Below are 62,450 nucleotides of genomic sequence, written 5' to 3'. Positions count from 1 at the left end.
TGAACAACCTGCAGTCAGAGAAGCTCCAGAGGTGGCGCAGGGTGGGCAGTGGGATCACGCAGCCAAGAGCAGAGCGGGTGACAGGGGAAGGGTGGAGGGAAGAGAGAAGTCCTTCTTTGGCAGCACCAAGCTTTTAATTTAATCTGAGACAGCTCCTGAAGCCATAGGAAGCCAGTTTTGTAACTTAACCACCTTAGTTAAATACCTTAAGTTAGATGGTGAGAACTGTGCCGCTGCCATCATTTATGCATACAGAAGAGAAGCTATTAGTATTCTTAAGCGCTTTTCAAAAGTATATCTCCAGATTCTGATGTCTTCTCTATTAACGTTAACCAAATCATGCCCCAAAAGTTTGAGTAAAGTAAAATTAGCAATGTCCTCAACTTCCAAACTCCCCTATTTTGCTCCACAGCACTGCTTTTATATTACAGTACCTGAAGTATTGTATTCTTTCAAGAGGAAGCTACCATTAGATTTGCACGCTTCTGGTTTTTATTGCAAATCTCATTATGCCTGTTGGGTTTTATTTTTAATCTCAAACCCTTCCATTATGCAAATAGATCAGAATCTGCATTTTCAAATTTTTATTTCTCAGGGGTGTTCACCATTTTCATGTTTATAGAGACTTTGATTTTACATTGAAAATTTCCCCACTTCTTATATATACTTTGATATACCTTAGTCAGGAAGGCTTTGTATGGTATTCAGACTAAATTTAACCAATCTAATACTCAGTTTTTCCTCTTTCTACCACCCAGGCTGCTTGCACCTATTAAATGAAATCTGAGCAAAAGGTGAAACCAGGATTCTACTGCCTGGGGGTACAGAAGTACAAACAAGCTGCTACAGGGCATGCTGGGCTGTGAACACGCAGCACATCACATGCTCTGCAGAACCTGTCTGCAGCCCGTTCTTTATCTAGTTTATTATGTGCTATTACTCCACAAAAGTGGACTTTCTGATACTTTGCTAGCCAACAAGAGCTTGTGTACGACATGTACATACTCAGGCTGGGTGACCGTGGTGGGCTCTTTCTTTCTTCATATATAAAATTATTTCCTTGTGGTGGTTACAACTTCTGAATACCTTCAGATAGTAGATGCACCTCGTATTTCAAACACATAGGCACGTGGGAACAGACTACGCCTGAAGAAACTGTTGTAGGTATCAGAAATAACGTCGGGCAGAGTACATACATACTAGGAACATTCTTCCAAAAGACAAAAAATATCCCTGGAATTAGCTTCCTGATCAGAAGTGTTTTATACTCTGGTTCCTCTGAAGAGCTAAATGTTCAGCACATACTTTTAAGCTTGGGAGTGGTCATATTAAAGGCAATGGGATTAACTAATGCACACAACAGTTATGCAGGAACAAACTCATTACACAATTAGGGATCTTCCTTGCTTTTATAACATATGTGTTTGTTTGACTTTTAACTTTAGTAAAAGACTTTGTTTATCCTGTGAAAAAACATGACACACTATGTACGTAATCTCTTCCTGTATACAACAGTGCGTGTGCACACATACAGATGTGTGCACACATACAGATGTGTGCACACAAACACAAACTTACTGTACGGATTGTTCCTTACGTTGATTGAGCAAAAGGTAAAACGACGATTTCCTAGCTCATTAAATCTTTTCTAAATATGTATCATCTTCTCCACATACTAATGACTATGTGGATATAGCAGGTTATAAAAGAAGTGAACGCCAGAGGCAATGAGCCAGGCGTGTTCCTGGAACTGGAAGCGCACTGAAGAGCTGTGGGCCGTCGGCAGCACCTGCCCAGTTCAGCCTTCCCAGCAACGCGGTGAAACATGGAGAGCTGCGAGGGCACGAGTCACACCAGCAAAACTGGCTTCCTATCAGATTGCTTCTCTAATTGCGACGACCTCTGAGACACGTTGAAATCACATGCCTGAAGAGCAGGTGTTCGCTCTGAAGATTGTTGGGTTTTAATTTCTGAAAAACTGTTTTTCCAGATCAAAATTGAGATTGCTTTGTGACTGTATGTTCCTTGCTTTTGTTTAAAACTTCTTTGGAGGCTTTTGAAATGCAAAGCTAGAATTTTTGCTTTAATTAAGATACGGGAAGCTTTGTAAAATAAATTATTTCTATACTTAATATTCATATACTTAACTCTGTTCATTCTAACTATACCCTGAAATAATGTTAATTCTTAAATTTTAATGTATTGTTTTAATGTAACTTTCTCTGTTATTAATTCTTCCTTGTTCTCAATCCAGGAAGGCACTTGCAAAACCCTACGAAGTTTCATTCCATACCAGTTTAAGACATTTATCTTCCTGAACAATCAATTCTAGAAAAAGTCAGCAAAGTCTTTTAATAATAAAATTTTGGAAGTATTTTGCCTACCTGTGCAGTATGTTGACAATTTTGTTAGATCTATACTTAACTATGGTAACATATTCCTCCACTTTTCTAACTCTTAACCTGAGATGTGTTGTGCAGCCACGGGTACCTCCCTTCACCTTCCATTTCTTGTCTGTGAACTGGGAGCAATAAAGCACAGGCTAACATCACAGGTAGCACAGAGGAGTTCCCTGCACGCAGCTCACCAGGGCAGCATCTGTAACCCCTGCTTATCTTCCGCTTCCAGTTTGAAGCAGGATGGAATCTCTACAGATACGTTTTATATTAAATAAAAAACTGGTCTCTTTGTCCAGAATCATCAACTATCTAAAGCTTCTAGGAATGTGAATTCCTAGAAAAGACACAAAGAGAAATCTTCTTCTGAGACACATGAAATGTTGGGCACTAAAGGGAGTGCCCTCCTGACCCCAGCTCATACCCTGCGGCAGCAGATAGAGTTACTTCTGATCACTGCCTTAGCTGGTATAACTGGTCACAAAATCAAAGCCTTGGACAGTTTCTGCAACACTACTTATTTCCACGAACACCTGTAGCCCTGACACCCACAGGCCAGTTATAAATGGATTAGAGAAACAGTCATTTGCTTTCATTGTGTTTCTTACTGTGACATGCCCCTATTTTCGTGTTTGAACGGAGTCTCCTCCATTCTGTCAACAACCGCAGAGACAATTTTCCGTTTCCCCAGCCTCTTTCTACAGGTTTAAATCCTTCTTCCTTAAAGAAAAAATATCTTCATGCTATCTTCGTTTATTTGCTATCATGTAATCACTAATTACACATTCAGAGTCAGTGTTTAAACAACAGATTTTAGAGGTAGATAATTAACTGTTCAAAGGAGTTAACAATGTTATAGAAAACAGATAAATCCTTAGGTTTTCTGCCATTGGATTTTTTAGTAATTACTATTCCTTTAGTAGAGCTCTTTGAAGAATAGAATAAACTATATTAATTGAAATACGGGAAGTGTCTAGCTTAAAAGCTTAATCTTTCTCTTCTGATTCAGACAAAGCAAATTGGGTTTCCCTTTTCTTTTGTGTCCATTTTACAGAAAAATAACGATCTGAGGCATGTTTCCACCTGACAGTTACGGCTGTACCAGGGACCAGACACCACCACACTTCTCCTTAGCCAGGAATGATGGTGAGATGCTTGGCGTGTGACAAGGGGGAGAAGCAGAAAGAAAAGGAAGTGGTTTGGCCAAAGCAGCCAAAGGGTGAAAATCAAGCCTATGTTGACACTTAGCCTGAAAATATGACACTTCACTTCCCAAGCTTATCAATGCCACACTCTGTGTGGTTGATTTTGCTTGTAAATGTAAAAAAACGAGAGGAGATTTGGTAAAGTGTGTGAATCTATTCACCGCCGCCCCCCTACGCTACTCAGACATGTTGAGAACGAGCTGCAAATGGCTGCGCTGCAGTCCAGCCCAGCGCTGCAGAGCTGGGGCTCTGCGCAGGGAGGAGCCGCTTGGCAGCCCCCGGCCTGGGTGCCAGGCCCCAGAGCTCCAGAAATGCTGTTTGCACATATTTAGGAGGAAATCCACTGCAACAGCAGCTGGAGCCCAGAAAGGGTGTTATCTCCTCCAACGCAGAGAGCACTATGTGTGTAAGGGAAGTGTAAACCAGACCATGCTGTTAGGTCAGCTCATGCTAAAGGCCCGCTCGCCTCCTGCGGCTCCCTCAGCTACTGCTAAAAAAGGCCAGAAAATGCTCTGTGTGTTCTTAAACAGTTTCATTCCCTTTGATACAGCTTACATGGATAAGGCAAGTAATTTAGAACATTAAATGAATATCACTGTGAAACTATCCATGTGCCTAAAACAATTTATGTGTGTAAAATTACATAGCAATAACAAAAAAATATTTTTCAGTTAGTGCAATATGAATTTGATACTTGGGAAATCATCATGTTTTTAAACATATACCAAGCATTTTTTCTCCTTTGCTGTTGTGCTCAGGATGCTAAATATTTAACTTTATTCAACTGATGGCATTCATCTAAATGAAGTGGAAGATCATATCTCATGGCCATGTCAATAGTTATGTTGGCTATTTAATCACCTGGTTAACCCCAGTCAAAGTCCAGTGATCCAAAGCAGGGGAAATCCTCAGTGCACTCTGGGATAACATCTCTGTGGTCAGAACAGCGTACCCTTTCCTAGCTCCTTCTCTCACAGAACTTCCATATATTTCCAATGGTGAAAGGTTAAGACTTAATTTCCTGTATCTCAGAGGAAGCAAAATACCTCCTTGTTTCAAACACAGAAAGTGAGATAAGATTTGAAGACTCAGAAAAGAAAAAAGGTTAGATGTAGGAAAAAGACTCTGAAGATTTTATATTAAAACTCCTCTTTCGATATAATACTAAATTCACAAGGAATGTAAACATCACTGAAAAAGTAACAACCTTGAAATGTTAAAAAACAAAAAAATAGTTTTCTATTTGACGCTCTCCCCCTTTATACAAAGTTGCCCAACTTGAGCCAATATATAAAATGGTAATTAAAGCTTATGAACATTATTCAACATATATTTTGCATTATCCTGTTCTTTAGTGTTTCCATTGCTGCTAAGAATCTATCAGGTTCCCTAATGACCCTAATTAGCTCCACCTGAGGTCTCCCTTCCACAGACCCTGCCCATAGGTCCTGGAGAGCACATAAGCTCAGGCCTGGCCCTGCAGCCCCTGCCTGGGCTGTACTGCTGGAGTGTTGCTTTGAGTTCTGCCGCTGCTGTGCTTGGCCACCTGCCTTGGTGACCTGGTCCCGCCCTACACGCTGACCTCCTGGCTGCCCACCGTGCTCCTGGGGCTGTGTCTGACGCTGGTTGCCCTCAGTGGACCTGACCCTGCCATACAGATTGTCCCACCACTTGACCCTTGGATCAGCCCTATGTGCCCAACAACGACAGGAGCCCTGAGTGAACCGCCAGAGCAAGAAAATCTTCAACCTACATGTTACTTTAGTCATCACAAAGTAAGGTGTGTAATGTAAATGGCTGATTTTTAGTGTAATGTGCAATGGAAATCTTAGGGTAGAATAGATAGTTAAGGAAAGACATAGGTAGAATCCTTCAGTTCATGATCTCTTCTTCCTAGAAGTACTTATAAGAAGTTCTTCAGCAAAATCAATTTCTTCTGGTTTTGCTATTTTTAAAAGTAAGGTTAATCAATTAGTGTGATGCTATTTGATGTGACAAATGTAAAAGGATTAAGCAAAGCCTTGTTCATGGACAGACTGTGGAAGCATTACATACAGAAACTAAACATCGCAATAGAGAAAAAGGGAAATTAGAATCAAATCTCTGATTCTCTTTTCTGCTTTACTCTTTATACTTCTCTTTTTTTTTTCTTTCTTCAAGACAAACCATTTGTGATTTTCTTATTGTGGACATCGTTAAGACTGCCAAAACTATTCCAGATTCTACCACAATGAAGTCAAGACTTTTTGAAACTTTTTTGAGAGCACCCCAAAGCTACCAAAGCCTAGAAATCAATAGTATCACCTGGGATGAGGTGTGAGCTACTCAAGGTCAAGAGAAAGGGTGTAGTTCAACATGCTTATTGACCATTTTATTGTAGAGGGAAAAAGAACACAGTTGTTTTCAGCATAGGCTTTTCACAAAGTGGCATGAGGTAATTGTATTCAGTTAAAAATTCTCAGCCTGCCTCATTTATGCAGTGTTTGAAATAATATGGACTTTGTTTCCTGAAATGCAAAAGAACCAAGTCAGTCATTATGAAAAGAATAGGACTTGGATACTTAATATACTGTTGTGTTTTTTCATGAACCTTTCTGTCTCAATGACATGAACTTTAAAATATGCTTCACAACTGAAACAATTAACAAAGTAGCTCACCAGTTGTTTCAGTGGTTTTTGAAAGTGTGTTAATTAGGCCAAACTTTTTAGATAGAAGAGCCACATGGTGGCAGGAGAGAACAAGGCATATAGAAAGTTTGCTGTGCTAAATGCTTCCTTTAGTTTTAGCTACATAATGCTCCCTTTTACAGCACAGCTGAAGGTTTGAGGCTATGTTTTTGTGTGTAATGGACACAAATGCAATTAACTAGTTATAATATTTTTTAAAATGTCTATGACTTTTAAGTTTCTGATACTACTCATCAAGTTCGATAGGGATTCACACAGTGGAAGTTAATATTACAATAACTGTTGAAGTCATGTAGTACGGTTAAGATACAGAATCCACAACACGTTTTTAGATTGTCTGCACTGCTGCATCTTACCATTGTATGAGGTGTCAACAACTAGAAGTGATCTTCACACAGCTGTCTTCCTATTTTCACCTGTATGGTGACTCTACCAGGTTAATGACAGGCCATGAGTGGTGCTTCAAATTGATAATTCTCTGAAGAATATTTAGCTCTTCATTTTTTCTGGAGTGTTGTTTTCACGGCCTGGGTCAGCTGCCTCCAGCAGCCAGTCATCACGAACGAGTCTGCCACGGAAAAACGGAAAGTCAGATTTTTCACTTTAAGATCTACTAAGAGCAGTCCAAACTACTAATCCTCTGATTTAAGACCATCTGGACACACACTTAACTTCAGTGTGTTGTAATTATGCATGTTCATAATGTTTCTAGATGTCTCAGTACTGTTGGCACTGTTTTCTAGCTAATAGCCAAGGGTAATAGAGATGCACTTAGTTGTACACCTTGTTAGTACATACACAATTGCAGCCCAACTGTAGTGTAACCAATTACCTTTGCAATCAGAGTGCAGTCCAGATAGCTGATTTCTATTAAACTATGAATAAGTAGATTTTGTAGTTGCAGCAGATGTGCAATCTTCCTTACGTAAGAGTTGTGACTGTTTGGGCTGTACTGAAGACTTCACAGCATCATTTCCATTAATTCCATTACTTAAATCACTGACTTCAGACAATTCATAAAAATAACATTGTATAATTGGAACCTTTTATCCAACTTAAATGCATCTAGTTTAAAATGTTGATTCCTTACTAAGAACCACCAGTACGACTCTTAAAATAACCGATTTAGGGGAAAAAAAGACTGGGAAGAATCAAATAGCATACAACTCTATTAAGTGCATGCCTACTCGTGCAAGAATTTTCTCAGTGCTGCAAACAGTGCTGCAGTCTCTGGAATCCTGGTGGCATCACCACAGCCGTGCTCGCAGCCACCCCTCAGTGCTAACCGGAGCAGCGCCAGCTGCTCACCCCCAGAGGACAGCCTAACGTCTCCCTAAACTACGTTTTGCTGGATCTTCCTCTTTAACCTATTAACAATCAGTGGAGATCTAGCTGAGGAGTCTTCTAATAAAGAAGTCTTTTAGTGATTAACTGATCTGTCATGAGAGCATTTAAAAAGATCTGAAACTGCCTTGCAACAGAATAGTTTTCACTTCCCTCTCTGTTATCTTTGTACACTCAGCTTTCAGAGCTGAACTTCTCAATTTCATTCTAAGGCTATATACTCTTTTTAATATTCTAAACTGGCTTATTTCTTACTTGCTTTTCCACGCCAGTCAAATGTAATTTTTTCCTAACTCTTTCCTTTTCCCTATACATGCAGAAAACAGAGTAATACAAGAGTTGTAGGATATAAAACCAGAGAAAAAACCCCACAATTGTTAATATTCATATTTTGATGTCAGTAGACAGACAACAAAAGGTGTAAGACTAACAGTTTTTCTTCATGTCTTTTTTTTTCCCTCCTTTTTTGTATGTTGGCTGTGCATGAACTGAGAATACTCGAGGCTTTTCTTCAATCCGTTACTAGAGCACACATTCCCTTCGTGCAGCACGATCCCACTGCAGCCAATGTGATAAATCCCTGATGTATACCATGGAATGTTCACAGCAAGTTTCAGGCTGGGTAAGACTTTAATGTTAGACACTAACATTAGAAGATTATTTTCACAAATGTGAGAAATTCAAATCATTTGGTCACCTCCTAGCACTTGGTGTTCTAAGCAGCGTTACACTGATTCCATGGAATGTTCCCTGTATTTCAGTGTCCTCTGAGGTGACTTGCCTCAGGTGACTGAAGCAGCCCCCTCTCAGCTCAGCTTTCTTCCTCGCTGTGTCATGAGACAAAGCTGGATGCTGAAACCACAGAGACAGACTTCAAAAACAAGGACGGATGAGTTAGGAAGTAAGAAAAATAAGAGGAACTCAAATGAAATGAAACTTCACTTTTCTCAGAAGGGTCCCAGTGTCTCAAGAGTTACTAGTAACTGCTCTCACCTCCAAGCCACTGCTCTGAACTAGTTTGAGCAATCAAGGGCAGTCTTTGCTTTCTAGCAGTCTTCCAATATAATCTATAAGATGGATATGTAATGTAGCCAACAAAGCAAGAAGTATCACTATCATAAGATGCAGCATTTTGAATCAAATCTGTGCTAGCTCTCGGGTTCGGCTGGGATTCAGCACTTTAGGAGATGAGAATATCCACCATTCATTGGCTGAATGAGCCTATTGGAATCCCTGTGGTTTTGTGACAGAGCGTGTTAGCACAGGTGAAGTGGCAAATCTTGGTGCATCAACAGGCCTGTCAAAGGAAGAAGCCAACCATGTCAGTGGCTCTTACTTCTACATCGGCTCTTATGGACCCTGTTACATCACAGTTGTGTTGCCAGAAATATTACACCAGTGGTTTTTTATCTGTGCATACAAAAGTTTGCAAGAATTAACTATTTGCTCTGCAGAAAGGTGCAATTAGTTAAGGTTGTTATTTTAGTATATTTTACCTCTCCTCAAACAGCCTTTAAAAGAAACACAGTTCTTAAAGATGACTGACTATGGGAGGCAGCTGACCCAGGCCACCAATATTGACACAAGGGGACAGACCTAGCTCTAATAACTGCATTATTTCCTGGAATGCATTTACTGACCCGTGAATGTCAGTAGCTCTCTTTCTAAGGCTGCGCGATGCAGCCTGAGCAGCCCAGTTCACTTGTCTGTAAGTGACAGGAAAAAGAGAAAAGATGTCTGACTTACTCATTTGTATTAAAAAAAGACAAACACACTGCAGTAGGCAATACTGCACAGACTGTATCTGGCCACTGATCCCTTTTCAGTCTGTCCTGGGTTAGGCACAGCTGAGCATAAGACACTTCACATACAGCTACTGCTTCCCAAGGCTTGTTGAATAGCAATTGGCACAAAAAAACCCTAATATATACATATCCAAAAAATGGCTTCATGAGAGAGATGATATATACAGATGGCTGGGGGTTTAACCCAATTCCTAATAAGATTGATGTAGCTATGCACAGGGCACACACTGATAGGGAAGTTCTCATCAGGCAGCGGCTGGGTCTCTACCCAAGCTGTGAGTTGTGAAATGCGTCACCCCTTGTGCCCTAGAACTCTGGTTCAGTTCCAGTGCTCATGTGCATATTATCTCTTCATCTGTTCCACGTTGTTGTTGAAGAGTGAGTGACTCCTATTTCAAGAACATATTGGGAAATACAGCTTCATTTTTTATGCAGTAGGTAACTAAAGTTGCTGCTTTTATTGTGAGATAACGCCACATTGCTATATGCAATAAACTAAGAGCAATTAAAGAGCCTTCAGTGGGGTGAAACAAGAGTGGTAGACGGGTGCAGTAAAGTCTAAGGGATTTCAGCTGCTGCTTATTCTTTGCTGTAAAAAAAGGCCTTGCTAAATTTTATTTGCTTTAATTTCAGTGGAGTCCCGTTAATGGGAAGCCCTCTGTGGTGGACAGTTTTCTCCTATTGAGAACTAAAATGACTTTTCATAACAAGCAGGAGTAACAAGTACATATGCAAAGTTTAGAGAAACATTCTTCCATTAACAGTTAAGGATTTTACTTGCCCGTGTTTATTTCAGTTACAAGCTAAATTAATACAACTCGAATACCCTTGGTTGTTACATAATCAGATTTTGAAAACCAAGTTCTAGTTAGTATTTCTAACTTCTTTGTAAAGATACGTAACACAGCTATTTAGCAGCTGTCCGGGACATTATGCTTCATAGTAATCAGTAGTAATCCTTAATCTTATTACAAACCATTGACTTAAAAATAAGAGCAAGCATACAAAATGTTAGGCACAAATGAAATTTAAAAAATAATTCAAAAGCAAATGCTTGGTGCCACGCAGCTTTTCCAAGGTGGTTTTGTACATATTCACAAACTGAAGTCCTTGCAAGTGCTAAGTTTACTGGTTTCTTATGGCAAAGTCCATCCTATTCTACTAGAGAATTAAAAATAACGCTTTTACTTGCAAGGTGAAGTTCTTATGACACGAGACATCTTGTACTGCTGCCGTAGTAGTTTTTACACATAAAACCGCGTATCAAGGATTTCTCCTTCCCTCCGAGCAGAAGCCGATCCAGTTCCCCCCACAATTTAACAGGTATCTTGGAAGCTCAGCTGAATCAAACTCTTTTTGAGGATACTCATATGTTTATTTAATATCTCAATAGTTTAATTGCCACTGAACTATGCGATGTATTTGATATCAAATACAGCATGATGTTAGTAAATGATCTTGACTCTGTAAACAACTCTTGTTACTTTCAAGCCTAAGTAAAGCAATGAATAAAAATAGGTTTATATTTTCCATCTACCCAGAGAGTTTTATGGGTCATTAATGTACTTTGAAACCGTCCTTACCCATATCAAGAATTTAAGTATGCCTTCTTAAAACTTGAGCATCCAGCAATTTTTTCTCAAGGAAACCTTAGTTTTACACTTTCAAAGCTTCTGTTTTCCACATGCAATCCTTTTCTGCTTACTGCACAGAGGATTTCCAGAACTCATGTATAATTTTAATGGAAAGTAAAAATGCTGTGTTCCTTACACTCTGAGCTTCCAGCCACGTTGCTGAGTTTCTCAGCACCAGAGAAACAGCGCTTGTCTTGTGATGTGGATACTAACTCAGGAGCTGAACCAGCTGCCAGTGCCCAATTCTTTTATAACACACAGAACAAACCCTAATAACTTTTACATGTCTCTAGCTTTACCCGAACTGCTTAGTAAACAAAACTGAGTATGAGAAGAAAGGACTACTGAAGGAATGACAGCGAATCACATTATTCACCAAGTCTATGTTCCTCGTTAGAGATTTTCTGTGCTTACTAAAGTATCTTCTTGTTTGGTTACAACCATACTTCTTTTCTTGTCCTCCTCTGTTACAGTCTGACTCATCTGTTCAAACAGCTTTGATATCTTGGCAAATCTCAGGTGATTCTGAAATCTCCGTGCAGCAAAAGCGTAAAGTAGAGGGTTAATACAGCTGCTGATGAATGCCAGTGCTCCAGAGATGTACACTCCTCTGTCTACAATTTCTTCCAGAGCCAAAGACATTTCCCTGTTAGAGAGTTCTATCTGAATTGAAATAATATCGAGGATGTTAAAGAGATGATGAGGGAACCAGCATAAAATGAATGCCACCACAATGCTGGCAACGAGCCGTTCCGATCGCTGCCTGGATTGGTAAGTCATTCTGCTTATTCTTCTTGCAACACACATGTAACAAGTGCAAATAATTAAAAAAGGGATTACAAAACCTGCAAGAGTCTCCAGCAAAAGATACGACAGTCTCTGTCTTTGCGAAGAGTAGTTGCGACACGTACATAGTAGTCCACCGTTCATTTTTTCTGTCTCTTGAAATGGAATGACAGAAATGCCGAAAGCAATAGACAGGAACCAAATGAGGAAAATGATTAAAGAAATCTTTTCTTTAGTTTTGTATCTTTGAATCGTGAAAGGGTAAAACACAGCCATTAACCGCTCCAAGCTCAGTGCTGTAATCAGAAATATACTAGCATACATGCTGCAGTAAATGATGAAAACCAGTATTTTGCAGAAGATTACTCCAAAAACCCATGAGTCAACAAAGGAGTAAATCCAGATCGGTAAAGTAATCAGTACAAGGACATCGGCAATGGCCAGGTTCAAGATCAGCAGGACGGAAGGAGATACTTGCTTCATTTTTGTACAAACAGTCCAGATGACAATGCAATTTCCAGGGGTCCCAATAATAAATGACAAGCTCAGTATCGTGCAGACTACTGACCTCATGATATTCCACATCGAGTGGATACTGCTGTCCTCAGCCTGACTCATGCTGGGAATTCTTCAGTTCTCAGTTGCCAATATCCTCAGTGCTTTGAATTCTGCTTTTATTCTGAAGGTGTTAGCGAACGACGGGAGAGAAAAGTTCTCTAACTGATATTCTGTAGTCTAATTTGGCATATGACTTCACATCCTAATGCTCGCTCTTAGAAACGGCTGACCACATACGGCAGTTCCTGTTGTTTAGGAAGTCAGTTCGCATTTTTGCGTACAAAGCAAAAATACAAATACAGGGTAGCGCCTGACCTTGGTTTTAGCTACCCATCACACTTCAGCAGACGCAGCATGTGGTGCTCCTTCAAGTGTCCTGTTTAGAGAAGCTTCCTACTTGGTTAATGATCTAATCAACAGCTATGGGGAGAAAGAAACCTTTGTGATTCTACCCTTGTTTGTATTAATAAATCCACATTTTATTTTATAAAAGGCAAAAAGATGGGTGGCAGCTGAATCACAAATGTGCATCATACGTTTGACATGAAACTGTGCCAGCAGTGGGCTAGGACTTCATCTCCTAGGACATTTGGTAGTCAATGCAGCATTCAAATCCTGTGGGAATCCCAAGTTCTTCACTATCTGGCCAAAGAATATGAAAATATTTTGTTATCCTGATGTCAAAGTATCTTATTGTGAAGTCCATTTCTAAAAAGTTAAAGGAGGAACTAAACCCGCAGCACCAACAGAAATGTTCAAGTCATAGAAGTGAAACTGAAAGGGTATTTTCCAAAAGAGAAGGTGCACAGAAAAGAGGACTTACGCATAGCTCATTCTCTAAAATTGAGGACTGCGATACAGACTATTTCCCTAAATGCAGAGGTAGAATTTTACAAACCTGGCAAATGTAGTGCATAACATTAATCTGAAAAGGATTGCAACACCACCCCCCCAAATCAGCTTAGTTGGTTTTGATCTCCTAAGAGTATAATGAGATCAAAAGCAAATCCAGAATAACTCTACTGAAGTCAAGTATATATCTTCAAATTAAAATCTGTATTACACAAATAGTAATTTGGATTTAATCAGATACATTATTCCAGTTCTTTTTATTTTTAAGTACATTTAAAACAGACTGGGTAGTGGGAAAACCCGAATCAATTGTTTGTGTTCTAAAGGGAGTTTCTGAAAACCACTTGTAAAACACACTAATGAAGGGAAGTGCTGGGCGATGTCTCTTCTTCTAATAAAGTCACCTTTACACACATAATTATTTCCCCAGAAGTAACTTTGGAAAGTCTCTATTTATTGCCAGTGGCATATCTATATTGAACTAAGCAGCAGATTTTTATTTATCAGAAAAAGATATGCCCGGGACCTCTTGCTTCCTGACGCTACAGGGACAGGCAGGTTCTTTTAGGTGAAGTCTGAATTTAGATTATGATTACTGTAGCACATGCAGAATATTAAGAATTTGACCTGATCTGCAGAGGGCCCAGGTGCCTAAAAGCCTGGATAACTAAAGCCTCTACATAGTAAGAAAGCTATACCGATTGCTAGAACTTCTGCTTCAGTGAAAGCTATGATGATTGCTAAAATCTGTGTAACAACAGCTGCTAGAAATTGTAGATAACAATAAACTATTGCTGATAGTCAAAATTCTTATGTTATAACAAAGGTCCAATTGTAACTACAACCTTGTGGCCAGTCTGCATTCTACCAAGGATCCCCAAATGAACTTGCATGTTCTTGGGTAAAAATCCCTGTAAGATTTCCCTCTTTAAAACTTTACTTTTGGTGGCAAAGAGCAGTTGTGTGTACAATTATTGACTGGTATCAGTATTAGTTCTAATCTAGCGGTGTACGGATCTGGTTGAACCTCTGAGGCATCTGTCCTTTTCTTTTTCAGAGCGTTTCTCCACTTCAGCCAAAGTTTGCTTGCCAGATGGCCTCGGCCTCTGGATCTATCTCTCACTTAAACAAGAAAACAAATGAATCTCAGAATTGCAGCAACAGCCTGGGATTTCTGTTTCAAAAAAGATGCCAGGCAGGTGTTGAAATGCTAAGGCTTCCTGAGTGAGACTCTGAAGACAGGCTATTAGACTTAATATCATAGTTATTAGTTAACATTAGCTACGGACCACATTTCTGAAAAGCTCCATTGTGCGAATGGCAGGATGTGCGGTTCCAGCTAAATAGCCTTAGACAGGTTATATAGAACTATGTGTTTTATGAGTGTAAGGAGTGATAGCCCAGGCCAGTGAGAATGATATCTCAGGCTGGAAAACCGCCCCCGTATGTGTGCTGTGTGAATGCTGGGCCTGGGCGTGTGAATAACCGGGTCGAACGCTGCCCACAAGATACGCGTGGGAACGTGGCTGTAAACAGTCACAACATGAGCGTGGTGTGTTTGGGATAACATTTTTTTAAAAAACACCCCGTCTAACCGCTTGGTCCAGCCCTGTATCTGTAACCCTATTAACTGAGAACTGTTAATAACAATCAGCTCAGCCCGGCTCTGCTTTCGCTGCCAACAAGAACTTTGTGTTTGTGTCTCCGTGTCTGTATGCATCGTTCCTCATCGCTGCACTCCATGGTACTCTCGGATCACTATGAAAACTTCAGACTGATCGTAAGATGCCTTTAACGTTCTCTAAAAGCATCCAACTGTTATTTGCCACTAGTAGTACACAAACTTTATGGAAAATTTAACAAATATTTCCATGAACAAGGGGAGCAGCGTAGTTCAACAACATGCTAAACACAACAGTGGCTAAACAACTCACTATCTTACTCATTCTAGTGACCAAATGTGGGTAGGACTTCTAATGTATGAACATACAGTTGGACTTCTGACCTCATGGCACTGAAATTAGGCTGCATTTCCTTGCTAAAAAAAAAAAAGCCTAAATCTGTGAATTTTTTATGCGCATGCATATTATACATAGGAAGCAATTCAGTCATAGAATCATGGAATCATTTTGGTAGGAAGAGACCCTTAAGATTATCGAGCCCAACCATTAACACAGGAAACTTTCTGTTAAGTCTATTATCTTTAGATTGGCAAGTAATTTCTGAAAGCTTTCCAAGCTCAAGAATTCTGTGCTTCTGCTAAGAATCATTTTGAATAGAATCTGCTTTGGCTTAAATATCAGGGAAATGTTTCATTCATCCTTCAAATTCTTGATTTTGATTTGTACGCATGCATGAGCTTCCCTCTGGTGGATGGTCTGTAATTTACAATACCACCGAGCATTTTCAGACAGAACCCCAGAATGTCAGGGGTTGGAGGGACCTGGAAAACTCACCCAGTGCAATCCCCCCATGGAGCAGGAACACCCAGATGAGGTTACACAGGAAGGTGTCCAGGCGGGTTGGAATGTCTGCACAGAAGGAGACTCCACAACCCCCTGGGCAGCCTGGGCCAGGCTCTGCCACCCTCACCATGAAGTTTCTTCTCAAATTTAAATGGAACCTCTTGTGCTTCTTTATCACCAGGGAAAATAACTTAGTGGAAAGCTACCCTGGGATCGGTTCCAGAAAGTAACAAACGATGTGTACTTTGCACTGTAAATGGAAAGTTTCAATATTCTCTGCTGTGTGCATTGTTGTTAATAAGTCTTCCGATAATATCACAAAATGATACCCTTACCCAGCTCAGTAGCAAATAACAATAGTTTTATACGACTGGCCAGAGAAAAACTTCCTGTTTGTTATGTTCAGGGAAGACTTCTTTAGAACTTGTGATAGGAGGAGTGTTTACAAGGCACTTGCTGTACGTGCATCAATGCATGCTTACAAATTGGTACCTTCTTACCCTAACAGAATGATCACAGACTATCAGAACACATTTCCAGCAGTTGTGAAACCATTCAAGCATATGGTGAAATATTTTCCTTGTACAACCAGACATACCAGGTTTGTAAGCGTAGAGGTGCTGATTAAGATAGTGGAGAACTATGTTTATAATTCTGGCTATAAACAAGAATAGGAACTACAATTATGCAGAGACTATGGAAAAACTTAAATCTGTTTTCTCAACATTATTATGAATGTATATAGTTTTAATTTCCTATTATTCATAGTACTTGCTTTCAAACAGGAAACGTATAGATCTGCTACACTTTAAGGTGAGTCTTCAGCCTGATCTGAATCAGCTGTCACTAAGTTGCTATTTGTGTGTACACAAACTGTTGTTAGCCAAAATCCTTATCTACAGAAGCATATCTGGCACTACAATTGCTACTGGGTAAATCAAATACATTGTTTACACACTCTTCCTTTTGAGTAATAAATTACTGATGACAAATACTTCTTGGATGATTTGCTGCCAAAAGTTACTCAACCTTTTATTTATTGTTTAGCTAAACCTACTGCCATTCCTATCTTGTTTGCTGGGATTGCATGTAAATATTATATTACTACAGGATCAATGTCTCTTCTTGTTATTCAGGAGTGTAATGAAAGAAAGTCTTCAGCACTTCACCTCTATCAAAAAACCCCAAACGCATACTTTGCTGTGCATGTGCTGCAGCACCAGGTGCTAGCTGCTGTTCTGCGTGGAAACCAGGCAGACACTATTTCCTATAGTGAACTCTTGTGTAAAAGGATCCGTCCATGTAACTACGTTTTTCCAACACAGGGCGGCACTGGGGAACCGTCTATTGTGAATCTGGGTAAGACTGAGGCCATGGACTGTAGCCTTTCTCTACCCATGGGGCACAGCATTCAAGACTGAGACCCATAGAACTGATCCTTCTGCATATGAAGGTTTGATGATTGTCACTTAAATTTCAATATTGTTTCTAATTTATTGATAATTTTATAGATAAAAATCACGTCTTTTCTGTCTTGCAGATTATGTTATTTTCTAAATACTCATATTTCTAGTTAGTTCTGTCTTGATATACGTCCATTTCCAATGTTACATTCTGCTGTAACTAACACAATAAGGGAAGCTCTGCAACAAAAATAACTTGGAATCTGATTTAATCTTCCCTGCCTTTGAAGCAACAAAGTTTGGCAAGTTTGGCAATGATACCAACAACTGTTTCTTCAGTGTAGTTTCCATTAGTGTGTTCTTGTAGCCTCTTTGCAAAGTGGGTCAAGTTGCCATCTTTCATGCAACAACCCACCCCAGCAGATTTGAGCAGCGTCCACGTCTTATTTAATTCCTTTAACACACAAGCACTGAGCCACTAGCTTGGGCCCCAGTGTGACACGAAATCTTGGGTTTGTGCCTTACATCAGGAGGCTGGTTAATTGTGCAGAAAGTGGAAAGCCTGTACTAATTCTACGAGGAATACAAGGATTTTCTCCTGCTCTGTAGCAGCCACCATAAGTGTGTTAGCTAAAGAAATTCATAGAGGAATGCTATTCCCACAGTCCCTTAGTAATCAGCGTACCTGGTATGTTGTTCTGTGTAGCCAGAGAAGCTAGCACGTTGTATCGTGCTGCTCTTCAGAATGATCTTGTCCAAGCATTCTTTACTTGAAACAAAAGTAGCCAGGATTGGTTCTGAGATGTCACACACAGCTACAGTACCAGCGATTTATTAAACATACGTAAAATATATTGTATGGAAAAAGTGTAAGAGATGCAATCTCGAGGCACAGATAATTTTCTGTAATTCTGTAATGTGATCATCTGCTTCTGTAACATTTTTGTTTAATATTAGAAATGGCTGTGAATAATAACTTCTCCATTAAAAGAAGTATGTGTTCACTGGCAGAAAGTCCTAGTAACATTTTCTTAGTTAAAAAAATCTAATTATTTATGGATTTTAATAAAATGTAAGGCTAATAGACTATGAAGTGATCTTATCTCATATTATTCTTCCATTTGACTTTTGAGCCTAATAACATGATCTGGGTTCAGGTATGCTTATTTCTTACGGTCTGGTGTTGAGTCAGACAAAAAGTCCTTTTAGCCCAGTATCTTATCTCTAATGGCACAAAAAGCAAGTGCCTAGGGAAGAATACTAGAACAAGTCGCATGTGACTATAATTGCCCCACATGTTCTCTGGCATTTAACCAAGTACAGCTGAGGAGTTTCCTGAGCCAGGTATGGTTTCTGTGTGTTTAATAAAGCTTTGTGGACATTTGCTCTGTAGACTTCAAGTCTACCCTTGAACTCACGTAAACTTTTAGCACTGCAGTTTTGATACATGCTGTGTGAAGAACCACCTCCTTTTGTTTGTTTGCTGGTCTCTTGTGAGTTTCATCTGGCTCCCCACAGCTCATATGCTGGAAGAAACAGTGAATAGCTGATCCCTGTTCATCCTTTCCATAGTCCTTATTTGATTAAACCCCACGTGTCAGTCCTTTCTTATTTCCAGACTGAAGAGTTCTTGCAGACATGGTCAGTCACTGTATAGAAAACACCATCCCTGTTGCCTTCCTCCCTTCTGTTCTTTTACATTCTCTTTGAGACGAATGAAGAGACTAGTTCTGAAGTTCAAGAGCTCAAGTAAACTGCAGTGTGCTGCACAGGGAGAATGAAAGAAACCAAGTTACATGGCAGTCTAAGATCCCTCAGCTCAAGTCTGTTTGCTTCACCCTTCTAGGGTGTAAAAAGGAGGATAGCTTGGCTGTCTATACTTAAGGACATTTTTGACAGTAGTTGATTTTTTTGAAAATGAGAGAATAGTTTTCATTCAAACCACAGAATAATTAGCTGTTTTGGTTTTTTCCTCAATGGCAGTCTGTGCTCTAGCATTTAGAAGACTTTGTTCCAAAGGTCATTGTGTCATTTTTCCTTCACTTTTTCCAGATGCTCCACAATCACAGAAATCCTCATGTGATGCAGTTACCCTACTATCGTTAAACCACAGGTTGTCCTCTGGCTGCTAGAGCTTTGTATCCCTGTTTGCTCCGTGTCACGTTCTCCGCTCAGACCATTAAAAGTCAATAATATGCCATCAGTTGTTACTGTATGAAAGGCTGTTTTACTTGCGTGTTATTTTTTCTTGGTAGCTTTGTGTCTTGTTATGCCTGTGTGGGAAGCATTTAGTCTTCAGTGGCATTGAATGGTACCTAATCCCTCTTCTTGCCTTACACAGCAAATGTGTGACTATTTTTTCCACGATTGCTGTTTTCCTGTCTTCTGAGTTGCTACGTATTAACCGAGTTGTGTGGTATCTGACCACAGCACTACCGAAACCATTGCTAAAGCTCTGCTGCCTTGGTTCCCCTCAGTGTTAGCTGGGTGTACTTCATGGCGGTATAGCAAAATGTTTGCACAACCTGTACTGCTATGTGCAACATATCCTGATACAGGGTGCTGGGTTTGGGCACATTTTGAGGTCTGTTACTGAGTGAAAAATAGAATACATGGTAGGGGAAATGTGGAGGGGTTTTGATAGATAAAGATTTGTTGCTGAATTAGTCAGGCTCAAAGGAATCCCAAGGCCGCTTCGAGAAGCTGAGAACAGAATCTGCTGTGAGAAAGAGGGGCATTCCTCAATCACCGGGGTCCTGGTGTGGTGTGAATCATCGGACGTATCATCAGTGAGACTCCAGCGCATGGACAGCCCACGATACTCCTTTAGCGAATCCATGCTTGGAGCGTGGCCGCGTGATTAGAATATAGTTGCATATATAAGGAGACTTGTTTCTGTAATAAATGGCTTTTGCGTGATTCACGTTGAATCGGAATGTTTGCTGAGTCCTTTATCGCTCCAACAGGGAAACGTGGCCAGAGCTCTTGCTAGACACCGCTGCTGAGCACCAGCTGATCAAATTATGAGGGGGCCCCCTAATAACAAATCACAGATCCAGTCACAAGCTTCATCCAAGTTCTAGTTCTCTGATTCAGATTTTGAATCTACAGTTCAGGAGGTTCGGTAGGTTATTGTTTATCATCATGTAAAACTATCTTCTATACAAGGTTATATGATACCAAGAAGACAACTCCAAAGCATATAAAACCAGAAGTTTAAATAGCACTTAAATTTTGAAATTCGTTAGCCTTTCCATTTTATGAGAGAATAGTGGTCTCCTCTAAGCACAACAGAAAAAATCAGTACTGTCTAGCAGCTTGCCAAGACAAGGAAATAGCCAATAAAACAGAGCAGGATAGAAGCGTTGAGAGAACTGCTTTCTCCAGCTAATCGAGGCATCTTTGCAGCCCACAAACACAGCAAAACTGTTGTCACAAGTTCGGTTTGGGTGAGGTCCAAGTAGAAGAGTTGAAATTGCCTCGTAATGGTATATCCTTTACCAGGAAATCATGAGACCAGTTTATCTGCCGCATGAAAGCTCATCTATTTCTTGCTTTCAGCAGAAAATGTCTTTTTCTGCCACATGATAGCAGTACTCATTTTCTACCACTTTGGCTTGTAATCTGAGCAGCTCCACTTCCAGCTGCCGAACACTGATAGACAAATGATTTTCACCATACCATGAGAAAACTCTTGAGAGAGTTATTCTAGCCACATATTGGCTGTGTAGCATGGCAGCAATATTTAAAGCATAAAGTACTACGTCCAGGCAGTCTTTGGCAAGCTTCCCCATTCTAACAAGTGCACAAATGTCTTTAAAACATCATTTTGCGTTTTAAAACATGACAGGTTAGTTCACTGCCCCCTGTTCAACGTGCCCTTCGCTCAGCGTTAATCCTAGAAATGGGTTAAATGAAATGGTAGAATTTTATTAGAATTGTCATTTTGTATTCTCCTTGTATTATTTGCCCAATAGAACTACCAGAATAACTGTCCTAATCGAAGTTTTATTCTAGCTATGATTTCAACAAAAGAATTAGAATAATGACCTTCAGAAGTCACTTCCAACCTTAATTTTCCTATATTTTTGCACTGACATGTCTGCCAGGGCCTGACACAACACTACTCACGATGCTGCCGATTAAACCATTTTTCCATGAGGAACCGCTCCCAGCTGTCTGTGTCCCTCAGCCTGGAAGGGAACTACGGCCTTACAGGAATCACCAAGCAATACTTTTTAATTTAAGGTGGCCAAAGGATGGGATAGGGTGTGTCCGTGCACAATTCAGATGCATTTGTAGGCTATCTCTTTCTTTGGCAAGTGATATCAGCCGAAGAGCAGATCAGGCACTTATTTTTACATGCACCAACAGCCAAAACTCAGATCTGAACAAGTAATTTTGTTAGTTTGTTTTATTGATAATAAAGAAACATGGGTAAACATGGGGTCTTTTTATTTGGTTTCCTACTCAGATCTATTTTTTTCATATGTTAATTCGTATTTAAAGGATAGAAATTAAGTGGATGGTCTATGTACATTGCATCTCCACATCTCAGCAGACTGTTTGTTTTATAGATGCATCTTTTAGTGGGATTGCATACATGTTTCAGATCCAAAGAGCCATAATTACGAAATGAAGAAAAAAAAATTGCATACCCCTTAAACGCAGTTACATTCTCATCAGTTCATTTTCTAATACACCCACCAAAGAGGAACTACTCTCAGGCTGTTTCTTATAGGCTGAAGTGAAGTCTCTCAACAGCCACGATCAGAGTCAGATGTTTTTCCATCGTTTGGTGTTTGAAAAATTCAGCACTGAAAATGAGTGAGTGAAACCTTAACGAGACTAGATAATGACCAACAATCCCCTGGATAAATAACTAAATGACTGACACCAGTTTCAGTTCTCCTGGATACACTGTCTCCAGAGTGGACTCACTTTTGTCAGTAGCCAGCTGGATCTAGCAGCGGCAGCGCTGTGCCCTCCCAGCAGTAACTCCGCGCTAGCACATTTCCTAAGCCCCGTATTTCTCACAACGTGGCCGGCACCCTGCCCAGCTGGGATACCACACCAGGTGTCACACTGGATGAAATGGCTTATTCAACAGATGAATAGTAGTCTCCCTGCCTTTTCATTATATGTGGGCTAGAATCCTGAAACGCTGCTGTTTTGACTCATGCCAGATGACAAGATTTCTCTTGCTTTCCTTGACAAGTATGTCACTGTGCCTTTGCCACTCTTACAGTCTTGTAAAATGTGTTAGCCTTACAATAACAGCATGCTGAATTCTGTTTTCAATCTCAACCTTCTCTTCACCTGAAAAAGTATCTTGTCTGCAGATCAAAAGCACCTTGTTAGCTTTCTGCCTTAGAGGGTGCAAACAGTTTCTCTGCACTGCAAAAAACGTCAGGTTCTACCACGCACGCAATGTGCTGGGAAGTTGTTGTAATTTATGGGAACTTGTGCAAGACATAAGCTGTCCCTGAGGGTTCAACCTACTCAGTTTTCATCACAACATGCATTACATTTTCAACTGCTTTCCTCATATATTCATCCTACACAAAATTCTATCTCTCCTTTCCATCTTCCTGTGGTCCATTCTATTACTTTTATTTTTAAATTCTAATATTTTGCCTAGCTTCAGTTCCAAAATTTCTCACTGGTCCAACCCAGAGCACCAGCTCTGAGTAAATCTTACATAAAACTCACAACACCTTAAGTCCCAGCATTCTTGCTAAGAATTTCTTACTCCCAGATTCTAAGAAAATTATCTTTGACTGAGTAGGAATTCTGCAATTTGTCTTGTTAGTCACTAGATCCTCACAATTTGCTATGAAGGTTTATGGTTTATGGTTGGACGGTTTACAAGGACAAATTGATTTGCTCTAGCAAAACAAGAGCCAAAAGGTCATATGATCTCTATTATACAGCTTAAAGGTTTGCAGATAGGAGAGATGACAGGATCTGGTAACCTTGGCAAATGGTGAGCTCTGATGTTCTAGGTTGATACTCATGTAAACCTGCATTTCTGTACTCTCACTATCCACCTACTCGCTTCCCTTCTTTCTGGCTCTGTCCTGCACTGTAACCAAATTTAGCGTGAAGGAGACTGAGGAACCAGCCTCAAGGCTTGTTTACTGTCCTAATGCTAGTAAGCAGCAGCCTGGGGAACAATGTGGAAGTGAATGTGCAGTGCTGAGGAAACGAGGAGAAGGGAAAGTGTCTGTGCAGCCCCGGTTCACATGCACGTCACATTGTGTTCTGGGACAATGCTGCTGCACTTATATGCAAGTACAGCTAGACTTTAACAAGCGTTCAACAAGTGCAGTGATTTTCTAAAGAGTCTGTGAACCTGCCCAACAGTGGATTTAAAAAACCAAAGTCTTTGCTAAAGATAAGAACTCAATGCCCTCTTCAGGCAGTCCAGAGGCGGAACTCTCCTCTGTCTAACTTAACAAAACTGGGCTATAAATGGAACTGAATGCCTGCTACATTTATGGAATCTTCTAAATGTAAAGTTTTACTCTGAAGAAATGTTGTTACAGAACCCAGTATTGCTATTTAAAAAGAAAAAACTCAGCTCTTAGGAAAAACACATGTTCAGGACTGGCCACCTTTCAGGTCAGCTGCAACGTGTAAGTATTATTACAGGCCACTCACAACTACACTAAAACCAAAATACATTGTACAGTATGACTGGCTTCAACTGGGCCTCAAACCACTCTTGAGAAGACATTAAATTTGCTTTTTGCCTCCTGAGTTGAGTTTTAAGGGCTATTTGTTTAAAAAAAACCATAACAATAATCTTGATCTGTAGACACTGAAGAATAATCATATTGCTGTTGTACGATTTTACTAGTGCTGCTTTTTCAAAATAAAGCTGCGGCTGATATAGGAAAACTTAAGAGGGTAAATCTGTTTTGTCAAGGAGCACTGGAAGTCTTTGTGTTACAGAAAGAAGAACTATTCAGAGGAAAAAAAAGCCCAGGTTCTTTTAAAAAAGTCTGTATTCTCTAATGAAGTTCAAAAATGAGCAAGTGTGCTGTTCTGAATGTGAACTTTATGTAATCGGACTGCTTGTGGCAAACTAAACCAAAATGTATCACTCCAGCCTGCCTATGTTCCTCATGCCCGCGCACCTGTCAGTTCTTACCAAGGCAAAGGCTTTTGCAAGTTCCTGGGTAGGCCTGACTTCTCACACCTTGATTCCTTCATGGCCTTGGGCACGAGTTCCAAATTGTGAGTATCAATACAACCTATTTAAAGCTGGATACTTGGGCTGGTCTGTGATGTTTGGGGGTTGGAAGTAAAGAAATGTCACAGATCTATATTATAACATTTTCCAAAGACAAGGAGAATTTTGGGGAACTCAAGAGATGTCATACTGAAGTCTGCAGGAAAAAATGAAATGGGCAGCAGATGCTGTCTATACACTCTGTAACAAGGGAGACGATTAAAGCAAAGCACTGCAAATTGACACAATTATTCTTTGTATACATGATAATAAGTATCTTATTAAATCTTTTATCTCATTGGTAAGAGGCTTCTGCAAGTGTCTGTGTTCCACTATTCTCATTTTCATCACGGTTGGATTCAGGGTCTCAGGGATCATTTGTATTGGTGCAAACTCAAAAGCAAAAATTAGGATGGCTGGTAAAATCCTGTGAGGTGGTGAAGCTAAACCAGCAAGTTTCTGAATGATATGACTGGTGATGATTCTGTTAACATACTCTGAACTTGGTAAATCCCTGACGCGGGCTCCCGCCTGTGGGAAGATCTGTGCCCACACTTCGGTTGTCTTCACAGCTTCCTTTGAAACTTGCTGTTTTTCTACCCGTGTGTCCAGCTCAGCACAGTTGTGTTTGGGTGCGTTTGAGCCAAAACAAACACCACTTAAATGGCAAAGATCGGAAGCAAACAAGAGAATTCTGTTCAATCAAATAAAAGATGTTTAAGTAAATATTAGATTTCTGGAAAGGATTGTTTCTTTTAAATAACCAGTGTGCAAACTCACATCCAGTTCATGGTTTTTGTCAAGTAGCCAGTGCAAACTCTCAAGGAGTCTTAAACAAAGATAATGGTATTGATATTGTAGTTTCTGGTGTTTAATATAGCTTATTTCTGGTGAGGCTTTTGGAAATAAGAACATTTTCTAGAAGACTGATTATGCAAATGTAAAAAATTCCCTTCAGTGGTAACAAACTGGTCTCTGGGGTATGGATAATGAATTTTTTCACCTCATATATAAGTGAAAAAGGTGCAGTACTGCTTTTAGGAGTAGTTTCAACAAATCAGAAAGCTGCTGTGCATACTTGAACAACCTTCCAAAGGCAAAGAACTTGATTTTGGTTTTGAATGTGAATGGTCCTGATCTCTAAAATGAAGACAACAAAAGAAATCACTCACATATACTACCTGATCCGTCGGCTGAAAGACCGTTGGCTGAAGAGCCCAGACTTGCAGAGGAATAGCAATTATGCGCTTAGCAGACTGTCCCTGGAGAAAAATAAGACAGAAAGGTTTGTAGTGAAGTGTGAAGCCACTCCCATCTGCCAGAACAGCACAGAGATCTGTAAAAGAAATATTAAGATTGGTTTTAATTGAGTATGGAAATGTGTCTGTGTGATATCTTGAGTCGAATCAATATGGCAATGGTTACAAAAATGACACATAATGTGATAATCAAGGACACAAGAGCAATGAAACCGGTAAACGCTGGCAAATGCAGTGTTTACATCACGACAGAAAGGCCTGTGCTCTGAGAGGCCTGCCCCAGAAACGCCTGGCCAGCACAACTAACAGGAAGATGGCAACCCGTGTACAGCAGTCGCAGGGGCCATTCTTCTTTCTGTTAGCTCAGCGGGAACAAAGGCAGAGCCTTCGAAAGGGGAGAACAAAGACAGCGGGCAGTGAGCTTGCCCAGAATTTGCAGAGGGTGAAATAAAAGGCGGAGGCAAAAAAAAATTCAGATCATAACAACCCACTCCTAAAACACAGCAGAAAATCTGTCCAAAAACTGCTTTGCTGCTACTCAAGGGACCCCCAGAGATGTAGCGAGGACTTGACAGCTGGCATTCCTTGAACCTCGTGTCACAGCTCATGGGATCCTGGCCTGACTCTTTGGCCAGGGGCTCTGGAGTACAGAGGTATGAGAGAATGACTGCGAGGGACTGAAAACAGACTTCTTTAAATATTGTTTTACCCCTCCATAAGGTGTTTTGCTGCATTTTGTAACATATAATTCCTACACCAGGATCAATGTCGCAATAAGCTTTATAGTCAGTCACACTTGCACACCCTGTAGTTTGTTTCAGTAGGAGGTCATTTCAAGGCAACACTTGCACGGTGAGTAAGCACCTGTCTTTAGGACAGGCCTTTGGGTTTGTTGGATGTTGACACCCTTCCACTCATTGTAAATATACGAGGTGTGGCAGCTGCCTTGAAAAAGTCGAGTCCAGATTTAGGCTCAGCCTTACCTTTCTGAAGTGATTTGTTGCATTTTCTGCCCCTGTTCTTACATTGCCCCTGTTACCTACATTTTCAGGAGGAAGGCGTGTCCTCCTCCTTCCATGGCAATGCCAAGCCACCCCCATCATTTTTCTAAACTCCTGTCAATAGGTTGTGTATTCATTTCACCAGATTCTGCCTTCACGCACAGACCTTGACACGTCTTTCTGCAGGCATTACAAATGTTGTTGAATACTGAATTCAATGAGGCAAAAACTACTTCAATTTTACACATTACAGTGTATATAGGGGGCAGAGTTACCAAGTCAAAGAGCAGTTCTCTACTTCTACTTGTCTCTCACCCTCATGTCTTCATTTGTGATATTGTTCATGCTAGTGTATTAACCATTCCAGCTAGGAATATTCCTGAGAATTAGTGGACGCACTGAGGGATGTAGGAAGCTGTGAAGCAGACACTGCAACGCCCTTGTCGCAAAGTGACCCTCTCAGAAACAGCTTTACCCTGAGCGTGAATTGATAACATCTTGCTCAGAAAGTATATGTTCCCAACAAGGGCAGATATACGACCGAACCAAGGAAAGCTTGTCCTGCCCCTCAGCACAACCCTGGCTGATGATGAGATGTGATTACACTGGATCCAAGTTCCATTTTCCTCCCTGTGTAGTTTCTGCCTCTGTGGATTCCCTTCTTGCTGCCCCTCCGCAGCCAGACGCCTGCCACACGTGTGTAACTCCTGCTAACTGGTATTGCTGCGGCACAGCGGCTCATATCCCTTCTGGTCTGAAATTATCGTAATTACAAGCCTACCCACTCTTGTTACGTGAATAAAGGTATCGTGATTTTTTATTTAGTATTGCCAAATGCCTGACCTCAATGATACTCTGTACCAATTTGGTGTCACATTAGTCAGGTGTTGCCTGAAGTACAGCTATGCCCGTAAACTTTTATATGGGTTGCCCAAACCCTTGACTGAGTAATACTAAAATTCCCAGCTCTGGTAAGTATTTTTGTTTTGCCTTAAATCATCCTGGCCACATCCCTCGCATGCTACCTGGTTTTATGCATAACTTGTGCAGCAAACAGCCCTTACTTCACTTTCGAAATCAGGATCACACAACTGCAGAAGTACTGAGACAAACGCGCTCCCTCCCTCACTGCGCTGCCCGCCGGAGCCCCGGCCAGCCTGCGGGGTGCCCTACCTGTCGGCTCTGCCTCACACGGGCCGGGCCGGGCCGGGGCGGGGCCTCGGCAGCCCGGGGCCTCCGAAAGGCCAGGGGGGCCTGCAGGGTTTCTGCGGGCCGGGCAGCGGGCTGAGGGGCTGAGGGGAGCGCGCTCCCGCCAACGGCGCCTGAGGAGAAACGCGCGCGGACTGCCCCGCGCAGCGCAGCCGCGCGGCGGCTCGTGCTGTCCGCAATCGGCTGGTGACGCCTGGGGGCGGGGCCGCTGCCGGGGGCGGGGCCGCTGCCGGCGGGGCGGGCGGGCCCTTTAGAGCCGGGCCGGGTCGCAGGGCCGCACTCCGGCGGCGGCAGCCCCGGCAGAGAGGCGCGTCCTGCGCGGGCTGGCGGCGGCTCCCGGCCTGGGCTATGCGCTGAGGTGATGGTCCCGCCGGCCGGCGCCAGGCTGCTCCCGCGCTCGGGAGGGAGCCCCTTCCTCAGTCTCGTCCTCCTCCTGCTGCTGCTCTGCACCGGCGGAGGGTGCCTGCCGCGCCGACGGCTCGCGGGGCCGCCCGTGGTGCTGGGTAAGAGCCGGGCTCGGGGCACGGCCGTGGCGTGTGCGTCTGGCGCTCTGGAAGCCGCTCCAGCCCGCTGTCACCGCGGTTCCCGCGGCGGCGAGAGGCCCGGGGTCCGTGGGAGCGCCCGGGGGAGCGACGCTGGGCGCGGAGCGGCGGCTGTGACCCGGCCCGGCTGCTGGAACCCGGCCCGGCTGCCAGCGCTAAAAATACAGGCCCGGGTAGCGGGGCACGAACGTGCTGCGGACAGCGGGTTGTCTCTGCTGGGCATGGGGAAACAAGGCGCGCCCGAATCGGGTCTTGGCTCACTAAGGGAAGCCGGACCCTCGCTTCTCAAGTCTTTATCTGAACCTTTCAGGAAACAGGTTGGAATGAGATGTGGAGGGAGGAGTGACTGCGTGTTAACGGCAGTCACGCTACAAGGATTTGATAGGCTTATTTCATCACACAGCACAAAAAATGAGTATTGATTAGTGGTCTGTGGCTTCACCTGTCAAAGTAGCAACGAATATGTAGGAAGCATTTATATAATAACTGCTAGTATTTGTTAGATGCTTTTTGTACCATTGATAAGAATTGTAAATAAATGTTTTAATAACTTGTCTTCTGAAGTTGTAATTATTAAGCACTCCAAAACAGTAATTAATTGCATTTGGTGATATTAATGTAAGTGGTCAGTCCTGTGAATGCATTCAGTGTGCTGTGTTTTCTTATTATGCAATTAACCTTTGATGATAAAGGGGGAAGAAAAATAAGTAAATAGGAGAAATACTGGGAAAGGGATAATCACTGACATGTCCTTCCATTTAGGGTTCATTTATAGTAATTTAGACTCTGCTGCTAACTGTATTACTGCTGTCACAAACTGATGTGAAAGGATGAGCACTAGGTGAGCACTTTTAAAAAGATGCTGCGTATCTCGGGGCCACCATGTACAAATTAACAGTTCTTAATAGGTGTTGAACTAACAGAGAGGATGTAGATTTAGAAGTAGGAGCTGGAGTTAACACGTGAAGAAAAGTTCTTTGCTTCTAACCTTCACGGGCAGAACTCAGTCCTTTATCTTGTCTCATCTCTGCTCTGTAATGCTGGGTTTTAGTGATGAGCTTTGGTGCTTATTTCAGTGCAAGCTTCTTGATGACAGAGGTGATAGTGTTTTAGTTGCTGATCCAATATTCAACTCTAGCTATGAAGGAACCAGAGAAGATTTAAAAGCGATCGTGATAAATGGGTACTGATTATAGAAGCATGGAGTTACTACTGATGGATCTACCGTAAGTATACATGTACCCTTAGGATGGATGCTTTTAAAACCCACGGCTGACCTACATTTTGCTTCCCTAAGGGACACTCTGGTAAATACTGTGTGGCTGGGCACATGTTCATCAGCCAGTGGCTTAAGAAACAGATTTTCTTGCTGCTCCATTTTTCATCAAACACCCAGAACTAGTCAGTGTCTGTGTTTTAAAACTTACTGTTTGCTGCTGCCTAGTCCTGACCTGTCCAGAAAGAGAAAGTTCAATGGGTTTTAACACAAATAATTTTTCTGGGTTGTTTGTATGTTTGAGAAAGTAGGTGTTGTTAGGGAATGATTTGCTCCTGCTATTGTAAAATAGCATGTTTTTTTGATGTATAGAAATGACTATCATTGTGAAAACACCTGCACTAAGAGCTTAGCTTCAATTAGCCATGACATGGGCAGTGAAGGTCAAACAAATAAAGGAGAGGGAAGAGTAACTGTCGGTCACTCGCTGTTTCTGTATGAAATGTTCTTGACTTGATTCTAGTTAACTTTTCATGACCTTTTCTTCACCCTTCTTGCGTATGTGACATGTTAAGATAAGCTTTTTAGGAATTACTGCGATGAGGATGGCAGAAGGGTTTAGAAGAATCATTTAGAGAGGCTTTCTAAGTGCTGGCCTAGCACAGGTGTTTGGGAGAGGGGAGAAAATGCGTCACAAAAGCAAACTGAGATGTGTAGGCAAGGCTGTGTTACACAGGCCTGTGCAAGCCTGCAAGGTTTTGGAGTCCATACAAGAGGGGGATACAGAGTCAGTCCTCCTAATTTATCAGACTGGCATCTAGACCCTTAATTCCTTCCTCTGTGTTGAGTTTTTAAATGTATTCTTATCCAGTAGTAGATGTGGTCTCATGATCTAAGCACTCACTCTTGGTCTCTCTGGAAGTTAAAACCCTTACATAAAAAAGGGAGTTAATGAGTTTGGTCTTACTCCGTGCATGGCAAGTTGGCCTGACAGTCTTAAGGAACAAGGAAGGAATGCTGTTTAAAGGGATCTTGTCAACACAAGGATAATTCATACATGTTTTGTACAGTGACAGTCACAAGACCCAGTGTAACTTGCTCTCACTTTTTTTGGTGTAGTGCTTCCACTTGCAGTTGCAACCTGTGCTTACCAGGCAAGAGGAGGAAGTGGAGCACCAGTTTGCAAATACGGGATGCTACTTATCAACGGGTAACTCAGTTCTGTTCCCCAGGTACTAACAAAAATACTGCTTCTAGGATCTGGAGTCGGAAGACAGATGAGCAGCTTGAATACGACCTTGTAACTACTGACGGTAGTCGTGGTGGCAACAGATCTCAGATTTGTAGAGCCCCCACCTGGCTCGGGGCGGTGGTTCTGTGAAACAGCTAAACCAATCCCATAGCCCGTTAGTGCTCCTCAGCCTGCCTTGTCCCTGCTTATTGGCCACTTTGTGGAGTCATTCCTCTTGCTAAAGCCTGAGGAAATTAACCTTTTCAAGAGGAAGTGATTAATTTTGTAGTTGAATTACCTTCACGGAGGAGCTAGCACAAGGAATGTGGAAAGCAGCACTACTCCATTTGGATTAGCTTATCTCTTAAGCTGGTCTGTGCATCGTCGAATGGTGCCTTAGTGGCAGGAGCTGCTATGCCTGGAGCTCGTGTTTGTTGTGGCAAGGGAGCAGAGCAGGGGCCGCGCTGACAGGGTGGAGCTGCCGGCCAATGCGGCAGTGCAATCGCTCCCCTTCCCCTGAGATTTAAGTACCAAAGCGTCAAAGGGTGTTCATGTGATAGTGGCACGAGAGAAGAGCTACGAGGTGAAGGTGCAAACCTTCCTTCCGGAGCCCTGCCTGAAGGCTTGGCATCCAGGATGTGCATTCAAACGTGAGGTGACTGCTTGGAGTTCCTCTCTCAAATGTCGGGCCTTTTTGGGCGAGGGGAAAGACACTGAATTGGTTTCAGGCCTTTTAAGAGTTTCCTATTCAGCCAGGACAATGTATTAATACAATAAAATCTCCTTTAAGAATCAGGACAACCTACTGAATACTTCTGCTCTGCTGACAGTATCTACTAAAATATATACATATACACATACATATATATTCTGTGCAAGTACTTCTGGATGTCTGCTTCATGTTTACATACTATTATAATATTTTTGCACTTCTCTTACGAGTTTGCCTATATATTCAACACTTGTCATCTAATGCTCACAATAAGAATTCCTTTATTTTGTCTGTTCTATTTTTCTCATATAGTCCATCATAATCACTGCATACTATCTCATGTCTTATCAATTTTGGGAGCTGATAACCTGTCCTTATAAGATCAGTGCTGGATTCACTGAACTCAACCTCTTAGCGCTGACTCAACACAATTACTATATCAATGTTCTGATACCTTCTGCAAACAGCTTGTTAGGTACCTGGCTAAAGTTTTCTAGAAAGACACCTAAGCGAAGTTTGTTAATAATTGATTTACATGCAAAAGAGGTTTGTCTGTGAATTCCTGCTGACTGCTAATTGAAGTGTGTGTTTGTATGGTCAGCTGGCTCCACGGCAGGAGTGACTTAAATGCTTCTGCCTCATGTGATCTGAGGTATCCAGGAGTATCATGTGAGATGTTGTTTGCTTGCTTGTTCCCCGTTCCAAACAGGAGCCTTTTCTGTGCTGGCCTGTGCAGTCTGAGCTGCTCTGAGACACTCTCCTTAGAACTGTGGTCAGAACTGAAGATTAATTTTCCAGGAAACTTGGTTCATTTTGAAGGAAGGCTAATTCACAGAACCAAAAAGATGAATTATTTGTGGCAATTACACCAGTGAAAGTTACAATTGTAGATATATTTTCAAGGGCATTTGCCTTTCAGATAAAAGTATAAAAAAGCCCCAGTTGACCAGCTGATGGGCTCTTTGCCACACAACTCCCCCCCACTATATAGGTACTACATTTTTTCCAAATGAGATCTAAAGTCTCCCTATTCATGGCTTTGGACTTTGCTCTTTACTCTTTGCTTCCTGAGCAGTATTAAGACAAGTTGCTTCCCAGGGTGCGATTTGCTCATTGTCTTCTGCTGGGAACTATGAATCAGTTCCTGAAGACTTCGAGGACGGTGACGGGCAGGAGCATCAGTGTATCCTAAATATACTTATTGTAGCTTCCAGACTTGGAAAAGTCCGTAACCTCTTTTAAACTCTGAAATGAGACCTGTAAGTGTGCTTTCTCTAAGTTTTAATCAAACAAGAGCACATCCCAGAAGGACATCTGCCAGTTTTGTCAGGGCAGCTGAGGGGAAAAAAAAGTCAAAGGATACTATAGTACTGACGGTGAATTGGGCTCACTGATGTATTTGAATGGCTTCTGCTGGGATTCCCATCTTGGTGAAAAATGAGAATGTGCTAGAACGGATATACCATCAGGTGTGATGGAAACACTTTTCTGCTGAATATAAAATGTCATATTTCCAAAAGCTGCAGTTGAGGAGTCAATACGTGTATGACACAACTGCAGATGAGGGATGCAGGAGTGCCGCTGAAGATCCGTTCTTGGACATCCTGTTTAACCAGTGCTGATGTGGTTTGCAGAACATAGCAGTTATTTTGTGCATTTATGGTGTCAGTCTGCAGGCTTTAAAAAGTAAGAACATTTTATAATGCTTCCAACAAAAAGATGTGGAAACTACAGATGTTGATAGATGAGAGGATGGTGAGAAAAATTACTTAGATTACTCTGCCCACAGCTGCTTTCTGTGTGTGGTCTGAAAGCAAAGGGACATGTGCTTTTCTACAGAAAACTCAGAAAGGTATGTCCTTATCCTACAGAATTAATCTCCGATGTGGGTTTTTAACCTGTTTCTTACCCAAAGGCCACTAAATAGTTCTCCGGTCAAAATGTAAATCACTACCACTGCGGTTAATGTAAGATCAGCCCATTAAGTCCAAGTGGGACTTTCTACAGTCTGTTCTCAGTAGTCTTGTTGACAAATGTGTCTTGATGATCTTAATGTGTCTTAAACTTCTGCAGTCGTGAGTCTTCCCAGTCTGAGCAGGAGTGCTCAGGATTGAGTGCTGTTTGGAAACCTCAGCAAGTTAGACACCAGAAACTCTGATACTTCAGGTGTTCGCCTTAAGTTTTTTAAAGGGATTTTTGCTGGAAGAATTTGATTTTTACTAAAGGAAATGAGATTCCAGGTAGAACAGAACATCACTTTCCCACTTTGTTTTGCATTGAAACTGAAGATAAAATCAACCTGCTCTGTCCTTGGTGGCTCTGCTGCTGGGACTGGCCAGCCACCAATGGTCGATAGAAATAGAGCTACATGCTGTTCTTTTTCTAATTTAGAGCACTGAGACAGCAAAGGCACGAGACTGTGGAACAAGCTGTTGCCTTATAGTTCTGTGGGCAATAACGAAACAGCATTTTGTGAGGTTGAGACTGAACTTCAGTAAACTCTTTCTAGGGTGTGATGCAATACCATAATCTCCCTTACTATGCTTTCCAGTATATCAGAGTCCTTGAAACGTGACCCAGAATAAACTGTGGTCAGCTACTGGGTCTTTCAGCGTTTCACTCCAGAAGTAAAACCACTGAAAACCTAGGGAGCAAGTGGGGTAGTTAATAAAGAAATCGTGAGGTCTGTTTTCTGTGGCGGGGATCACCTGCAGCGGTTGGAGGTTGACTGTGGTTTTCCAGGGCTATGTTTAGTCTGAAGTTCTGTTATTTTTCGGTTCTGCAATACGTGTTTTGCTGAAAGCGTATCTGGCTTTTCAGTTAAATTAAGTAGTCCACCAAAATATCGCTTTGTCTGAACTGTTGCTAAGTATGAGTGTGCTATGGAACTTCAACTGTTCTGATTAAATAACTGGCTGCAGTGGAGGGAAAAAGCAACTCTATGGCAGGCTTGCATTGGAAAACACCGCGGTAAGCGGGAGGCAGTTCTGCCCGCTCCACAGAGGCGGGGGTGGAGCTGGAGGATCAGGGGAAGCGCCGAACTACCAGATGTTTCTAACAGAGAAGCTTTTCAGTTACTGGAGGAGGTTTGCTTTTCTTTAGGAAAAAATGGTTAAACACAACACTGTAAGAACTTCCTCTGGGAACTGGCTGCTTTGAACTGCAAGAGCATCTTTTGGGATTAGTTCTAATTTAGAAACAATATTTGTGTCTCCAGGAATACTGGCGTCTAGTGTGTGCCTGAGGAGCAGCACACTGCAGATGGGGCACATACGAGCCCCTTCCCTCCGTGTATGACCCATGTAATGTATGAAACCAAACATCAAAACTGTTGTTGCATCTGAACCTGAAGGGAAAAGAGATGAAGCGATGTATTTGGATTATTACGCTAGCCAGCTAAGTCTTGTGTAGCAAAAGCGTGGTCAGAGGTGAAGTAGAAAATAAAGAACATAACTGGAGCTGCTTTCACTCACTCTTCACGTTTTTAACGTCAGTTGATAGTGTGCAATTGTTTGAGGAGAACAGGAGTACTTGTGTGTGCAGTGTAGTATTCTGAAGAGAAAAAATCAGGCAGATTGAGTTTGCACTTCAAAGCCCAGATAATGGTGCTGATGTCCGAGACGATCTGTTGCTCTCGACATGGCCCGTTCCTATATGGTCTGCTCTTTGAAGTGATGAACTGTCCTTCCAGAGTTACTCTACATGGTGCTTCCCAAGTAATGATTTTTGAAAATCCAAATATTTTCAGTGGAAAACGTGCACGCAGTACTTTGTTCCTATGTAATATTTGTTCATTGAATTATAAAAGTTAATGATATCTCTGAATGCTGTGATACCACATATGATGGATACGGTGTTAAGGTGTGGATGTTTATAATGTAAAATGTCATACGCTTTCATTTTTCAAGTGTCTCCTTTTTGTATCTTTCAGTTCCAGGGGACTTGGGGAATCAGTTGGAAGCAAAGCTAGATAAGCCGTCAGTAGTGCACTATCTCTGCTCTAAGAAGACAGACAGCTATTTTACGCTCTGGCTGAATTTAGAATTGCTTCTGCCAATCATCATTGACTGCTGGATTGATAACATCAGGTAAGACCAGAAGTGCTGCTCTTTGCAGTGACTTCCTTTCCCTAGACTGACATGCGTTGTGCAGAACGGCTGCCTTAAACTTTCTCGTCTGGTTCAAGGCTGAGAGAACGCCCTGGTGTTCTGCTGGGCAGAGCAACGGGATGGCTCGGACGCTGTGGCTGAGGTGGCCGTGCGTTGCTGATGAAGAGCAGAGGTTCTTAGTTTCTGCCATTTTTCTCTCCTACCAGTTACCCAGCGCTGGTTTGAGGCCTTATCAGACGCTTGCAGGGGCTTGTCTAAAGCAGAATGTTTTCTGCTGTTTTGATGAGTTCCTTGGGTTCCCATGCGGCGGGGGCAGGAGCGGCAGAGCGCTGGAGGGCAGCTGGGACACAGGAGCCCTTCAAGGGCGCTCTGCAGGTCTCTGGAATTACTTTGGTTAAAAGTGTTACCCAATGTAAAGCTTCATGGCTGTTCCATTAGTCTGTTTAATTCATGTTCCTGTAAAAGTAATGCCTCTGTTTGAGTCTTGCTGTATGCCTTACAAGTTAGAGATTTTTGGTGTGTGAAGATTTGGGTATCGATTCAGATTCTAAGACTCCATCTAGGAGTAAAAACTTGAATCCAGAAATGGCCATTATATTGACATGGTATTTAAAAAAACCCAACAAAACCCACCACCACCAATAATAACAACCCCCCTGACCCAGTGCTCCAGACTCTTCATATCTCAAATTGATTTGAAAAGTGTCTACAAAACACTCAATGCTTTGAAGTCTTTCCTGAGGTACCAGTTGTTATTAGTCAAGAGAAGTCAAGTGCACCCTTGTGCTGGTATCGGTGTTCTAGTTAAACAGAAATGAGTTATTTTTGTCTGGGTGAGTTTTTCTGATATCTGATTTTACAGTTATTTTATCTTCTACTGCCACATTCTTATGTTCTTGACAAGGTTTTTCCACTATGTGGCTTGTTGCAAAGTAAAATGGTATAGAAGTATATAAAGTAGCTTATATTCTAAAGATTTAGTTTAGCCACAATTGTGTATACTCAGTTTTATAGAGAAGTCCCAGATTCTGCATGTAAAGCATTAAACTAATTACAGTAACTGTTTGCATTTTGTAACCCCTTAGCCATTAGAGTACTCTTATCATGTCTGCCCGTTTGCTGCTGTTTTTCTTTCTTCTGGGTAATAGCACTTAAAGTTCTTGTTACTGCACTCAGAACATAAAGCCCAGTGTAGCTGAGAGTTGTCGTGTGGTAACAGGACATGCTTCATGGGTTTTTGTCTCCCCAAGGCTGGTATATAATCGAACAAGTAAGATTACGGAACCGCCAGATGGAGTGGATGTCAGGGTGCCAGGCTTCGGGCAGACGTTTTCCCTGGAGTTCCTTGACCCAAGCAAGAGGAGCGTTGGTATGTACGAGCTGTGCCTCAAGTGCTTTGTCACTTGTCGGATTTTTCTAGTGTGTCTTTATACAACCAGCTACTGAACTGTGATTTCCATTTACGGTTCTGTTTAGAAGTAGAAAAACAACTTTTGCAATAGTAGGGTAGTACATGGCTCACTTTGCTTTAAAGTGTTTTCATTGCACTGCATTGTTTCGTCTGTTTGGCCTGGTAGATTGAGAGAAGATGATTCCGTGTTATTTAGTCTTGTGCTAAATTTAAGTTCTCCGATGAAACTTGAGTAGGCGCTTTGAAAACAGACGCTTGCAAAATGAGATGTGTTGAGTAGAAAATTCTGGGACTGAAGCTTGACAAGCAAATAAACCATTTCAGCTTAGTTCTGGGCAAGATGGTTTTTGGCCTTAAGAATGAGTTAATGGGCTTGTGAGAAATGGTACCACTCTCTGTAGTTCCTTGCTTGTTGTCAGTGTAAGAGTAATTATATAATTGTAAGAGTAATTATATAATTATTAATTATAAGAGTAATTATTATTAATTATAAGAGTAATTATATAATTTTTGTGCTACAAAAGATTTCTGTATTAGGATGTTTGCAGGTGTTTTTGTGTAGTCATCTTTCAGAAAACACTGAGCCTTCTAAGGTTTTGTGAGGAGGAGTTAGCTGTGGTTGAAGGTGTAAGTAACTTCACAGGCAGTAACGCCCTGAGCTTCACATGCTCCATAGCATCCATTTGTTTTTCTGTAGGGATCAATCCCCAGAAGGGCAGTAATGTGTTTAATGGTCTTCACTAGATGACTCTTACAGCTAGAACGGGGCTGTGTCAAGTTGCCCGTGTTGATTTCAGGGAGGCACTCAAGGCTAAGGAGTGAGGTTCTGCTCAAAACTTACACGTGACTCTCATATGGAATAAGATGTTTTGACATGAAATTTTTTGAGCTGTTACTAAATGCAGTTAATTGTGGTGATACTCACATCCTATGCATCAAAGCTTGTAGGATGTAACATCTTTGTCTGCAAATGTTTCTTTTCTTTGCTCTTAAAGCACCACATTCAGTCACTTATGTCTTAGTCCACTGCCTGATAGAAAAGAGTGGTTTGGGTAGTTTTCTGCAATAAACTATAAGCATTTGTTTCCAAGAATAAACATTGGTGAAGTCCAGGCCAACCCTTATGAACATATTACATGCCCTACCTGAAGTTAACTTGCAATCAACAGAAGCTGACCTCTAATGCAGTCATTCTGAGCTGTATTCTTCACGCTTCCGTGGGGAGAACGGGTCTGTTCTGTGTATGCCGTGTTTTGCCGCCACAGCTGTTTGGATCAGCCAGTTAGTAAGAAGTTTTAGTAGTGCTGTTCTCTCACTTTGGGGAACAGTGAGCATAACTCATTGTAATATGCAGCTTTCTAGATTGTGAAAGACTAAAACTACACTTTTAATGTCTGTATGTATGGTATAACGCCTCCAGAAGTTAGTTAGGTTTGCAATAGTGCCTGACGGTTGCTTCTAATACTAATCTTTTCCCTGCTCTGTTTCTTCTCTGATGTCTACAGGGAGTTACTTTTATATGCTGGTGCAGAGTTTAGTAGATTGGGGCTACAAACGTGATGAAGATGTAAGAGGAGCACCTTACGACTGGCGGAAGGCACCAAGTAAGTAACTATTGTTACTCAAACAAAACTTTGACTCTCCCAGCCCACAAATAATGTTTTGGGTCTATTCTCCTGTCTCCCCTGCACAATTACACTTGAAACCTTAATTTTGACTGGTTCTTGGGGCCTGGATGCACCTGGACCCAGATGAAAGCTGTGGTGTGTTTGTTCGTTTTCTGTAAACAATTTGCTACTTCAGACTTGCTTAAAAACAAAACAACAACCCCACACCACCAAACCATGTCCCCACAAAAACACCTACTCCTCCCACTTAATACTGCAATTTCTAAGCTCTGCATTATAAATTCCACAGACAGTTCCAATAAATAACCTTTTAAAGAGTTGTGTTCAAGTTCAGCATTCACATGTAACTGTGTAACCTGTCTGTTTTTATTTAGATGAGAATGGAGACTACTTTGTGGCACTTCGCAAGATGATAGAGTTAATGTATGAGCAGTATGGAAGTCCTGTTGTCTTAATTGCCCACAGTATGGGTAATATGTACACCCTCTACTTCCTCAACCATCAGACTCAGGATTGGAAAGACAAGTACATAAAGGATTATGTGTCACTAGGGGCGCCGTGGGGAGGAGTGGCCAAAACTCTCCGTGTGCTGGCTTCAGGTAGGTAACTGGAGTTTGCCATGGCTTTTGTCAGCAGCACAAGGCACCAACTAGATGAACTCTGACTGGAGGATGAGAATTTAAGGTACTATGAAGATTAAAAAGAATTTTTTAGTAAGTGATAACAAGTTGATGTTTCAAGCCTTGTAACCTGCCATTCTTTAAATTCACGGGAGTGGACTAGGATTTTTATATCCCTTAGCCAGGAGCTATGTCCCCTCTTGAGCTCTCCTAACCTCTTCAGAAGATTCTCATGTCTCCTAGTTGTCACCTCTGCCTCCAGCCTGCCTGCTCCCTGGGCCGTATTGCAAAGCGAACAAGCACTCGAGCGTTCAGTGGTGTCCTTTGATCAAAGATCACACAGCTCTTGAGGCTGGGGTGACACTGAGGGGAACTTGGAGACATGGTGGTGAATGGTGCCACAGCACAAACGCCTGTTGAACGTTAACAGATAAAGAATGTGACTCTTTGGGATCTGAGGTTTAGCATACTGGATATGTCTGACACTAAGTAACTGCAAAAGCTCACTTACTCCATGTGATACCACAATTACTTCGTGTGCTTTGGCATTTAGTTTGTTTCTGGCTTGGTGTTTTGTTGTTTTTTTTAGCTTGTTTCTGACTGTTTAGGTTTGGATATCATGGCCCTCTTCCTAAACAAAGCTGATACCAGAAAAGGGACTTCATAAAAATATAGGACACACAGCAAGTGCCAGCCATGCACAGACAGATCAAAGAATACTTTGCTTAGCGAAGGCATTTGATTCTGAATAGTAGAGCACTGCTCAGTTACTGAGTAAAAACTTAAACTGGATGTTTGTATTGAGCTATACACTGTTAAATCTACTGCAGTAGTGGATTTCTCTTTCCACACAGGCTTTGTCTGACAAGCTTGCATGTTACAGCAATGATGGTGTTAATATCTACTTCGTAAAGTTTTACATTATTTCATAGGAAATTCCACAGCGTTGGGTTAAGCTTTTGTGCTTCACATGTTTACAATGCATCTCATCCAAAGTGGCTAGCTATACAAATACATAGCCAAATTTCTACTAAAATGTAGTTGTTTAATCTGTATGTCTGTTGTACTGAACTCCACATCTAGAGCAGGAATTTGAGTCGTGTAGGAAAGTTAAATGGGCAGAACACAGTATCAGAATACAAGTTTTTAGGCTAGGTCATTGTCAAATATCTGTAGTAAATTGCCACCATCAGGCATTAACGCTTGGATCGCATTAGTCCAAATAAGAAGTTTTTTAAATTGACATTATTAGGGGCTTAGGATGCACACTTGTTGCTTTAAAGAAAAATACTGCATTGCTGCTAGAGAGACAAGGCAAGCTATGAATGCGCTCTTTCTGCTCCCGATCCTGTTTATCGTATGGTAATGGCCAGGAACTTCACCTCCATTCACAGCTGTGTTTTCCAAATGGTAACCAGTACACAGGTGGAATTTTCTCTAGATCTTCTGGGATACTTTCTGCTACTTGTTCATGTGCTTTTCAGGCTCAACGCTTCTGTTGTTACAATTGCAGTGCCAATGAAGTGAGGCCGTTGTTTCCACTACGGTGAGAAAAGACAAAGGTTGCTGTGGCAGTTTGTGTGGTTTTCTCCCGGTTTCAGATACTAGCAGTGTCTTCCTTGAACCTTGCATTTCATTTGCTGTAATGTCAATGAGTGGCGTGCCTGCTGACGTAAGGATGGTCTCGGCCATACAGTATGTTAGCGTTTCAGAGAGAAGTAAACGATATGGTGAGCATTTTGTAACATTGTTTAAGAGAATCTTGGAATAGTCAGGCTCTGTGTTTGATTATTCTACTGGAAATAAATCCTGTGCGCATTCCTTTTGTTGCTCAGTCCAGAACTCAGGGTTTCTGTGCTGAGAACTGCCAGGTGGGCTCAGTGTCTGTGGTGGGTGTGCACAGTTAATGTTTAGATCACACAGGAGTATGAAACACACTTCAGGACCTTTGCGATTCTCGCTGTGCTCTTTTGAGTTTCCTGTATCTGTTCTGGAGCTACATTAGCAATGTCTCGATTTAGTCCTCCTGAAGGTGGCATTAGACTGTGCTTTAGGTCTCCTTGCTGAAGCAATAGCGCCGCTTTATGGAACTGAAAAATACACTTCTGTGCTATTTCAGGAATAGTGGTTTTGGTTTCAGTATTTCGGTTTTTATGGCGAGGGTGACATGTGTTGCTATATGTTGTAACCACCTGGAGCTGCTAATGAAAACTGGATTCAAGGTTCAGCTGGTGAACTGAGGTGTGCAGCCACTGAGAACACAAATGTAGGTCTGAGCAGACAGTCAACATGAAAACAGTCGTATCTGCCTCAGGGCTCTTTTGAAATTTGTTTCTACTAAACACCATATCTGCAATTTGTTTATTATGCAGCTTTTGATTTTGTGGAGATGCAAGGACACTGCTTAGAACATGAAGGTGCACATAATTTATAGCTTAGTCATATATTAGGTAGCGGAACAAACTGCTAGGAAAAGAATGGACTTGATGTCTACAGGAAAATTCTTCAAATGTTTTGGTCAAACACTAGTTCTGTAATAAAAGTAAGTCTAAATTGGGTAAAATATAACTATTTTGAGGTGTTTTTTTCATCTTATAATTTAAGACCTTTATTCATAATAAGTTCTAGGATATGGATATAGGATTTATATTACGTTATGAAAATATAATGCTTTGGAAAAGCTTGGCTAGCTAAAAGCATTTCTGAGTATAGTAGCTATCAAGTGGTCTTTCAAGAATTGTTGGGTTTGTGTGTCCCCAGTGAGGATGGTGGTAGTGTCACACTCCGGAGAGCATTGAAGACAACTTACAAATGGTACAAATAATGCCTAATAAAGTGTCCTGGTTTTTAAAAAGGAGCACATCTGGAAAGGCAGCAGTGGTTTTGGGTCATACGTCATTCATCAACTTGAATTTAAATTTGAAGTTATCAGAAGTTAGTTTGCAGAAGTTAATTACCAAGACAATCATAGCGGAGGTTAACGATCAAAATAATCATAAATGAGGAAAAACTTCTCATTGTCACTGTAAGCAAAGGGAATAATCCTTTTACTCATGTTATCACTGAATAGTAGCAATGGCTGCTGGTTAAGATTCATGCTTGCTTTGTGGATAATGAAAGTCAACATTTTTTAAGGTGACAACAATAGAATACCTGTGATCAGCTCACTCAAGATCAGAGACCAGCAGCGATCAGCGGTTTCCACGAACTGGCTGCTCCCCTACAACTACACGTGGCCTCCAGACAAGGTCTTTGTGAGCACACCCACGGCCAACTACACTCTTCGGGACTACAGGAAGTTCTACAGGGACATCGATTTTGAGGATGGCTGGTTCATGAGACAAGACACTGAGCCCCTGCTCTACCAGATGACACCACCTGGGGTGCGCATACACTGTCTTTATGGCACCGGTGTGGAAACACCCGATTCCTTCCATTATGAGAGTTTTCCTGACAAAGAACCCAAGATCCTTTACAGCGATGGGGACGGTACGGTAAACTTGCAGAGTGCCTTGCAGTGTCGGAAGTGGGTGGACAGGCAAAAACAGGAAGTGGTTGTATTTGAGCTTCCAGGAAACGAGCATATTCAAATGCTATCCAATGATACTACTATCTCCTACGTGAAAAAGCTGCTCTTTGATTTGTGATACCTTGTGTTGAGTTATTTTCCTCACCTCTGATGCCTTCCCTTAAATATGGGAAAATGCCTTTTAATCCCTTAATATTTAGATATTTGAATTATTTATTTTGTGTGGGTTTTTTTAAGGCTGTGTTCAAGAAGTTGTCTGGTGTCCTAAATGACTTTGTCTCAATTTGTGCTTCAGATGCATCACGGTATCTTCACATTCTGCAGATTTGGTCAAATATGCATTTTGGTGCCTCCAGTGTTGTCCAACATTCACACAGACTTTCACTGGAGATCGTGCAGCCCCTTGCACGTACTGCATAGAATCATAGATACCGAGTTCCTCTGGTGGTCTGAGCAGGGTTTGGGGTGCAGGGCCAGCAAGGATTGCAGTTTCTGATGCCCGTAAAACAAGGGAATACTGTTCATTTGGGAAACACAGGAAACTTTTTAAAGGGTCTTGCATATTCTGATCCACAGTTCCCAGCACCTCCTTAGTCTGTAAGTGTGCGTATCTACTAGGTAAGACAGGGAATGGGTCTGCCTGGTGCTGTACTACCTTTGTCATACCCGCCCTTTCTTTTGTTACAGCTTTCCTGGGAAAAGAGATGTGTGAATTGCTCGAAGCTTATTAGGGACTTATTAAAAACAAACAAACAAAAAAAAAACAAACAAAAGAAAAAGGAAATTTTTTGCTCATCACCTCCTAGAACCTGGTTACTTGGAACCTGGTCACTTGCCATCTGGAGGCTGAGGAATTCTCACCTTGTGCTTTATTTATCAATGAGGGAAAGAGAAACAGCAGTTGGTGCTTACAAGAACTGTAGCTGTGTGGAGCAGCACATAAATTAAAGTTAATTGAATTGAATACTGGCAAACAATCCATACTGTGCAGAACTGCATGTCTGAGTCAAATTATCTCCTGTAGTCGAAATTATAATGGATGGGAGAGCATTAATTCAAAAGCAAAGTGAACTTCCTGAAATGGGGTGGGAATGAAAGCCAGCATAATACAGTATGGAGTATAAATCTTGGTCTCAGTCAAATGCTTGGGCATTGGATCAATATTGCATTCAGCTGAAAAGAAACTTTACATTAAGACTTCCCACAGATAGAAGTTTCATTATTGCTGTTTCAAGAAGTTGGGATATGCTGTTCCTTAAATGCTTATCTACATTGTTGAACATGCAGCTCCTATTTCCTACAGTATGGTTTTACTCAAAAACTCAACTCTGAATGCCACAGAAATGAGAGCCTGGAAGCCAGCATGCTTACGGACTTGATCACACAAGTGCTGTTGGAGGAAGTTTCACTTGAAGATTCTCTTTTGCTTGCTTTAGAACCAGTCACCCAGTTAGACTGTGCTTAGCTTTCTGGAAACACCATTCTGAATGCTTTGAACATGCCAGGTCCTCCAAGAAAAATGGTTTAGGGGGTTGAGAAACTCATCAGAACTATTGACGATCCATTAGTTAAGAAACTTAAGTTGTCTAAGGGGTCAAGTTTTTAACCATTTTGGTAGTGTGCATGAGATGCTTGCTGCCAGTATATGTATGAAGATGTGTTGAAATGACAGGTTCAAACTCTTGTTGGAGTAGAATGCAAACATTTTTGGCACAGGAGATAGGTTTAAGGCTTCAAGTTTTAAATCAGAAATGACTTGTAAATCCAGAACAACTTGAACTAAGGTCATGGATAAGCTAAATATTTTCCTAGGTTTTAACTTCCTTATGAAGCTTCATTTCCCCTGCATTTTCCCTGTTACATTTGTTGAATGAGGGACAGGTTCCTGATTTTTAAGACTGTTTATCTTGTCATCAGTTGCCCAGGAGTTCAGCAGCAATAGTGTCTGGACTTTTCCACAGTCTGGAGTTGCCCCAGGCCATTTGTAATTGGTACTTGTTGAAAGGAAAACAAAACCCAAACAGATCTCCACAAAGTCCTTTGGCCAAGCCTTCTCTTCCATGCAGGGCTGTCAGCTGGGTAACTGCAGGCGTGTGTTCCAAGACTGCTCAGAGATAAAGCTCTTCCTGCGCTCTGACTCACGTTTTGAATAAATTGCTATGTTACTGGTTTACTACAGAAAACAGCTTAGCGCAATTTCTTTCTTGCTGGAGTAAACGCGTGTTACAGGCGCTGGAATGAGAGGAGCTGCAGGCTGTACTGCAGGCTGCCAACACGGGCGTCAGGGCTGAGGAAAGGAGGAAAGAACACAGGCGGCTGGTTCTTAGCCTGATGTGGAGAATGTTTCTAAGCTTCCTTTATATCTTGGTCCATCAAACAGCTGCGTTTTCAGTCTCATACTGAGAGTTTAGCTTCAGGGTTTGTTGTGATTGGGTTCTGAAATACATGATTCCAAAAGATGCTCACTCTTAAGCTTTTCTCCCCCACCCCTCCCCACCCCCTTTTTGTGCCTCAAAAGAAAAATCTTATTTTTTCTGATGTTGGTAACCTAGTACTGTTTGAGATCAGTTAACTGTCTTTTAACCTCAAGACTTGTAAATCATCTTTCCATTAGTAGACAAGCCCTAGAACGTGTCTCTCTGAGCTTGCGCTAGTTACCCTGCTAAAATAGGCTGGAAGTTTTTCAGGGCTTCTTGTTTATGGTGTTTGTCACTATAAAGGCTTGCTGTGCGAGAATGTGTGTACCTGCCTAAGTACAGGTTAGAGCAAGCACACTGCTGCTGCTGTGGTTTCGATTGGAAGTGATGGGTTCTGAAGACTATAGTTCTGTCTCCAGTACTTGTGATTGTTCTACCAAATCATCTGCAGCCCTTTCACTTTCAGTTTCTTGCATATTAGGATGGAGTTCTCATTGCAAAGTGAGTGCACCAAGTAAACTACTTTATTCTAGTCATTGAAAGTGACCCGCTTCACTCAGCATGTTGAGCGGTGCTTACTCAGCAGGGCATGTTCCTCCACAAGGCCCGAGTATGTGTTAGCATTACTGTTCCAGGCCTGCCAGAGCCATGTGCACCTGAGCATTCTAGATCCTTCTGTGGAGAGAGAGGTCTGAAGGAATAAAGATTTAAGGAGAGGAGAATGTGGTACTTCCTTACGAGGAGCAACTCGGGTGCTCTGCCATACTGCACAGTTTGAATGTTTGAACTTACTGACATATCTTTGTTATACATATATCGCTTGTCTCTCCATAATTTTTACTTGGTTTTATTCTTCCAGAGTGTTTTCAGAAACCAAAAACAGTCTTGAGGACCAAATGTTTCATATTTTTGACAAAATACCTAGAAAATGCTGAAGAAGCTTTCAGCTGTCATTATAATACTTCTGAAGAGGTTCAGAGTCACTATGTGATTCTGTTTAAAAACAGAAGGCTTCACTAACTAGCAATAATTGCAAAGGACTTGCAGACCAAAGGGAGGAATGTTTGGTATTAAGGTAGTTCTTGGAGCACAGTGTGTTCAAGGCCCTCTTAAATTCAGGGACTGTTTGGCAATGACTTTGCTGCTTTACACTTAACAGTATTTTGTACAGAACATGTTCTGAGACCTAGCATTTTATATGCTCTTTGTGTATGAATGTGTTCAACAGACTGAATATTTTATTGTCAAACTTTGCTAATGTAATAAAGTTGATCTAACACAGCGTGTCTCCTGTGGTGAATAACACACCTCGGTGCTCGGATGGAATGTCAGCTTGTTGCTGTTTTTCTTCCCCATGGATTCTTGATGCCTCACTTTCTCCGAGGAACTGCTGCTTGGTTCATCTTCCAAATGCACCTCCTGTCTTTTCATACACTTGGAGCTCTCTGTTAATTCTTGATTGTATGGAGATGTGGGAGTGAGACTACTCAATTCCTTTTGTTTTCCTCTTTCTTATCTCCTGGAAGAAAAAATATTTCTTGGGATGCCTCATGCTGCTGTTAGGTCGTCGTTTTGAAATTCCGTGTGTCGGGGGCTCTTCTTGCTGTCAAAATCGTTATCCATTTCACTCCCGGGAAGCAGCACGTTGTGGTGAAGCTGACGGGACTCGGCCGCGGGCGCCGGCCCTGCCCCGGCCGACAGCGAGCAGAGCGGCCGCTAGAGGGAGCCGGCTGCGGAACCGCTCCCGAGCGCGACGGCAGCAAGGACAGCTGTTCACCTCACCTTCATCCAGTGTATTTTAACGGCAAATATGCGGCACCGTCTCTAGTGCAACCCACCCACTCCCCGTTAGAGAGCAGTGATGTAGGAGCACACGGAATGCTTTTAAACACCGGAGCAACGAGGTTAAGTCTGATGTGCTGCGTGTCTTGCAGAAATCTCTTCCCTATACTGAAACAAAGCATCAGTTGCTGGGGAACTGAATTAAGAGGATTAAAACTTAGTTGTTTCCTGCTATTTCCTCCAAGGTGTACCCTGGATGTGAGCTACGTTCAATAATATGAAAACCTCAGTTATTGGGAAATAAGCACGTTTATGTAGACTTAGGTGCTACATCGTACTAGTAGCCATCTTCAGCAGTCAGTTGCATTAGAGCTTTGTGAACCTCAAATAATCTGAGAGCATTAATATTAGTTATGTGTTTCAACGTCTCCTATAGGATTGGGTTTATTTCTTCTTTTCTTCCCCTGTCTTGTATTTGAGCAGCTGGAACCGACCGGAGAGCGCTTTTGATTCTGCAATGGCTGTGATACTGTACTTTTCTTGTGTGGTTGGAGGATGTGAGATTTAATGAATACAACTCTACAAATACTTGGTGTGGGGTTGTTTGTGGGGTTTTTTTGATGTTGTTTTCCTGGTTCAGACACATTGTGATTTTCTCCCTCAAAACTTTGAATGCTTTTTATTTTATAGCTTTGAGGTACTGGTAGGCAGGTTGAATGATGACATGAGCGACCCTCATAAACCTGGCAAGAACTGTGATTTTTATGGTTTGAGTTAACATAATGCATATTTTCATGACCTATATTAAAAATGCAGCAGAGGGCAGTAGCACCTAAGTTAGAGAGGGGTGTTTTGGTCATGTTGAATGCCATCTGTGTTAATTTCACCTGAGAAATCCAGGGAAATGAAGACCTGAGTTTGATACCCACAAAATGTTTCCTGTCCTGAAGTAGCTGTACATATGTAGATTCTGCTTTTGAAGGAATTTTAAATAGTGAGGCAAAGATTGTTCTATCTGACATAAAAAGCAAGAAACACCAGCTCGATTCAAACTCTGGGAGGAATGAGGCGTGAGTCCAGTCCCATCTACGTGCTCATTTGAAAGGACTCGCTGGACCTTGCAGTCAGAAGCCTGGGCATTAAGTGTTGTGCTGCGCCCCAGCAATGAGGTGTGTAACTACACTGAATTACAGGTGTGCAGTCTGTCACTCGGACATCTTCTTTTCTCACTACTAGACAGAGTGGATGTATAGAATACACTCTGTGTGTGGTACTGCGATGTACAACCAGGTCATGTATTTTTTTAAGAAGTACTGCAAACACTGCTGGGTCTGTTTTCTTACTGCACTGCTGAATAATGGACAAACCTTGCACCTCAAAGTTTTCACTTTGCTTGTAACCATTGATTCATGCCCAGTAACCTTTTGGGAAGGCAGAATTATTGACCAAGCTGCAATTGCATGTGTAACTAAAAATGTCACCTTATGCGAGTAAAGTCGCAAACACGTGATCCTTTTTTTTTTTCCAGAGAAGTGGCAGGTTGAAAACAGCAAAGGCCATGTTTTATCTGCTGCAATTAGTCAAGTTGTGATAGATAATAAGAGCTTTAGGGTTTAGACCTAAGTTCACGTTCCATCCGTTTCAGGCCAAGCGGCTCCAAGCTGCAGCTGTGGAGGGAAGGTCTCCCCGCGGCAGACGGGCAGGCGGCGCCCGCGTTCAGCAGCGGGCAGGGAGCCGGCCGCTCCCTCAGACACAAACCGACCGCTCCATGAAAGCACGCTTGTCCTGGGAAGGTGATGAGACTTGTCACTAAGTTTTACTGATAAACTGTTAATTACTCCTTTGGTGTTGACGTATGTCACCTTTACTATGTTACTGTTACTAAGTACTTGCAGAGAAATCAGGATTTTCTCTTAAGCTCTGTGTGTGTTTTCAACGCAAGCAGTGAATCAACATGGGAGCACATTTAATTTCACTGGACAGCATCCTTTGCAAGCTGATTGCTTCGAGATGCAGCAGCTGCCTTCCCAGCACTCAGCACACCACCACCTTTCTCCATGTTGCTGACTGCTCACAGTGCACAAACGTGTGCCATTAACAAAGTTAGAAATTACGAGATGCCAAGTAATTCAAAATGGATGTAACAGGTACTTTTCAACCCACTGTGTTTGTAGTTTGGGACATAGCTTATGAAACTCATTAACTTTTCTAAATAAGGGACCCTATTTCAAAAGGTGCGTGGGAAGCTAAGCACAAATGCAGTCGGTAGGAATTAGTACGCTAACCTCCCACATTGCATTAAAACGTCCCGCACCACAGGAGGCGGTATGTAGGAGTGGGTGGGCAAACTTCGGAACAGAGGAAGGTACTGAATCACTTGTTCCAAGCACTCTTACCTCACAGGGTTATTTCAAGGCTGAATACAAGTGCTGCATTCTCGATGCAAACCTGTCTTTACTCCCACTTCCTCTTATCTTTACATTTAAAAAGCACAATTTTACTGAAAGATGATGAACCAACTCCCAAAGCAAGTTCCAAACCTAGACTGCACTTGTCAGTTACCATCCAGGATTCACAAGGACATACAATTCTGCTACAGCTGAATTTAAAGACATATTTTACAGTAGACCAACGAGTACTGCTGTGCTACAGACCACAGTAAACAGGAGAGACAATCGAGAACATGAAGGGCTGATATATTTGAAAGACAAGCAAAAATGAAAAGGTAAGGGCCAATGTAGAACATAGCAGTAAAGGTGGGAAAATGGACTTGGATTTTTGTCTTAAAACCAGCTGTGACAACTGGAGTTGGAAAATCTCTAGTTCTCCTGAAGAGGGTTGAAAAGAGGACTCAAGCAAGGGTGAGTCACGAGGTGGTGAAAATGCCTTAGATTGTTATCAGGCAGTTTTTTGTATGTGTAAGGGCAGGAATGCAGTGCACAGCTTTCCAAGTCACATCTTTCTCTTAGAAAAGCAGTAATGATCATCTTCACTAATGTATGCAAAAGATTACTTCATACAAGCAGCACTGTTGTAGCCACTTGTTGCCTATTTGTTCCAACTAATTGCTATTCATATTAATTTATAACATAATGTGTAGTTCACATATATAGTACATATTGTAATATAAGCTTTCAGTGGATGAGGCAAGAAATGCAGCTTATCTGCTGAGTTCATACGGGTGTCCCAATTGCCAAAAGCTGGCAAGTGAACTGCTCACTCGGTAAACACTCTCGACAAACCAGCGGTGTTTGGACCCTGCTCCGCTCAGCTCTGCGTGTTCTAGAGCAACAGAGCCACCAGGGCTGGCTCTTGGGGCTGGCTGGACTGGTAGCCTTGGCCAAAGACTGCAGTCACAGCTGATTACAATTTTGTCTTTATGTTTGTCTCCTTTTACACAAAATTCAAACCTGGACTTACTACATTTCAAAGTCTCATTGGCATTTCTGTCAATTCTGCTCACTGCGCTGGGCTTGCACCGAAATAATAGGCCAAGTAGAGAAGAAAGCAGGTCTTACTATTTGTTACTGAATTCTCTGTTTCTGGTAATCCGCAAAACTTCCACCTGAAAGAACTACATTTATTCCAGAGACTTATTAGATGATGCTTCAAAATTAGCTTGTGGCTTTAAACTGCAGTTCTAGAATGGCAGGGTTTCATTACAGATGTTTCTAAACCCAGTAATTACTCTCTTAATGAGCCCTTGGTGGTATTGTTTATATTTATAATTAGCTTTAGAGGAGAGACTCAATCAGTTGCAATGCAGCTGGGTGCAGTATGCTGGCTGAAGCAGTCGACCGATTCGCATGTCCAGTCAGACACAATTGCCTTTTGACAAAGATCACTGACCACCCAGAGTCTGCAAAACTGACGAGAATACTGCTGCTTTCGGTATTCCACTTCAAACCCAAACCCAGTGATTCTCTGCTGCTAGAGGAAAGATTTTTGTTGCTTTTTAATTTTGATGTAAGTCAAGCTGTCCCTCAGTTGTGTTGCTGCTGAGATCAGTGGTTTTGATGAGTTGGCATTTTTGGGGGAAGGCAGTGCCTTTACTAGGAAAACCATCCACTGAGAGGAGGACACCAGATGAAGTTGTGCTGTTCCTATGGCTTCATACACAGTTGTCAGAACCAGGAGTATGAGCCCCTGAGCTGATGGAAACTTTCTCCCCCTACACGTGATGGTGGTCGCAGAGATAACGGGACACAACATGGCACCAACTCAACACGACACTACAAAATAGAGAAGAGCGACCGAGGGATTCTTGATGTTTCATTTCTATGCTGCTAATAGTAGGCAATGTCTTTGACTCTTCAGAAATAAAATCCAGAGAGGATAAGAAGAAATAAATACTTATCTACATGACAAGGTGATGTGAGGATAACTTGAATCTTCTATAAGTATTTACCTGAGAAGTGTTTAACCCTAAATATTCTTTATTGTTTAATTTCTTTCTTCAAACTCTTTTCACACAGAATTTCTGCTCCCATTTATTTCAGTGCTGCTTTTTCTACCTACAGTGCATTTCTAACCTGCAAACGTGTCCACAAAGAGTAGAGTAGCTCCATGGAAACTAAGCTATTCCTCTTCAAGCTGACTAATTTTTCCTCATGTAACTGCCAGCTAGAAGATGATCTGGCATAGCTAATGCATCAAGACAGGTTGAATATACAGACAAGAAAGTATTTACAAAGACTGATGGTTTGCTACTTTGCTTTACAGATTATTTTCCATATTTAAGTGCTACTATTGTCTTCTGCAGTTGAAAACTGAAACGGTAAAGATATGTATCGCATTCTGTTACAGCGAACATGCTCATCAAGCACACAAGCTTACTGCTTTTGCTGCAGAATAGAAAGCAAAGTTACAGAATTCTTCTTAATGTTCTAATACACTCCAGAACCGAACACAGGACTCCCAAGGCTGACTGATCAAATTCTTCCCTTCATTTTGAGATAAAAACTAATCTGTTCTGAAGAAATCTAAAACCCTCTCCCTTGCCCTCTGCGCCGCCCCCCTGCAAAGCCTCAAAAGAGGAAAACGACTCGTAAAGCAGCTGAGATGGACCCGAGAGCTCCAGCCGATCTCTCTCTGAACTCAAGGGTACATTAGCTGTAAGCCCAGACCCAAAATTCTTTTGTTAGATAATGACGTTACTGTATACCACGTGCTATACTTAACAGCAATGTAAAACCTATGGAAATTGCCACTAAGTTCCACATATCAGCACAGTCATTTTCTCCATTAATGTCACAGCCGTTTGATTTGCGGTTGCTCACTGTACGACGATCCCATGCGGGTAGCGGGTGTGTGGTGGATCAATGCATATACAATGGAAGAATTCTATAGCATTTGGGAAATGAGTAGCCACAAAATCAAAAAAGGCTATAGCAAGGAAAGGGAAAAATAGCAGGCATTTAATCTCATTATTAGAGCAAACAATGAAGCATGTATTTCTATTTCTGAGACTGCAAACAGGCAAGCTTATTTGCACAGAATCAAGCAAATCTATCTTGCAGAAGCGCCTATGAAGCAAAAATTTCCACCAAAATCCAATTCATTTGCAGTAGACTATGGCATGTAAAAGGGATTGTGATATTCAGATACCAAAAGCCATCAATGTTTTCCCTTAATATGGTCACTCAAGGACAGAGTTTAAAAAAGAACACACTCAAATGCTCAAAGAGCATTCACCCCGATTTTCAGGGAACAGATATTACTTGGGACCAGTGTCCAAACCTCCCTGCCTTTCTCGACGTGTCCAGCAGCACTGGTAGGATCAAAAACCCAAAGTATATGTCTCATTTACGTGATGGTGATTTTCTTTTCTTCCTCTCTACTCAGGTCGCATTTTGTCATTTAGCGGACAATTATTTATCAAGACATGCAAGGGAAAAAAGAGAAGCTAAAGTGAAATAGAAAGTTCATTGCATATACAGCTGCACATGGTTAGCACAGCCTACATATATGGTATTTGGGGTTTTTTTACTTTAACACGAAACATCATTACTGTAAACCCAACTTTGCTGCTCTTTGACATCAGCTACACAAACAATTGTCTTAAAATTGTTAATGAAATAGTACACAAGCGTCCAGTGTTTAACAGGAGCATCACTGAACCTGCAACCTGTAAGAAACGGTGCTCTTTTTTCCTCTATTTGTAGCCACGCTGTAGGTGAGTTTGAAGCTCGCCGAAGTGAACTCGCGACCAGTCAAAGCATTAGAAGAAATAAAGGCTTCATTGCTATCAATTTTTTTGGGGGAAAAGCGTAGCATACACATGTAAAAAATGAAAATGTGTATCACAGGTCTTACATTTCCTATTTGTCACATAGCTGATGCCGCACGTTAACACTCGATAGTCTCCATTGCCATAGCAACATGTGCTTGTCGGGTTAGGGCTGATGTGATGCTGGCAGCTCCCTGCAGAAACAATCCGCTAACCCTTAAATACCTGTTTCTAGAATTCAGTAGGACTTTCATGTAATATCTTTTAGAAAGGTAATATTGTTATACAATACAAGGTCTACATGTCAAGATAACCTATCTGACCTGAATCTGTGCAACTTGTTCTTTACTAACCCAGAGTTCTGGCCTGCTTCATGTAGGCAGGCACAGAAGTAGGTGAAGTAGGCTACAAGTTTTGATATAGCAAATTGTAAACTAAAATAATCAGGTTGTGCACTCTGCTTAGCATTGATATAACAGTAAACAAACACTGGATATCATCCTGCTCCCTTTGGAGCCAGAGACCCCTTTGCCCTTCCTTTCATTGGATAAAGAAGTTCATGCAGTTTGAACCTACAGTCGATCATGACACACGAGTAGCGTTATCACCATACACAGCTGGATTGAGGGAGAGGTGCGGAGTTACGTGATTTGTGCAAGTTTATGTACAAAGTTGGCAGCTTTGGATCAGTCATGACTACATTATTATTATTATTATTACATATGCTACCATTTATATTTTCATAATTACCTGACTAAAAGAAAAGCAAGCGATATAAAAGATCTCTTAGTTAATGCTGTCCACTTCGCCTGCTTCTAGGAATTCAGCACACAGACTACTAAACCTGGTTTCTATTGTGATATGCTGAGGTTTAGAACCTTGGCATATTTTTCATCAATCAAGTGTTGCTACATTTAAAAACGGATGCAAATTGAAATGTAATGTCCCTAGAAACTGAGGGCTGGAAAATGCTGCAGTGTAGCTACAAGTTAAACTCAATATCTCATTATTCATGCTTTGGGTTTCACTTTTTTTCTGTCGAAGTTGGATGGGCTCCTTTAACGCAGGGCAAATGAGGAGATTTACATGGAAATGTTGCCTCAGACATAGAACTATACATTGAAGAATTGCTAGAATCGACTTGTACTTGTTTATTCTGTATTGGCAGAGCAAATTATTCAAAGGACCAGGCAATTCATTTCTAATAATTTATGTAATAAAACAATATAGCTTTTCTTCACACTTAGAAAGAGTTCAGACTGCTTTGGTAGGTTAAAAAACCCCACCTCCTATAGCCTTTTTTTCTGAACCACTAGCACACATTTGTTACGAGACACCTGCGCTCTAGGACGTGTTGCAGAGACATGGCAAACAGCAGGTACCTTAGTAACTGCCAGCACCTGGTAGGTGCTTTTAACTTTGTATTATGTAGCACTATTTGCTTTCTATGTTTTCCAATCATTATTGTAAGGCTTATGAAATGCTTGGACTCGGAATGACTTTACAAAATTGCCCATGTTTCTTCGTATCAGGTGGTTCACCTTGATCTCCTAAGGGCTGGTTGCTCGGGGCAATGTTGTATCAAAAAAAGTTCTAGTAAGACGAGAGTCATTCCCCACATCCACCGTTTTCTGTATCACACTGCAACACGACTTGGCAGCTGTATCTTTTTGCTTTTAAACAAGGCACTAGACAGACACAGAATTCAAACTAGTCATGCTCTCTAATCTAAACTAACTTTGTGAAAACCCAGGCTAACATTTAGAACAGTAGCTCCTCAAATACTTCCATCTGTGACCCAAGTGCAATAACTAACAATCTGTTGGATTTACAGATCTAAAAGTAAGTTAATCGTACTCCTTCAACTTGGAAATAAGATGGTAAAGGAGGGTCTCATACCATAATTGACAATTATATATATTTTTAGAAATGTTGATAAATTACCTTGAAACTGTTTTGCAACATGTCAGTCAGGTCCTCTTCCTTTATTCACATTTCTGCTATATTCTATCTCATGTCTTCTCTTTTTGGCTAATGGCTAAAACAGAAGAATTTATATATGGTTAAAAACCCCATCACCACCACATAATTCTCTTAGATCAAGTAGTAGTCTTTCTAGAACAAGGAAATTAATGAAAAATGTATTATACTCCTACCTTCAACACCAAGCACTGAATTACAGAGTACTGTTACATCGGCAGCTGGTACGGCTGGCCATAAAACGTGGTATTTGGGTGCATTTCAGGAAAATGTCAGAATACCAGAAAACCAGGAAAGTGACAGGAAATAGCCATTCGCATTCCCCGGCAACGGAGCTGCACCACATACACCAACTCTGCAGCAGCTATTCCTGTAATTTGGCTTCGGCAAATCTCTGTCAAGAGAGGTCCCAGTTCTTTTAAGAATCTGTTATAATGTTTAGTACAAAGAAAGAAAAAGCCTCATACCCAACTCATACCATAACTGCTCCAAAAGTACACAGAAGTTCTTCTTTTCAGCAGATATATAAAAAACAACTTATCACTGTTGCCTTGTACATACCAAGAGAATGTTAGCACAGCATGTAAAGCTTGAAGCAAAGGGCAACTGTTCCCTGCTCTTGCTCTTTTTCTTTATGACAGTGCAGTTCCTTAAACGATAGCGATGAGGAGGAAAACGAGTAAGAGGAGTGTTAGTCATGTAGCTACTCACCCTGCTAAATATGTATTAGCATGGCTGCTGTCAGTCAGAACACTCAGCCCTGAGTAGATGCAGAGAGCCTTAATAAATCCATACAAACTGTGATTCTATAATTTTATCCTATCCTACGCTTGTAATACACAGTGTATTTCAAAGTACTGTATGAAGTATGGAATATTTAAAGTATCCGAAGCTGCCATGTAAAGCCACACAACTGATTAGTTATTTATTCCACTGAATTCACCTGTGAGAAAACCACGCACTCTTTTTGCTGCAGCTGCTGAGAAACAACTGTCTGTTCTGCACAGTAAAACTGACACTTAGGAGAGACAAGCTGGTCCTGGGCAGCTGCTGAGTCACATGGAAACACTCCGCAGCTTTGTGAAAGGGACGGCACGAGACGCAGAACTAGAGCTACACTGCACTCAAGTGAATTCAAGTGTGAGAAGGCTGCAGCACACCCCATTTCCTACTACTGCACACGACCCTTGTATTTTGCACTAATACATCTAGAAAGAGAGCTGGTATAAAATTTATTTTTGCCCTCTATGCTGTGTATTTCATGTTATTTCTTTCTCACTTGCTGGGTTTGCACCCCAGTATTCAGACCAGGAATTGTTAAACCTACTTTACATTCTCAGTCATAGCAAAACCTCTCATTAGAATTCTAGGTCCATAACCCAGCCACTGTAATTACCTTTTAAAATGCCCAATTTAACTCTCTCAGCTGGGCAAAATGACAATGGTTTCTCTACCTGGGTCTTGGCTTTGGCTGGAATAGGTTAATTTTCTTTCTGGGAGCTGGTGTAGCGCTGCGTTTTAGATTTGGTACGAGAAGAAAGTTGACAATACCGGATGTTTTGGTTGTTGCTAAGCAATGCTTATACCAAGTCAAGAACTTCTCAGCTTTTCACACCCTGCCAGTGAGAAGGCTGGAGATGCACGAGGAGCTGGGAGGGCACAGCCGGGACAGCTGACCCCAGCTGCCCAAAGGGGCATGGATGGCATGCTCAGTATACAAACTAGGGAAAAGCCAGCTAGGGGGCCGCTGCTCGAGAATTAAGTTGGGTATCAGTCAACGGGTGGTGAGCAATTGCATTGTGCATCGCTCGTTCTAGATATTATCACTATTTTCCTTTTCTGTCCTATTAAAGTGTCTATCTTAACCTGTGAGTTTTACCTTTTTCCACGGCACTGCGGGAGGGCAGTGAGCACACGGCCGTGCGTGTTAAACCGCAACAGCCACACCAGAGGGATCCTTCATCAGGTTATTTAGAAAAAAGCACTATTGTGTTTACAAGGTGTGACCACACAATGGTGTAGTTCTGCATCAAAGCAATCCGGCATGTGGAACTGTACAAAGCTGAAACTGGGTTATCACAACATTTGTAACTCAAGATGTAACATCTGCAAACAAGTTAAACGTCAATCTTTAAACCAGAATTTCAGGTTTGCAACATATAATCTACTTCCACAGAATTTTTTTCTCTTCAAAAATATGTTTTCAAACCTTTCAAATATACAGCTAATGATTAAATTAATCTCTAGTTTTAGGTCTTCCAGCCTTGGATTCTGTTGTATTATTTAAATGTATTTCTTCATGAAGTTATGGTACACATTTATTTCTGGATGAGAAAAGATCCCAACCAAGTGTCCTGGGCTCCAAGACACACACAATATGCAATCCAAATACCCACACAGTAAGTGTGTGTGATTATTTAGGCAAAAAAAGTATGTGCACACATACAAATGTAAATGTGATTTGCTGTGCTTACATACCCAGGCTATAAAGCGACAGCAATGTTGCTATGGGAACAGGTTCTCAGCAAAAATAGGAGATCACACATGACAGGCAGCACATTTTTGGATGGTTTCTGTACCTGTTCTGTCAGGGTGGATAGCAAACACGCCAAAGCATAAGGCTAACTTAAAGCCTCATGTGCCCTGACCTGTCATGAGGTTTCATTGATAATTTTGCATTACACTTTTTTTTAAGGATTCTACAGAGCACTACTTGCTTCCCGGCCAGCCTCCCAGCGGTGCAAGAACTCTTCCCTCATCTTCACATTCTTTACCTTTCATGTGGAATGTCCTGTCTTCTCACCAGGTTCTCCCTTTTGTGTCGTTTTCCTCTAAATGTATTCACAACACTCACTTGCTCGTTCATTCTTCCTGCCCATTGTAAACCAGCCTACCTACCTACCTTCCCTCCTCCCTTATTTACAGGACCGTTTCAATCCTCCTTTGCCTATTTTGCAGCCTGCCTTCTCTCATAGCATCACCCCTTGACAAAACACACAGCACTATGCACATTTCCTTCAACAGAGAGGCCTGCAAACATACAGAGCCACAGCAATGCTACTTGGAGCGGTATTTTTTCATTCAACAAAACCGGAGGTGTATTTCTTCCTCCCATTTCCTCAAAAGGCAGCAGAGGAGGCAGAGTCACTTGTCTCCTGACAAGAGGCCTCTGGGAATGCACCGGCTCGCGCTGGCTCCGCTCTCCCTGGCCGGGCTCCCGCGGGGCTGGCAGCGGGGACGTGTGCCCAGGACAGCCGGTCACCGCAGCCAGGGCTCCATCAGTAACCACAGATGGCACACAGATTCTACAGAAGTACTTTGAGGTGATCTACAGAGAAAGAAGGTGCCAATGTGGCAGTATTCTCGAAAGCTGTTTCATCGATTACTTCTTTTCATATGTCCATGAGAATGTTATTAAAGATTTTTGTAGATCTTGACATAAAAAAGGTATTTCATGTCTTAATGTGACTTAACATGCATTGAAGGACTCTATAAATTAATAACTTGTGTGAATAGCATCCTGTCCTTAGGTATAGATGCCATATTGTACTCTACTTGACATTTCAAGCTGTTAGTCAGACACTGGCAGCGTCAACAAAACGTTATGCGAAGTGGAAGGTGAGATATTCATCTGAGTTCTACTTCTCCAGTTTTCTGATCTCTTCTTGTTCCATGATTATTTCTCTGCATCAACATTTCCAGGAATTTGTAAGTCAAATATAGAATTTTTAAATGCCAGCAGCTCAAGCTCCATCTGGGATCTGAACAGTCAAGCTGGGCTCCTTCTGCTACACGCAATACTCACACCATCACTACCAATAAATATTGGGAAATTAGAATTCCACAGACAGGTTTTCTAATGATCTGCAGGCAGAACAGGACAATTCGCTCTTTCACACTCTTACTATTACTCTTGTTATAACTCCCATAAAACCTAATTTTGTAAGATAACATTTTAAAATCTCGGTGAATCAGAATTTCGCAGATAATTCTAAATTCATGTGCGTACTTAATAAATATTTAAAAACTCTGAATATGAGTGGCACATCTATATCAAAATCCACTGAACAGGTGTATAACACCAATTAGGTTGAGCGATAGTGGATTGTATGATTCACCTTTTGGCTTTGCTCTAAGAAGCAAATAATAGCTTCTGGAAAACTCTTCCTATAATTTATACGACAGCAAAATTTACTTTCTATGACTTCGAGACACTCCAGTGCATTGATCAGTGCTCAGCCCCTGTCTGGGCTGGCGTGCTGGGCAGGTGAAACACTCTTCTGAAAGGAGGAGTCGTGTTCATGTTATTGTGAAGAGGTGAAGTTTATGACTTCCAAGGCGGTTGGTCAGGGCTCCCTTCAGCCTGTAATTCTGCAAGACCCCAAGTGGAGCAATGAACACGGCTGCCAACAGGCTCACATCCAGCTGTGGGCAGGGGTAGAGCACAGCTCACAGAGACCACGAAGACTTGCCTCAGTTTTTCACAAAATTTAACATGCAACAAGGGTGCTGCTAGAATTCGACTATACATACACTGATAGAAGCGGTTTCTGAGTTACTCTGTTTACAATTAATGTATTCAACTAATTAAAAAGCAAGATCTGCAGTTTTCTAGTGTATATCATCTGACATTGACTTTCAAATAGTGTACTGCATTTTTGTAAGAGATATAATTCAATCTTTTCCATATATACTCTATTACTACGAATGCTGCTAACTCACACATACAGTGATTCTGAAGCTTGCCATCATAGTAGGATTAGTCACTATAAAAGCCATTTCCCTTCTTCAGCTAGAACCAGGGGAAGTTATATTTGTCTGACAAGGACTTTAAATAGTTCCCATTTCAGATTAGGTGGCTGCCAGACCACAAACCAAGCTGCTTCTACACTGCCTGAAACTCTTAAAAATGATGCTGATTTAGAAAATTGACACAACACAGTGAGTACCTTCATTTCTGCTTGCTTGTTTTGATAAAATAATGACATTTCCTTATGTGAGTTACTGTGTGAGAAGGGGAAAAAATAAGTACCAGGTATTAATAAAATCAACCTTGTCAAAGGACTTTAACACCAAAATAGCTTCTACGTATGCTCTAAGATACCAACAACAGGCTGACAACATTCTACTTAAATGCACGGGGTCCCACCTCTGTTGGCATGACACAAGCACAGTAAGTCACTGTTGTCATATTCAGCTTGCCGCAAGGATGTTCCATTGCATTACAAAATCTATTCTATGAGTATTCCTTACAAGATCTCTGGGGTTATTAAATTCTTCCCTACCCAGCTAGATGCATTTCGAAGCCCTTAGAAAACCGCTTCTCTTTGTAATTTAACTTCTTCATAAATATAACATAAAGCATGCACTCTTACAAAGGACATTGCAGATACCCGCGTTACCTGGGGCATGAACATCAAACAGCACGGCTGTAGCTGGGAAGACAGATTTTGAATAGATATGTATCCACAGACAACAAGGGGCAGTGAGCAGAGCACTAGGTGCAAATATTAAAATAATCATTCAGTAAAACGTTGTCTCTTCACTCTACATACACAGTATATTCCCGAACACATAACATTTCAGAAAACCCACCAACTCTCAGTGTCCTGCTGATGAAGCCGGTGTCAGGATTTTGCAGTTCTGCTCCTTTTGGGCAGTTTAACGCTAGATGGCACATCACACCACGAACTGGGTCCTGAAGTGTGAGCAAACGTTGCTTGCGCTGGACCGGAGCGGCCATCGAAACAGCTGCCTCAGTCGACAGAGTAACACTTGCGCATCAGCTCCTCCTCTTATTTCTGTCAGGTATGCTTCAGTTCTGTTTTGACAGGTGGCTGAAGGCTACCGACGTGATAGAACAGTATTAAATATGCTGGGTCAACTTCTGAAATAGGCCTTTGAGAATAAATTTCATACAGTATTTATAGGTAGTTGTTTCTCTTCAATTTACTACTAAATTAATCCTATCAGGTTTTATTATACACTAAATATCTATTTAATATATGTTCAATAACCACAGGAGTCATAAGTTTTGAGTTATGCTTTTTTCCCCAAGCTTTGCAAAATAGCCCCATCGAGTTTTACTGTCACTACTGATGCATCCCTGTAAAAAAATTCAATTCAAAGTTTATAGCACTTAATGTAATTATCAGATTTGGAACTGGAACTGATAGCAACAGTGGTTTTTTAATATTAAAAATCAGTAAGAATATAAAGTCAAGGTGTAGTTGCCCAGACCTCATTTTTCCATAAGTAATGTTGGATCACTGGCAGTCAAAATAAACCACAAGGCTCAGAAGCTGAGCAAGCATTATTTTCAACTGATGCCTCAATCACTTAACAGAATATGTTTGTTCGTATACATACTACAGGTAAAGGCACGTGAACAAAAAGGATTATCAATTAAGTAAAATATAATATTTATAACGAACATATTTTTTCACACAAACGAAGCTTTTCCCTTTGTTAGGATCATAGAATCTCCTTGGGTGGAAGAGACACTCAAGATCACCGAGTCGAACCGTGAATCTGACCCTGGCACTAAACCACGTCCCTAAGAACCTCATCTGCGCAGAGCAGACACTATTTGTATCGAACGAAACAATTTTTTCCTTGCTTCCTAAAGACATGGGATTATTTCTAAAGATGTTTTTTCTTATTTAAGAGTGACTTAATCACACTGGAGCTATTTACATCATGTCTTACATGTATCGGTCCTAATTTTACGATGATATAAGATTTTTTTAATACAACTGCTAGCAGAATTCTTACATATTTTTTGTGAGAGGTATAAGCCTTCACCCTATCCCACGGCCTTCATGTAGTCGTTTCCCCACAATCCTTGGCAGCACAGTTAGATTTCATGAGTATGAAAAGAAATGACTGCAAATATAATGTTAAACTCTGTTTTCCAGATATGTTAATAATAGTTTTTACTTTTGCACGGGCAGTCCTGAATGGTTTCCAAGGCCGTCTTGTTCTCCAGACAGGCCTGCCCTGCTGAGCAGTGCGGGGAAGGGAGAGAGAGGGGCGCCCCGAGCCCGCCTTGTGCAGCACTGAAACATCGGCCTCCCAACCGCGAGATCTGTGTGCTCCGAAAGCCCCGAATTCTCAGACTACAAACCCCCTGACATCTACCATGAACACTGAGACATTCTATTGCATTTTGTCCTGCACACAGTCCATACTCTGGTACACTG

The 62,450-nt window shown here is 41.5% G+C and overlaps 2 protein-coding genes across 2 annotated transcripts; one reads left to right on the top strand and one right to left on the bottom strand.

Annotated features, from left to right (window-relative positions):
- Positions 1–10,202: 10,202 nt before the first annotated feature.
- LOC102088996 (leukotriene B4 receptor 1) lies at positions 10,203–12,749 on the bottom strand. Its single transcript, XM_005507114.3, has one exon. It carries the CDS (start codon positions 12,474–12,476, stop codon positions 11,466–11,468), a length of 1,011 nt encoding a protein of 336 aa, XP_005507171.2. The 5' UTR covers positions 12,477–12,749; the 3' UTR covers positions 10,203–11,465.
- A 15,331-nt stretch (positions 12,750–28,080) lies between these two features.
- Positions 28,081–46,538, top strand: PLA2G15 (phospholipase A2 group XV). The gene is made up of 6 exons (XM_065028531.1): positions 28,081–28,345; positions 35,475–35,631; positions 36,903–37,021; positions 38,569–38,667; positions 39,066–39,290; positions 42,447–46,538. The coding sequence occupies exons 1-6, from the start codon at positions 28,204–28,206 to the stop codon at positions 42,956–42,958; spliced, it is 1,254 nt and encodes a 417-aa protein (XP_064884603.1). The 5' UTR covers positions 28,081–28,203; the 3' UTR covers positions 42,959–46,538.
- Positions 46,539–62,450: the final 15,912 nt, after the last annotated feature.

Source organism: Columba livia, chromosome 13, assembly GCF_036013475.1.
Source record: "Columba livia isolate bColLiv1 breed racing homer chromosome 13, bColLiv1.pat.W.v2, whole genome shotgun sequence".
Taxonomy (NCBI): Eukaryota; Metazoa; Chordata; class Aves; order Columbiformes; family Columbidae; genus Columba; species Columba livia.
This window is presented reverse-complemented; position numbering and strand designations above follow the sequence as displayed.

Bases quoted from the DNA above. Each gene is read 5' to 3' on its own strand.
- LOC102088996 (XM_005507114.3), bottom strand. From the start codon at position 12,476: ATGAGTCAGGCTGAGGACAGCAGTATCCACTCGATGTGGAATATCATG.
- PLA2G15 (XM_065028531.1), top strand. From the start codon at position 28,204: ATGGTCCCGCCGGCCGGCGCCAGGCTGCTCCCGCGCTCGGGAGGGAGC. The intron at 28,346-35,474 runs GTAAGAGCCGGG...TGTATCTTTCAG, and splicing joins GGGGCCGCCCGTGGTGCTGG to TTCCAGGGGACTTGGGGAAT. The intron at 37,022-38,568 runs GTATGTACGAGC...TGATGTCTACAG, and splicing joins CCCAAGCAAGAGGAGCGTTG to GGAGTTACTTTTATATGCTG.